Source organism: Dermacentor andersoni, unplaced genomic scaffold (genome assembly GCF_023375885.2).
Source record: "Dermacentor andersoni unplaced genomic scaffold, qqDerAnde1_hic_scaffold ctg00000044.1, whole genome shotgun sequence".
Lineage (NCBI taxonomy): Eukaryota > Metazoa > Arthropoda > Arachnida > Ixodida > Ixodidae > Dermacentor > Dermacentor andersoni.
In genome coordinates this window covers 1,253,206-1,325,294 of record NW_027314758.1, presented here as the reverse complement: position 1 = coordinate 1,325,294, position 72,089 = coordinate 1,253,206, and the positions used below count along the sequence as shown (strand labels likewise).

General features: G+C 43.6%; 1 protein-coding gene across 1 annotated transcript; it reads left to right on the top strand.

Moving 5' to 3' along the window:
• Positions 1-45,220: 45,220 nt before the first annotated feature.
• On the top strand, positions 45,221-71,123 carry LOC140214447 (venom metalloproteinase antarease-like TpachMP_A). The gene is made up of 12 exons (XM_072285804.1): positions 45,221-45,295; positions 54,102-54,194; positions 56,251-56,392; positions 60,220-60,377; positions 61,903-61,974; positions 63,283-63,419; positions 63,523-63,572; positions 66,745-66,853; positions 67,754-67,924; positions 68,900-69,035; positions 69,611-69,748; positions 71,040-71,123. Exons 2-12 carry the CDS (start codon positions 54,162-54,164, stop codon positions 71,121-71,123), a joined length of 1,230 nt encoding a protein of 409 aa, XP_072141905.1. The 5' UTR covers positions 45,221-45,295; positions 54,102-54,161.
• The last annotated feature ends 966 nt before the right edge of the window (positions 71,124-72,089 follow it).

Here is a 72,089-nt window from a genome sequence, read left to right as displayed (position 1 = left end):
ACGAATCGCCTCGGACGAATCGCCTCAAACGAATCGCCTGAACAAATCGTTGCGAATCACCTCAGGGTGTGCTGGTGTTGTCTGTCGTGTAACCGGAGTTACCCTGGACGGTTGTGGACTGGAAGGAATTGGTGCATCGCCAGTCTCAGGATAAACCAGGAACTTGCTGGTCGTAACTTCGCCAGCTGTTCCATGCCTAGGGGTAATGCCCTCTGCAAGCCTCTGTAGCAGCTAATCCTGGTGGCGACGCCAGGTGGAGGTGCCCCTCGCGGTGGTTGCACATACTTGGAAAGAGATAGGTCCTGCTTGAGCAACAATCAGAGTGGGAGCCCACTTTGGTTTTCCAGAATAATTATGTGCTAACATGCTGTTGCCTACCAAGAAATGACGTTCGCGACACGGACGACTTAGTGCCTGAGTACACTGTCTGTGTGCTATTCTTTCTCCCACGGAAGGCATTACGGCATCTAGCCGACTGCGTAAGCGTTGTCCCAGGAGCAATGCGGCTTGTTATTCATGAGTCGTCACATGTGGCGTGTTGCGATACGACAGCAAAAATTTATGCAGCTTTACCTGCAATGTTTCTCCTGTGCTGTCTTTGTAGAGTGCATTCTTAAAGGTCCGGATGAAATGCTCTGCCAACCCATTGGAGTTGGGGTGGTAGGAAGCCATGAGGACGTGCTGCGCCCCCATTGGATGCACGAAGTGCTTGAACTCCTGTGAAAGAAATTGCAGTCCATAATCGGGAACATTTGTTTCAGGGAAACCAAATCGTGCAAAGAGCTTGGTCAAAACACGAATCGGGCTTTCTGTAGTTGTCAATCGCATTTCAAGAACCTCTGGCCATTTAGAATGTGTGTTGACCACTACTAAAAACATGGTATTCTGAAAAGGTCCCACAAAGTCTACATGAACACGCCGCCACGGTGAAGTGGGCCATGACCACGAGTGAAGAGGTGCGTTGATTGGAGCGTTACGTTGCTCTTGACAACCAGTGCAGCTTCTAATGCGATAATGCGACGTTCGAGGTTCGGGTCAAGAGTTGGCCACCACACATAGCTGCGTGCTAGTTCCTTGCTGCGCATGATGCCGGGATGGCTGTCATGGAGTTCATCCAGAACGAACCCTTGCAGCTTTGCAGGAACGACTACTTTTGCGCCCAGCACGACGCATCCCTGATGCACCGTCAGTTCGTTGCACCTGTGAAAAAAAGGCTTCAACTGCTCATCCATGATCGACGTGGGCCATCCCACATTTGTGAATTCCTTCATTTGACAAAGAATTATGTCTTTACTTGTGGCAGCTGCGATATCTCGACTAGAAACAGGCAACAAGTCCAATCGCAACGAATAAAATGCTTCTTCTGTTTCTTTGGTTTCCACTTCAAGATCTGGCAGCAGTAGACGCGAGCACATATTGGCTTCCGCGTTCTTGCTCGATTTCTTGAAGATAATATTGTACGAGTATGCTGCCAACATAATGACCCAGCGTTGCAAACAAGCAGTCGCAATGGTGGGAATCCCGGTTGTCAGGCCCAATATTGTTTGAAGAGGCTTATGGTCTGTGACCAAGGTGAATGAGCGCCTATAAAGATAAAAGTGGAACTTCTTTACACCAAAAATGATGGCTAATGCTTCCTTCTCCAGTTGACCGTATTTATTTTCCGCTTCAGATAGCATTCTTGAAGCATAAGCAATGGGCCGTGCCCTTCCGTCATCGTAGACATGAAATAGGACTGCTCCTACACTATACTCCGACGTGTCGCATGACAGCTTAAGTTGTCTTTCAGGGTCATAGTGTGCGAGCATAGGTGGTTGTGCCAATAGAGCTTTTCCTTGGTTGAATGCTTTTCTAACATGCTCGTCCCAGTGCCACGCTACCTTTCTTTGCAGAAGTCTGAAAAATGGTTGAGCTATTGTTGCTAACTGGGGCACGAATTTGCTGTAATAGTAGACAACGCCCAACAAAGATTGAAGCTGCTTCTTTGATTTCAGCTCTGGTGCCTAGAGAAGTGCGTCAACCTTATCTGACAATGGGGAAATGCCTTCAGCGCTGATATTGAGGCCGAGGTAGTGAAGTTCGCTTCGAAAAAACAAGCATTTCTTTTTCTTTACCCTGCAGTGCTTCAAGATTAGCTAAGTGGTCTTCTATTGTTTTCCCAGTTACCAAAATATCATCTAGGTAGCAGCAAACACCCTTGAGGTCCTTCAACATCATGTCCATTATCTTTTGGGAAATCCCCAGCACAGAAGCAATTCCGAAAGGTAATCTGTTGACAACAAATAATCCCTTGAGCGTATTCAAGGTTAGGTATTGCTTTGAGGCATCAGAAATGTGTTCCGGCATCTTGGATTTGCTGCTACAGATGGACGTTAAAAAATCGCCTGGCCCTGATAATTTATCAAGCACTTTCCTCAAGCTATACGCAGGTCAGTTGTCCCCCTTCCTGCATAAAATTTTCAGTGCATCACTTGAAACAGCAGTGCTTCCTGCGGACTGGTTGCGCGCAAAGGTCGTGCCAATTCACAAAGGTGGGAACAAGCAGCTTCTTGACATATACAGGCCAATATCCCTAACCAGCACATGTTGCAATCTAATGGAACATGTAATAAATAAAGCTATCATAACTTATCTGGAAGAAAATAACTTATTATACTTCAGACAACACGGCTTCAGGCAAGGGCTTTCAACTGTAACTCAGCTTTTAGAAATTATGCACGACTTTGCTGTAACATTCAATTCAAGACTGCAAGCTGACGCAATTTTTGTCGATTTTTCGAAGGCATTCGACCGCGTTCCACACAGTTTACTAATCTTCAAACTCAAATCCATTGGTATTAATCCCAAGACTGTTTCATGGATCGAAGCCTACCTCTCGAATCGGTCCCAGTTTGGTTGTGTAAAAAATACTGAATGGGACTATCTTGATGTTCTTTCTGGTGTGCCACAGCCATCGTTTCTGGGACCAACTCTGTTTCTTTTATATATTAACGACTTGAATGCATGTATGGAACCAGGGGTTACAATAAGGATTTTTGCGGATGACTGTGCCATATACACAACTGTTAAACCAGTCGATGAACAGACAAAACTTAATAAGTCTCCACGAAATATCATTACCTGGTGCGAAAAATGGGGCATGCAAATTAACACACAGAAAACTAGGTGCATGACTGTAACATGTAAGAAAGAGCCCTTAAATTTCACTTATAAACTAAGTAATACTTCGTTGGAATGAGTAGACTCAGTCAAATATCTAGGTGCCACAATAACAAGATGGCTGAAATGGGACATACATATCAATAATGTTTGTGCATGCGCGTTCAAACAACTCGGATTTTTACGAAGAAAGCTAGCGACAGCCCCCACCTCAGTGAAATTAACTGCTTATAAAACTCTGGTTAGGCCGATATTAGAATACGGCAGCATAGTATGGAACCCGCATCAAAAGTATTTAAACTTGGCATTAGAAAAGATCCAAAGCAGGGCACTCCAATTCATATACACAAAGTATTCAAGGTATGACAGCATAACTGCGCTTCGCAAACAAGCAGGCATACTGACACTTGCTGGTCGGAGGAAGTTGGCCTGTTTGAAGTTCCTTTACCTTCTTTACCATGACCTGATAAACTTAACAAAATCCGACTACTTGGTGCCCCCCGGACGTCACTCCAGTCGAACTAACCATGATAAATGTATTAGACCATTCTTTTCGCATTGCGGCACACTAAAATACTCATTGTTTCCTTCAACGATAGATCTGCGGAATTCCCTGCCAAGTGATATCGTTTGCTCACAATCTGTGCATTCATTCGTGTCGACACTCAAATTGTACTTTGAGTCATTATTGGAATGATGAACGCATTGTGGTCGTCTTGGCTGAGCGTTCCTCAAAAATTATCAATGACGTATTGCCATGCCCCAACTTCTTTCACACGCCGGTGTCTGTACGTTCTTTCATACTTATCTGCGCTTGGTTCTTGCACACGTTTCATTTCATTTCATTTTTATTTCCTTAAGGACCCCCGGTAGGGGGTTTTACATAAGGGGTGGGGTTAACGTGAGAAAGTAAAACATTTTTTTTCATGATGACAGGTGGGATGTAACTTTTTCTAGGAAGGTTGATGGACAGGTGATGGCTGCAATTTCATGGGGAAGGTCATTCCAGTCGCTTGCTGTTCGGAGGAAAAATGACTTGGAAAATGTAGTCGTACGGCCACGTTGGCGTGAGACTTTCAGCGGATGACCGATTCGGCGAGACATGCATGATGGCGGTGCGCAGATGTCTGGCTACTGTTTGAGCTGGGAATAATAAAATTTGTAAAATAGGCACAGGCTAGAAATACGGCGACGGAGGGAAAGAGTGCATAATTGGGACTGTTGCTTGAGACATGAAACAGTAATATAGGATGAGTATGAGCGGTGAATGAAACAGGTGGCTCTGTTTTGCACAGCTTCTAATGAGTCAATGAGGTAAGCTTGCTGTGGATTCCAGATGGCGGATGCATACTCAAGTTTTGGCCTGATTAATGATTTATAAGCAAGTAGCTTTACATTGTGAGGGGCATCATGAAGATGTCATTTAAGAAAGACTAGTTTTTTTATTTGCAGATGATATTAGCTTTGTTACGTGCTCGCGCCATGATAAGTCATTGCTGATAGTGATGCCGAGGTAAGTATAGGATGAGACAAGTTCGACAGGAGAATCCGAAATCTTATAAGTAAATAAATGCAGGTTGTGACGACGATGAAAAGACATGAGCTTGCACTTATTCGGATTAAGTGTCATCAACCCGTGATTGCACCATGATTGAATGCGGTTAAGGTTGTCCAGAAGGGATTCTTGATCAGCTGTATTAGTAATTGGGGCATTAATAACGCAATCGTTGGCGAAGAGACGGACATGACATGATAAATTTTGTGGTAGATCATTAATATAAACTAAGAACAGGAGGGGGCCAAGGACAGTTGCCTGAGAAACGCCCGATGTTACTGGTAAACGGTTAGAGGAGTAGTTGTTAATAGTAACGGACTGTGAACGATGTGTGAGGAATTCTTTTAACTATGCGATAATTTCTCGATGCCAGTTTAGCCTGGAAAGTTTTAAGAGTAGACGTTGATGAGGTACCTTATCAAATGCTTTGGCAAAGTCTAAAAAGATGGCGTCAGTTTGTAAGTTAGCATCAAGGTTAGAATGAAGATTGTGAACAAAGATGGCAAGCTATGTTTCACATGATAAGCCTTTTCTAAATCCATGTTGGGACGGAGTGAAAAAAATTTATAGAGTCTAGATGCTGCATTATCTGGGAGTAGCTGATGTGTTCCATTAGTTTACAAGGGATGCTAGTCAGGGAAATCAGGCGATAGTTGAGTGGAGAGTCTCTGTTACCTGATTTGAAAACAGGAACGACCTTCCCCATCGTCCAGTCTTCTGGTATGATACTTGTGGGGAGTGGCTGAGAAAACAACAAGCATAAAAACGTGGATGAAATGTCCTGTGTTTTTTGAGAAACTTTGTGTTAATCTCGTCGGTTCCGGCTGACGATGAAATTTTCAATTTGTCGATTGTGCACGAAATGTCATTTGGATGAAAAATTATGGCTGGCATTGCTAGTTCAGTAATGGAGGGTAGTGAAAGGAATGTATCTACAGGTTCTTTCGTGAATACTGATGAAAAGACAGTGTTATATATATCGGCACACTAAGCATCACTAACAGAGTCGCCGTTATCATTAGTAAGGGTGATGTCGTGCGATTGCTGGGGATTTATCACGTTCCAAAATTTTCTCGGGTTAGCTGTTATCATTTTGGGTAAGTCGTTGTGAAGAAAGAAACGTTTTGCGCTTTTTACTGCTGCCAAGTATGCATCTGGGTCTAAGTTTAGGGGACCAAGAGCTGGGTCTAAGTTTAGCTGCATGGTACAGTTGCTGCTTTTTATTTTTTAGTCTTTTGAGCGTTTTGTTGAACCAAGGATTTTGGAAATCAGAGTTGACAGTGCACTTTGGAATATATCTGCTCGTTAGATCACTAATCTTGCGTTTGAAGACTGACCAGTTTTTGTCGACTGTATGCTGATGGAAGTGAAGTTCAAAAGTGGATAAAAGGGAGTTTAATTCATTATTTATTGCTACGTAGTCAGCCTTATCGTAAAGCTTTAGTGTTTTTTTGGACACTTTCCTTTGAACAGGAGCAATGTTAAATGAGACGTGAATAATTTTATGGTCACTGATTTCTCTCAAGTAAGTAATAGAAGCTAAGGTCTCAGGATGACTAGTTAGAATGAGATCAAGAGTGTTTTGTGAAGTCTCTGTGATGCGTGTTGGCTCAGTTATTAGCTGTGAAAGATTAAAATTGAGACATACGTCGACAAAATCTCGAGGCTCTTAAGAAACAGTAACGTGAGGTTGGTGCCAGTTTATAGAAGGGTAGTTAAAGTCACCGAAAAGAATAATTCGTGCACTTGGATACCTAGTTGTTAATTGCAGCAAAACACTGTTAAACTCACGGGGGGAAGTCAGGGCACTATTATGTGGTGGTTAATAGCAGACACCAATTAGTGTTGTTATTGGCGCGGTGCGGCAAATGAGCCACATAATTTCAAGGTGAGATGTGATGTTAACAAGCGAGGATGGTAGTTCTCTATTAACGGCGACTAAAACACCGCCCCCTCGAGAGCCCTCACGGTCGTTGCGAAAGAGGCGAAAATTTGGCAAATCATGCAAAACTTCAGAATCGCTGATGTTTTCGTTGAGCCATGTTTCTGTTAGTACAAGTATGTTGCTTCCGGATGACGATACAAGGTTAGATACAACGGCTTGTTTGGGAAGGAAGCTGCGTATATTTGTCAAAATGACGTAAAGGCAAAGGGTGGTTCGGGAGTTGGTTCTAGGATGACAAGCTGATAGCGGGCATTGTGGGGACTGGCGCCGAAAAGTTATCTGTTATGCGGTTTCCTTCACTGTGTTTGCCGTTTCGTCGAAGGAGTAGCGCTTGGGCCCGATATGAAGCGTCTTATAGCGGAGCGAGAATTTATTGGTTGTTTCTTTTGCAAATGCAACCAAGTGCTTTCGAAGATTTTGGATGCGGCGGGTATAATCTTCGCCTACACTGAATTTTGTTCCTTTAAATTTGGGCCCTTTAGATAGAATGGTTTCTTTTGCCTTGGATGATATGAATTTGACAATGATAGGGCGTAGATGGTTTGGGGTATGACGGCCAAGCCGGTGGGCACTCTCTATTACTTTGGGATATCCATAGGATGGTATGATAATATACATTACACTTGATACTGTTTGTACATTACAGGGCACACCCAAATGCATTTTTTCCTGTATTAACTGCTTCTCACACTTTACATGGCATATGCACTGTATAGGTTGTTTTTGTTTCCTTGTATTTACTTATTGCTGACATGGTGCATCGATTGTAACCATTGCTTTTTGTTTGAATTTGCTGCAAATCCCCTGTGTAACAAAGCACTACACCTGTACTGTTTGTATGTCCACTCCTGTATGAGCCTCTCAAGGCTTACAGTATTGATAAATAAAGAAAAATGACCACCTGCTGATAAGTGCGGTTCAGGTTGGTCTTTGAAAAATGCATGCCTCCAGACAGAGATGCGAACAAGTCATTGACCTTCAGCAAAGGATAGCGTGTGACATCAAGGCATGAATTCACTGTCACCTTATAATTGCCACAGAGGCGTATGCCACCGTCTTTCTTGATAACAGGTACCACTGGCGGTGCGTAATCTGATGTGGCAACGGCCGGTATGATGCCCATTTGTTCCATCTTCGAAAGCTCAGCCTCAACTGTCTTTTTCAGTGCGAACGACACATTTCTTACTTTGAGAAACTTCGGTGCCTGATTAGGCTTGAAGTACAGCTCAGCCCTTTCTTCTGTAATCATGCCTAACTTATCTTTAAAAAGAGAGTCATACTTTGTGATCAAAGCATGCAGCTTTTCCTCTAAGTGACAAGAAAAGGGCAACTTTGACCTTGGAAGATGATGGATGTTCCAGATTTTGCTCCACTTCAGCCTAATTGCCTGAAGCTATTTCCAGCAATGGCGGCCCCTCCTGGTCAATGACGTGTAAAGGAAGGCTCGCCATGTTGCCACTGTGCTGCACCTTGACCTGTAGGAGGGCCTTTTGGGATCACCAGGGCTCCTATATAGGTGCGGAGCTTGACTTCTGTTGGCTTGAGCCTGGCAGATGAAAAAAATTGGCGGTATTGTTTGAAAGGCATGACTGTGATGGCAGCACCTGTATCTAGCTCCATAGAGACTGTCACATCATTTACTTTCATCGGTACCATGATAGACTCAATACTGGGAGCAGATGCGCCCTTTACGGCTACCACTTCTGAGTGGGATACCACCGATAACGTTTTTACAGTGTCCTTGATGGGGCGTTTCCCACGTGACGTGCAAGAGGCGCTATGGCAACCTCTTTGCAGGTGTCCCCTTTTGTTGCACTAATAGCATTTGTCATTTGCGTGGGGACACGCTTTGCCGGAATGTTTCGGTGACCCGCATTGAAACCATGCCTGCGACTGGACATTCGAAGTCGCCTGTACCTTATGCATAGGGTTGGCTGCCGACACACCTGTGTAGGCTTCCGCAGTACTCTTGGTTGCCGCCTCCATAGTCGCAGCACACTCTACTGCTCTCTGAAACGTGAGCTTGCTATTCTCAGTGAACAGCGCTCGCTGCATATCCTCTCTTAACAAGCCACAAACGAAGCGATCCCGGAGGGATTCCTCTAACGCGCTTCCAAAATCAAAATCACAGGTTCGTGCTAGCTTCCGTAGCTCGGCAACGTAATCAGAAATGGACTCGTCTTCGACTTGCTGCCTCCTGTGGAGCTTTGCTCGCTCGCCATTGACCGATGGTTTCGGCGACAAATGGTCCCCCAGGGTCTTCTTTAGTACCTCGAAGCTCTTGGCTGAAGGCAGCTCCGGGGCAACCAGCGATTTCAGAAGACTGTAGGTACTGGGGCCTATGATGCTCAGGAATGCATGGACTCGGTCACCTTCAAGAACGCGGTTGACGATTATAAACGCCGTCAGCCATTCTTCGTACGATGCCCAGTCATTCATGGAAACATCAAATGGTTCCATCTGGCCCAGTTGAGCAGCAAACTGCTTCGAACCTGCACTGGCTTCTTCATTCATGATATCTTAAATAAGGCAGTAACCATAAAAATAAAATTATTAGTGCGTAATTTTATACATTTTCCTTCGCCTATTCTAGTGAAATGGGAAAAGCCTAATTCTTTATTGAACTGAAAGAAAATGCTTGCTTTGCTGCAACTATATATTGTGAAGTTTCACTTCAGTTGGCAGTGAAGTTTCATGAGTAAAACGGGCTCAGCAGTGAAATGAACTGTTCTGCAGACTTTTGAAGAATAAAATGCTCGGACTCCATACAGTTTGTCCATGTCTGTTGCACATGTTCTTGCTTCCGCCGATGAAAAGACTTCAAGAACAGCAGACACTCTGGAGGTATCAAGTACGGCGCCATATTGAAACGGCCGCATGACGACGATTTTGTTTGCTTCTGTGATTGGCTGGCTGAGTAACATAACCCTGTGCGGTCTGTGTGCCTTGGTTACCAACCGCTGTTTTTTAAAGATGTATTCTACTATAGCAATCTTTATTTTACACTTTTGCTTGTTCACTTATTTTTGGTATACTTATTCCTGCATTTTTTTTTCCTGCACGAGTCCATTTGATGTGGTTTCTTGTTTGACAAGTAAAGTAGAGGTGTATCTCACAGGTGCACCTGTGAGATAGACCTTATTTCATTTCTCTTTTGTGTGTTTCCACGTCCTTATGGTGAATAGTGGGCATTATTCACATTTGTACTAGTAAAGGTAACATGCCCCCCTCATTTGCATGGAAAAGTTACCTTGGGTTGGACCCCCCCTTGAAGTGAATTAAGTGCTACAGGGTAAAACAGTTGGCTCATTACACTGTGAAAATTGCAGTCTCACTCTGAGCGCAGACTTTTTAAGCTGTCAGAGTTGCAAAAACACGGTTGCAGGACTGGTTAGACATATGATAACGCTTTATTGATCCAGTTTGTGCACTGCATAGAACCAGTACTAGGCAGTATTAAAGATACACGTATCATAGATACTACCTCAGATACTCATTCGGTATCTTGTATCTATATCTTAATATTTCTAGCAAGACATGTGTTAGTATCTGTATTTCCGATATATGAAAGAATGTATAGTGTATCTTAAGGTACAAGATACTGGCTATCACAACATCACCATGCAAAACTTTAAACTTTGGCTTAACTGTATCTAATTGCTCAACTCCACTTCTCAAGCTGATACTGCTGCCACTAAGCCACCTGAACAAAACTAAATGCAGCGACATTTCTTTACGTTTCCGCCAGAGCCCTCTAGCGAGGGCATGCAATGAGATCTGCATGTCCTTATTGATGCAGCAGTCACGTGGTGGCATCGCACCGTCTCGACAAAAACAAGCACGCGAACGTCTGCATGCAGCAAACCTTTTGTGTTCTCTATTTCTTGTTTTTAGTTGCATCGGTGCCATGACACTTGCTCGTAGCCACCGTACTGTGCTGCATACGCCAATGCATGCGGCGTCCTTTGTGTAAATTCTGATGCTGCTATAGTGTTGTTATCATTCTCTTGTATGGCGCCTTGTTACAAAGTCTGAAGAACGCAAGAATGGGGTTGCCTTGCATCTAGTGACTTTCACACATTCTTTTGGAATGAAAATATTATGCCATGAACAAGAAAGATAAAAATTTTGAGATACTAACAGACATTTCATACAAATGAAACAAGATTTGTCGGAGTTAAGAAATTTCCAAGCAGACATTTTTATGCATACATGTTTGCTGTTACGTTATACAGATAGATAATAAGAAATTTACGAATATATTGAAGTATCATAAGGTACATATGGAAAGCATTGTATAAGATACAATAATTGCAGTAGCATCTTGTATCTGTATCTTAAATACTTGCTGCCGAGTATCTTGTATCATATCATGATGCAATTGCAAAGTGCCTCTGCCCACCCCTGTGTAGAACTAGTTGAATGAGCTCATCTAATTGCTTGAATATATTGTTACTAAGGAGGTGGCAGTCACTGAAGAAATGACCCTATTTGAGACATCAAAGGTAAGGCAAAAATAAGCCCATGTTGAGTGGAACTGGAGACTTGTTTTGTCTACTAAAAGAATAAATGTTTTGTCATGACAGAAGTTCCAGCAGATTACTTTATTTTCATGTGCATCAAACAAATTCAAATTTGCTAAAAACTTTCTTGCATTGCATATTCTAGTGTTGGTGCTGTCCCGCGCCCTGTGGTAGCATCAATGTGTCTCTAAACACTGAAAATAAACCCCTGTCAAGGAATGCAAATCGCTGCTTTCTAAAGCACATAGGTTTTGAGGTGAGATGAAAATCTTGGAGTACTACCTGGAATTTCCATCTGGTTTTAATAGATGATGCATAAGCTGGACTGAGAATAAGAGTGTGTGGAGCTGTACAGGTGAGTTAGTGTACTGAATGGCAGAAGTGGAAATCCAGAAATTGTCATCCATACAAGAATACTGTTCAACTACAAAGAAACCCTGTGCTGATATCTCAGAGAGAAAGCTTATGCAGTTAACTAATATTCACCCTGGCCTACTGGGAGCAGCTCTCCGTCCACTGCAAACATTCTTATGATATTTATTTATTTATATGCTGATTGCTTAATTTATGTTTTCTTTGTAGGGTCGGGGCTTTCTCAATGACAAGGTAGGAGGTGGGGGCGGTAACAATCTTTCCCATTTATAAAACAATTCCTCCCCTTCGCAAATTATTGCAGTAGTTATTTGGTAAAAACTGCAAAAAATGCCCGCCAGCTTCTACTGTGTTTTATTATTTCTTTAGATTTTGTCCAACGCAAGGTTTCTCGCTTTCCTACGTGGGTGCTTTTCTTCAATCACCATCATTCTCTTTCTCAATGTCGTGGCCGCGGTGACAAGCGCGCGTGTGGCTTCTTATGGTGCTCACTTTCTCGCGCCCTTTGCCGCAGTGTGGGCAGAGGAGCAGGTATACTGACGGCCCTGCACGACCAGCTCGTGCTTCATGGCATTGATGCAGTGTGTGAACATCTTCCAGCAGACCCAGCTGCCATGCGGTTTCTCACCCGTGTGAATCAGCAGGTGTGTGGCGAGACCAGACCTCCACATGAATCCCTTTCCATGGTCGGGGCACATGTGGGATTGCTCTTGCCTGAGTGCAGACTCCAGTGACGCACCGTGTGTCACACATCAGTAAAGTGGTGGCTGCTGCCTGGACGCTCGTGAGGCCCCTCCGCTGTGTGGAGGACTAGTGCCTGTCGAGGTTGGGCCAGTGTGTGAAATCATAGTTGCAGACGTGGCACAATCAGCTGCTTTGCCCGTGTAAATGCACTTGTACTGGTGACATGAAATGTAAGGTGTAAAGTGTACATCAATCGGAATAGAGTTACTGGAGCGTATGCAACTATGGCACGAGGCGTCACGCTACAGCAAATTTGAAAAAGATTGTTGCTACCTTTAAAGAAGAAATAACCAAAACACCTAAGCCTGCGAGACTAGTAATGAGAGCCACCTACCTGTAATCTATTATTTATTTACTTTATTTCAAGGTACCTTACAGGCAAAAAGAGGAGCATTGAGTAAGGGGGGCGTTGTTGAACAAATGACAACATAAAACCGATGTATGTATAACTGTTTAAGACTTAATGTGTGTGAGTATACAGACAAGCTTTGATTTGTCTATTCATGCACAAATTCAGAAATACCTCTGTTCTATGAACATCTAAGCCACTCAAATGAAATTTGCTGCATATAAATGATGATATATGTTGTTTCCCATAAAGGGAATAATAGAAGTTTAATTTCCGTTTCGTGTATGAAAACTACAAAATTTAACGGCAGTGCGAAATTGTAAAGTGCCAGGTTTAAATACTGTAGCTTTATTTAAAGCAAACAAAATCTGTTTCTTGGATTTCACTGCAAGTAAAAGTGTTACGGCAGCTAAGCCAATATGAAAAGATATCAGTTTTCATAATTAAGACGCAATATGTGACAGCACATAAATTTCACAACACACCGTGAAATTACTGATGCATGGAATGCTCCAAAAGCTTCTGCTCAAATATCACGCGTAGAGTGCTGAAACACCAGTGTTCCCGTTCAGGCATTACTGTCACCACTTCTAAATCTCTGTTCAACCAGTCGCAAATATTGTTTTCAAGGTCGCTTTGGTTCCTCGCACTCCCAAACTAATTCCACCCGTAAGCATACATTCTTGCTTTCATATACCAGAACAATCATACGACATTGTACAAGCATATGACATTTGTACATTCTAAACATGTAAGGACGATGAAACAAATACTCCTTTCTCATTAGCCAGTAAATAATCGGTGAACAACACAAAACAAGCAGTAAGCAAGTGCTTCATATTCACTCACTTTCTGTTGCCAGAGTAAAGGCAGTGGATACATATGTGCTTTCCCTGAGACCTTTGCAGGTGCTTCCATAGCCAGTGGTCATTGAGCAATTCTTGCACGGAGAACATATCGCACACAGCTCTCATAGGAGAAGACCACATGCTGTGTGGAAATGTCCTTATCTGTCCCTTCAGAAATATATAAGAAAAGCATAATCATGGTAAGTCACCATAATCATGTTTATTTATTCGTTTAAACTGTACAGCACCAAATGAAGCGGCTCCATGGCTAAAGGTGATGCTGCCAATCACCTGACTGCATAATCGGTCGGAGCACCACACACTCAACAAAAAGAAGTGCACCAAGGTTTCTGGAAAGCATATTTCATTATGTAATACAAACATTGCAGAACATAAAAAGATAAACAGAAGGCAGACAAAAACTGTACCAGCACATAGTTCTTGATGCAATTCCAAAACCAGAAAATGCAGTAGTTCACATTACTACATTTCAAAAGGTGGCCATTGGAAAAAATATATATTGAGCAGTTACTCGTAAGCTACGATCATATGAGAACTTTAGAAAAAGTAACCATTTTACCAAAAAAATGTAGTTTTGGACGTATTTTAAAGAAAACCTTTCTTGTGCTTTTATTAAATCTGTAAGTGGCACATGTTGCCATATTAGCAGACAAGTTTACAGTAGGCCAATGGAGCTACAAAGAGCTTTATTCTGAAAACAATGTACCAGTGCTTTGCGTAAATAATAATGTCAGGGATGATGATGGGTGTGTAAATATGAAAATGCTCAAGCACATTCCTAGTTCTTGCGCTAACTTGGGGCCCCCTTTCAGGAAAGGGCACCGAGTTCTGTCCTTCGTTGCCTGCAGTGGCAGAAAGCCTTCTGCAGAAGGTTAAAAATGGCACGGCTCAAACACAAAGGGTGAGAGAACGGCCTGAAGTGGCGCCTTAATACTCATAAAGTGGTGTACCGATGGCATGTGTAATGATGGCTTTCACGGCACCAAACAAAGTGACAAAGTTGTGCCCTCACTTTAAGGAGAAACTTGCTCAGCAGCCAAAAGGCTGTAAAAGGAAGCATGCCCGGCCATCCACAAAGTGTACCACAGAGGTAGTCTATGAAATAATGTTAGCATGCAGAAGGAGCTACTTTAGCCAGATGAGGTGCTGCGTCAACAACTGAATGAGGGAGCATGTGCTTAATGTCAAGAATAAGGAAAGCACACTGAAGCATGCATGTGACTTCATGTGGTTGCGAGCCATGCTTTGTGGAGATCTGGATCCTAGGAAGGAGCAAAAAACAAAGTAGCTCGCAAAATCGTGGAAGCCATTTTTCATCAAAAAAGAAAAGTAGTAATTGCATGAGTGTCACATCAGTGAAGTGAATAAGGAATGCGCTATCTGGGAAGTTTTTGTTAACGTGAAGCGAGATGCAAGCACATGTGCAGTGTGTACATGAATGAAGAAAGCTCACTGTGTGCAAAAATAAACAGTTGAATATAAGCACTAATCCTATCTTAATGTATTTCCCTTTCTGTGATAGTGCTTTTGGCACTACAATCAATACTGTTTGACAAGCACGAACTAGCCCGACAGCAAGTAATACTATGTAAACAAACTCCTACACACCTTGGTCCTATGTCTTGCACCACTTTCCGGCTGGTCTTCTGGTGTTCTCCGGTTGCTCTCCAGCTGCTCTCAGCCCCCCGGCTGCTCTCTGGCTTTCACCACCCTGGACGTGCGGTAGTAGATGGCCCCCTTGCATTCGAAGGCAACCATGTTCTCCTAGGTGTCATCAGTTGTGCAGTTCATGTACCGCATCCAATATGAGCAGTCCTGCAAGCGGCCGTCGACCATGAACACTTCACCACCATGGTGGATCTGGGACAGGCAGCATCGCACAAAGGTGTCTGAATACGAGCTACTTAGCACAACAAAGTTATTATCAACTGACGACTGAACTGCTGGACAAGAGACAGCATGAAGAGACGAGACACTCCGTGACACTCCGTGATAACGTTTCTTGTTTCGCAGTCATGAATTCTTATCATGGTTGACCAGCTCGCTGCACCATAGTCCTCCAGGTGCCTGTAATTGGCCCGGTATGCTGTTGACCTGTGATCGCAAATAACACTCACCTCGCAGATGTAGCCATTTTTTATGCTGTTGTCCACCCCAACTCTCTTGTATCTGAAGTGAGAAACTGTGCACATGAGATTGCTTGAATGTATCTGGGTCCCATAAATCTTCAGTATGAACTGTAGCATGTCAGATGCTTGGAGCCTTTTTTACAGCTCTTCAGTGCTACTAAAGAGATATACTATAATGTGTACTCTTGCTGTCATGAAGGTTCTTTAGTACTAGTCTAAAACAAGAAAATGAGGTAATTACGCCTTCACTGCAGTAGTATATATGGAGCAAGGGAAAATTCAAAGTATAGGGAATGTACCCGTATGGCATTTTCCTTCAACAACTGCTTACACTGCTGTCGTGGCTTTGTAGTTGAACGCCCGATTTAACTGTGGGAGTTCATGGGATCGAAACTATAGCTGCCACCTTTTGTCTATACTAATAAATGTGGGCCCAGGTGAATGCCCAGGATAGCACTCAACTTCAAACTCCAACCGCAACTCATCAGGCACACCATTTTACATGTTAAAGAAAGAGTACCATGAGTACATATAGGAATTCATGGATGTTCAACTCTGGTATTCAGGAATAAGATTCTACAACAGTCGTGCTTCACTCACCAGTTCACATGCATCAACAATCTGTGTACAAGAAAGTCTCTGTGATGGTAATTGCAGACTGGCAATAAAATTTCAAAGTGATGCTGAGCTAACACTACACACAGGATGCATTTTTGGCACTTTAAGAGCAGCCATTTGGTGAACAGTTTCATTTGACAAATAGGTTTCTATTAAGAAATGTACTACCCCAATTTATAAGCATTTAATAAGGCCAGAACAGGGCCTCAGTGAAATCAAACTACCTACACCCGGGCAATGTCATCATTTTTTTTTTCTTTTATCGTATGGGATGCTCTATTTTTTTAATCAGCTGCGATGTCCACATACGAATAAAATTAATGTTACAACATAGTCAATGATATTGATGCATACTACAACATGTACAAATGTGTTACAGATATCTAAATACTTAGCAAAAGGTGACAGATCAATACGAATACGTGAAGAGAGGCCTGAAGGGAAGCCCATCAGTGCCATTATCAAAGGGACACTAAACAGGACACTAATTCAGCAGAAGAGTAGATTGTTTATTTCATCAAAAGGTGTACTTGTAATGCCTTTGGCTGAGAAAAAGTTCTTGTTAACCAAGAGAATGAAAGCCAAATTGTCATTCTGAATTTTCCACCTCAGGTCACTGATGAGGACATGATGATCTCACTAATTTTATAGGGTTTTCGCATACCGTATTTACTCGATTGTAATGTGACAGCAACTGCAATGAGAGGGGTGACCTCATTGTGTGCAGCATAAAAAAAAAATAACTATGAAAGGAACATGAGGCCATCCAAAGCAAACGAACATTTATTTAGTAAACAATGTAACTAGTGATTATCCCTTTCTGTAAAACGCAGTGCTTTCGCTAATTGTCATCGTCTTCAGAGGGCGAGTTCGAGGAAATCGAATCATCCTTATCACTATCACCCTTTCAGACATCCTTGGTGCCATCAAGTGTATTGGATATGGAGCATTTTTGAAACACGCGAGCAACCATACCATGAGGGAGGTCGTACCACGTATGCGGCAGATGCACACTCAACAATCCGCAACGCACTCGGGCACATGAGACTTCCCCATGGTGTCTGGGCTTGACCTACGCGGATACAGTCAGTGTACATCTTCTGCATCCTGTCCTTAAAAGGCTTGTTTAGGCACATGTCCAGTGACTGGAAAACGGATCTCATTCCACCAGGAATGACGACAAGGTGCGTCTTTGTCTCCGCCTGTTTCTTCAGTTCAGAGGTAAGGTACCGCCGAAACAAGTCCAATACCAAAATTGAAGCAGGGTGAAGAGCGTCTGGTTTGCAAACACCACACCGTCTTAACCCAATAAGAACTACTAATGCAGCTATCCACTCCTTTTCCTGGCAGCGGACAACCACATTCCAGGGGAAGGTTTCTTTTGTAATTGTCTTTCGATGAGAAATCTGCCAGGCATGCCAGAATTACCGTCAACCTTGTCTTTTCATTCCCAGTAGTTTTAATGCAGACTTCTGGGGTACCAATGCTGTGCACAGTCCTGGCCATCGGCATGTTGAAGTACGCAGCCGTTTGATCTGCACTGCCAGAATGCCCCAGTGGCATGCTTGACGAACGGCGCAGGTCAATCACGTAGCGCTGCAATTCTAGTAGCTTTGTTTCGAAATGTCCTAGCAGCTTCTGTCATATAGACGTTGTTTGCTGGAGGGAAATGCCATTCCTCTGCATAAACTTTTGCGTCCAGCCATGAGACACTGTGAACGTTGCCCGGGGTGTTCCCATATCTCGAGCAATGTCACTAGCCTTCCATTGTAACAGGTCGATACTGACTCTCATCAGGCAGCTGCGCTGTTCAGCAATGAACTCCGTGACACTCGTGAATGCAGAAACAGGTTACGATGAGACTACTAACTTAAGCTACGTATACATCAACAATCATTTTTGGAAACACGTAAATGATACGGAGTGAAGGCTCTCATTGTTTTTTATGCAGATTGTTTCCACAATAAACCAGAATTTGAGTTAATTAATGTAAGTTTGCAGAGTCTTGCTAACTAGCTGTTGAATTTATCGGTTCAGGGTGCATGTTATACTGTAACTACACAGTTAAAACCAATCAGACTAGAGAGATATTCATTTTAGTAGGAATCTTCAGCGTAGCACTCGATTTGAAGTATCCATCACAAAATTTACCACGGATTAAATTGGCGTTCCACGTAGCTTTGTCCATAAGTTGGGACCTCTTCTGGAAAGTAATGTGTGAGATACTAATGTATTTGACTAACATCTTGCACACGTGCGTCTGAAAACTATGATTCGTGGTATTCTAAAGATTTAGTCAAACTTAATAGGTCTTAAAGTGACTTAAATCTAACATTTACAGTAGGTATATACATCTTAATTCTTTATAGGTGACTTAGCAAATATCTTGTTACATAACAACTGCTTGTTATTTGTTCCTCAACTGGCATCTGTCTCAATTAATTTGATTGAGTTGATCACATTCCAATATTTGCTGCAGACAAAATGTGGACAACCTCTATTGCCTAAAATGCCAGAATAAGCAACTGGTATGACAGCTTTCTGGCATGTGTATCTGTGATCTTTTTTCATCCCACACAACGCAACGAGCTGTCCTTCACAGACACTGAACAGCAGTTTCTGTATTCAAATACCAGCTGAGGCCTCTGCATTCTGATTGAGACAAAATGCCAAAAAAATGATTACTTGTAGTTTTAGGGGCTCATTAATGAACTCTAGGTGGTCAAAATTAATCTGAAGCCCTCCACAATGACGTCCCATGTAGCTTATTGCGATGCTTTGTGATGTAAGGCTAGATCTATCAACCAATCCGCTAATCACTCAATTACATGGCATCAAAGTTGTATCGCTTCAGCGCACACACACTCACAGAATAGTTTGTCGGTCGACTCTTGCTCACTGCCATCACACTCAGCATAGCTTACCTTCTCATAAGTGTGCATGGCTCGCATCGGCACCTGAAACAGCATGCACACTTGCAATGATTTACTGCTGGTAAACTTAAAGTGGTTTAACATGGCAATGTACGATTCTTCCTTTACGGGTACCATCTAGCACTCCCACGCCAGCTTTGTGCATGCCAGCTTAGTTGTGCTGAGGATGCACTTGTAGCAGGATTAGCTGCGCAAGTCTGATGGTTGACAGAGGTGGTAGCAGTCTGCTAAAATACCTTTATGTAGTGTTAGTACAGAGCGGACCGTCGCCCATTATAACCTCCAACTACAGGTGTAGTGCTTCCAAGAAGAATGCAGATTTCAAATTATCGAAAGTGGTTGGACAAGGTATGTCCCAGGCCAGAGGCCAAATTTCGACAAAGGGACTTGTCTCTGTCAGGGCAGTTGTGCATGGGTGTCATGAAAGGTGGATTTTGCAACGCCCAGAGCAAATAGCTTTCTTTGGCATTTCTGTCATTTTCATAGTCAATCAGAACTTCTCCGCTGATAGAATTAGTAGAGGTTAGCGCCGTAAGACAGAGGAGAGGGCTGCCATGGAAGTGCAGCCAGCATACAAAAAGCAGATCACCGGGGAAGAGGGAAAGGCTCCCACGTCTCTGGAGCTCACAGGTTGGCCAGCAAGCTAGTTGGTGTTCAGTGCAGAATGCCAACTAGCTTTGATATATGTGCGCGTGCTGTTGCAAATGAGCTAATTTGTGTGAGAAGGCTTACATGCTGTGATTAATGATGGTACTGCGTTTTGTTTCTTTGCCACCTAAGGCCATGGTGTCAAGGTGTGTTTCTTGCCAAAGACTGCTTCACGCTACATGTTGAGGTGCATTGTTTCGTGCTGCCGACTCACCACAACCTTGTTTGGATGCTTTCATGCCATCTATCAAAACATGTTGACGATAACTTGTGCTGCCATCACAAAACACTTTAATCAACATCAGCAGCCTACGTTGGAATTATTGACAGCGTGTCCAATTCATTTCTGTGGCCTGATATCTTCAATGATCCTGGCACAATTTTTATTTCCATCTGTTTATCCTCTGAGAACATCTGATAAAGATAACTCATTAGGCAACTGCTGATATCTCTGGCTGCTGGTTGCAGCCACGTTCACGTTGAACCCAATATGCCTGAGAGTTGAGTCAGAAGTCTAATGTATACTGCTATTTAAAAGTTATTTGAAAATAGGGTAGGAAGAATGAAATCCTAACCCTACTAGCATGATGATTGACCAAACATGACCCAACTGGTCAAACTAGATAGACTATTGAGGGTGCTTCGTGTACACATGTGAAAGAGTGAGCGAAGTAAGTCCGTGTCTCAGAGACATGTGGTGCTGCTGGCGTAAGTGGTCTTTCTTGCCACTCGCCTGGTGTGTGGTTAGTTAATACAGGTTTAATGGCAAAAAAGCAACTAAGGCCATGCTGCGCCAGCCACAAGATATTAAGAAATCAAATATTAAGGCATCAAAAGCTGCGTTACTTAATAGCCTGTGCCTAAAACCTGTTTCACCTAAAAAGTTGAAAAAGTCAGTGAAAGGCACTAGCGGATTATCTCCCAATACTGAGGCGGGGTGTAAAGGTATAAGTTAGTTATAGAGATTCTGTAAAAGCTTCCATCTCTGTGTTTGAATTAGTGGACATGTCATAATAATGTGCATTACTGTAAGTGGTTCATGGAACTTCTTGTAGGTTGGTAGGTTTTGTTTTCGAAATAGAAAATTGTGTGTCAGGTGTGTGTGCCCGATTCGAAGTCGCCATAGGATCACCTCATAGAAGTGTTGTTGGTGACCGCACAACTTCCATTCGCCAAGCAGGGGTTTTGTTACATGTAGTAACTGTTTTTGTGCAAGAATCCCATTCTAGTTGTCACTTTGATGCCAGGGCCTTACGAATCGTTTGATTACTGTCTTTATATGGAAGTGTTGTGTGCATTATGCCTTTGTGCGTTGCCATGGATGCACATCTATCTGCTGCTTCACTTCCTGGTATCCTAACATGGCTTGGGACCAGTGGCGTAGCTAGGTCGTCTGGCACCCGGGGCCCATAGGTCTTCTGTCACCCCCCCCCCAATGATGTAGTCGAGGAAGGCGAGGATATCGACAATTTCCGGGTTTCAGCTCCAGTACAGCCACCTTGGATACCGCGCACGTTCCCCGGGTCCCCCTCTCTTTCGTGTTCTTTCCCAGAGATCGCGAATGCAGCAAATATACAGGCTGTTTTTCCTGCGCCAAATAACACAGGGTGCTGCAGTGATAACGTGTGATAAGCCCATGTGCACATCTTCTGTCAGACTGTAAGGCTTGGCAGCCAATACAAATGCGGCATCGTGGAAAATATGGCTCATGTCACAAGTAACAAAAAATATCTTTATAATAAAGTTTTAATTACCAATTTTAGCGGCAATATTGCTTTTGCAAACTTGAAGCCTGACATTCATATCTTGCCCAACAACAACTTCACAAAAATCGTCGTAGGTACTATGGCACGCAGTATTTTGTCTGTGGGCAGCCCTGAACGAAAACGAAAATTAAATTGTTTGTCAGTGACGTTGATCTCCCCACCCTATGAAAAAATGCTACCTGCCTCCCCGCTGCGCGGGCGCCAATGCTATGACACATACGAGTTCTCTCCATTCTGATCAATAAAGCCTTGTTTTCATTTGCTGCTATACGGACAAACGTCATTATCCAAGCTGCGGTACCACCACAAGATTGGGAACAGAATAGAGCACGCTTCGCGTCGATTCTTGGTGTCACCATAGAAAAAGAAAGAAAAGGCCGCGATGAAGCCCGTGCCAGCGAAAGCTTGCACTACTGTTGGTCTGCACTCGCAATGCAGAGGATTAAGGGATCAACATCACTGGTCCACTATTTGATATTTCTTTCGCTGCTGCCATATAGTGGGCGCCGTCCGCAGTGCCAAAAAACTGTAGGTTGTAGCACCCAAAACCATTTTGTTTAAGAAGTTTTTTTTGAGTTAATAATATGACTTTGAGTCCTCAATTCTCGAACTGAAGTGCTTCCTCTATAAGTGCTAATTACGGGATTATTAAAGATATGGTTATTACTTATCTGCCATATATTTCGCGCTACCGAGTTCCTAGTAATCACAAAAAGACATAACTTCATAGAATCTCGATCGGGAAATACCCTTACAAAATTAACCTTTTTTTTTGTAATATTCTGTGCAGCTGATACAGACATTATACTTGTGACATGAAGTCACACAACAACAACAGTTTTCTGAAACTTTCAAGGGTAAGAAGGAAAGCGTGAAACATAACGGCAGGTTTCGCAGCGGCTTCTCGGAGCGAGCGGGAGAGGGGAAGTAAAAGCGAGCCGGACATCGCAGCGGGCCCGCGACTACAGCCTGACGAGTCATACGCCGCCAAACTCTGCGGCCGAACCGAGTCTGAAGACGATCCAGAGAATCCCATTCGCGACTTTTGACGGCCCCACTTGTGCAACGTCGCTCTCAACGAACGCTTCGCCGTAAACGCGAGCGCCGGGCGCGCTGCTTGAACGCCCTCTTGCTGCTGTCTTTGTTCGTCTTCGCTGCGCGTCCTGAACGGAAGAGGGACGCAAGAGCCCCAACGCCTTACAACGCCTCACTGTATGTTTAGCGACTCCTGCTCCCAGCATGAACGCACAGCGCGAGCGCACCCCACATGAAACATTCCGCTAAGGCGAGTAGTTTAGCGACCATTTCGCGAATTAAATTTTTTTAGCCCGCACATTCGTGCAATTATTTCGGGGGAGGGGGGTTGATAGAGCTGCTGCCGACAATTCTGCGGCGCGACGCATCGGGTGCATGAGCTCGGGCTACTGGATGCCGAAACATTCTTTGCAATTTGCGCCCAGTCAAGCCGGCGGAAAGAGGGGTGTCTTCAGGCGTATATGACACCCCCCCACTGGCCCCTTGCACCCGGGGCCCACGGCCCCCCGGCCCCCCCTGTTGCTACGCCACTGCTTGGGACCCAGCAGAATCATATGGTTCTTCTGTATTTATTATAGGCCACCATGTTTAGGATATCGCCAAGCAGAAATTCACATGCAGAGTCTAAGTTTAATGCTCTGAGTGCACTTAACAAGTCAGTATAAATTATAGCATTCTTCAGCTTGCTGGTGGTAATTTTTTTTACTGCTGTCCATAATGCATAAACTTTGGTGGTAAAGACTGAAGCAGAATGATTTATCCGAATGCTATTTTCCCAATTTTTCGTTACGGTCCTGACATCCACGTATTCTGGTGTTTTAGAACCATGTGCCTCGAATAGCGCGGAACTCTTGCATGATGTGTTTGTGTGGGGTGCCTTTTTTCTCTAGAAGTGTTCGTGTCCAGTCACATAGCTGTGTAAGGTCACACCATGGGGCCACTCTTTGTGGCCTCTCAGCGACCTGCAGGACCTTATGAGGAATATCATAAGACTGACAGTATTCCTCGTGTCGTAAGATAAGTAGCCAAATCATGTTCAGTTTATTTGTGTAGTGTACCCATGATTTGCATTCTTTTACAATGTAGCATATATGTTGTGGTGATGACCAAATTTTCAGTACAAAGAAAGTGTAAGTAGTGCTCTGCGGTGCTGTAAGGAAGGATCATTGCAGTCAACCTATAAACTTTGGACAGGCGATGTTCTGTAGGCACCGCTCGCCAGTCGTAGGCCGAGATTATGAAATAGACCAAGTCTTTTAATGTAAGATTGCCTAGATGTGCCATAATCTACACTACCATCGTCCAGAATGCTACGTACAAGGGACTGGTACATACGTAGTAGGCATGTTCGGTCAGATCCCCAGCGCTTGCGCGATAATACTTTGAGAATATTTAGTGCCTTATTTACCTTAATTTTCATTGTCTTAATTTGAGCCGGGAAGTTCAGTTTTTTGTCAGAAGTTACACTTAAAAATTTGTAGTCTTCTTTGACTGGCAGCGCTGTACCATCCAATGTCAGAACTGGATCGCTTCTGGGAAAACCGAACTGTAACAGTTTTGTGGGTTGAAAAACGAAAAGCATATTTGTGAGCCCATTGTGTGAGATTATTTATCATTATTTGTAGTTGTCTTTCGCAGGTGGGTAGATTTGAGGTGCAGCAAGCCACTTGCAAATCGTCGACATATATTGAGTACATGACAGAGGATGGAATGATTTTATTAATAGGGTTCATTTTCACTATGAAGAGTGTTGTGCTCAGAATGCAACCTTGTAGAACGCCATTTTCTCATGTAAATGTAGGTGAAAGTACTGTGCCGAGACCCACCTGAAATGTTCTATTTGACATGAAATCAGATAGACAGTGTATGGGCTATTTGTGCACACAAATAGCCCATACACCATGTACTTGAGCACACGAGTCTATATGCCCATAGACATGTAGAAACACACTCTGTATTTGCAAACTGTCATTACGTCCTCAAGGATTTAATAATACCCATAGTGCTTTTGCAGCACGCAATGCTCTACACAAGGCATTTAGAAGTGTCAATATGTACCCGTTGTTAAAGGAACACGTACCCTTGTGGGTGGTAGTGCCGCCATAGGCGAACTGCTTCTTCTTCGTGGGGATGGCATAGTTTTGGGCGGGAGCTGTCCTCGTCTTCCTGCATGGAGTGAGCTGCGCCTCACCACTGCTGTCTTTGCTCTTTCTGCCCGTTTTGTATTTCTGTTTGCAAGCACAAAAATAACTATTAATAATAACAGAGAGAAGAAACACTGAAAGTAGCATCAGTATTGCATATTAATGTATAAACATGATGTCTTCCTAAAATTGAAAGAGAAATACAGGCCAGCAGCAGTGCAAGACAGTCATATTCGAAGAGGCACATTGGAGCTCCCACATCTACTGTAGCTGCAACAAAACATGAGAGTTTCTTATCCAGATTCACAGAATGAAGCTCAAAGTGGCACTGTGCGGTTAAATCAGAAGTGCTAACATATTCTAACGAGAGCGAAACCTTGACAGTGGGTCCTGTATAGACCTTTCCACTCTTTACATACAACCTGCAGAAAAAGCTGCAGCAAAACCTGCATTACTTTGGGGGGGGGGGGACTGTTGCAATCAGGTACAGAAGAAAGATCCTATAATATAAGCTCTTATGCTGTTGCAACTACAGTCTAGCACTGATTATGGGTATGTCCAAGTATAGCTCTCATGGTAAAGGTGGTTGCCAAGTGTATGCGTTTAGGTAATCTGCACGGCATGTGTGCCCACAATCACATGACATGTTGGCGTAGTTTATTGTTTTGCACTCTGTACCGTCTTGCCGAACAAGCATTGACCCAAAGAATGTGTACCTTCTTGGTGAGCTTATTGCATTTGCATGTGTGCCATCTTAGTCTGATTTCCATTTATTATGTATGCTGAAATACAAATTTTTTCTCCTCTCCTGTCTCAGTCAATGAGATATGCAGTATTGTATAAATAAACACATAAACAAATAAATAAATCTCTTTCATTTTCCTACTTTCTTTTATCCCAATAGCAGAATAGCACAGGCAAGAGCCAAAGCTCTTTTTGCTGGAGCTTTCCAAGTCTTTCTTTCAATAAAGTTTGTTCCGTCTCTCACATCATGATGCTGCTGGCTGCCTTCCAACTGCTTGTCCTTCCTGCTAAGCACTGTTTTAGTTGTCAAGAACTAGAGATGCACCATTCCCAGCATGAATAAACACAATATTGCATGTGTTTATGTTGTAGTGGGCAGTGCACCACTGCCTGACCAAGTAGCTCCATGCACTACAGTTAATGCAAGAGCTCCCCTGCCAGCCTATCAGCAATGAGAGCCAGTTGCATGTCTCAGAGGAAGGAAAAGAAGTGCTCGCCCATTGTGTGCTACTAATCATGCCATCATGCTTCCATTCAGTCGGCATCGCACGAAGGGTGCAGACAACGAAACAACGCCTTCTTCTGCATGGTTCTTTCTTCTAGTTGGCTGACGCTACCCATAGCTTGCAGTTTGGTTTGTCCTGGTTCATAGGCATTATTCAAATAAATTCGGAAAAATGCTAAAACTGCAGAAACGTTCAAGCTGAGAATTGCCATCCACTAACAGCACAATTACTTCAAATGACGTGTTTTCTCATCTTATCAAAGAACATGGGTTTGCACCCAACTCTGAACAGCAAACGTTAGACCACTGCCTTTGTGTGGCAGAAGAACTGCCACCTGAGCTACCGACGAGGCTTGAAAGTTTGCATGCAATGTCAAATAAACAATGAAATACACATTTATTTCTCGCATATGGCTATAATGTACTGCTTTCGATTTTTCTGAGGAAGCCAAATGGGAAACATAATGTCGCATGATCACTGATTGGCACTTCTGTCACTTTTGCGTGACGTAACACACAGCGGGTTGCACTAGTAAAGTGGTTCTGTTCAACCAGCCACTCAGCTGAACCGCTTTTGCTTAACCAACCAATCAGCGCACACGGAAAGTGATATCTCCAAAAAATGACCATCCGAGCATACGTCCTTAGCTTGTCCTTTCAAGCTTCCAGTGCTTTCTCTAGCGATGAAGTTGAAAGACCATATTTTTGGAAAGAGACGAAGTCTACAGGGTTGTTGACACCCAGGTTCTCACAAACAATTAATTGCAAAATGCCAAAAAAAAAAAAAAGATTTAACACCAGTTTTACGATATGACAAAGCATGGATGATATTTGTGCTGTGTATAACTCTGCAAATTTTCTTTTGTTAATATTGTATTTACATGTGCGCACCTGGAGATATGTGAGGTGTACCCATAGTGTAAACAAAAAGGGGTTAAATTTGTTGGATTGGTCATTTACATGTGTTGAATAACAGAAAAGTAAATTGATATGGCTGACAGCCGTCCTGATCGAATATATACAGCGCACTAGGGAAAGGACACAGAAAACGAGACTAAACAAGTGCAGAGAACATTTAGGGATCAGGCTCAGTGAACATTCAAAAATTCTCACAATGTTGCCCCTGGACCCCATCTCAGTTTTTATTACAGAAACTGTGGGTGCATGTCAGTATGCATCATAATTAGCAGGACTAACTCGAACGTCACCAGGAAAATTACTAAGGCCACAGAAATCACGATGTTTGGGAGTTGCGTGTTTGCCTTCCTTTGAAATGTCGGATAATAAGCTATAATTTCTTTAATTGTGCGGGGTAGCATTGCCTTCAAGGTGGCAATTTCTAAGCTCACACTTACCAGCTTCGTTTAAAAAAATGTAATTCTGGGATTTTACATGCCAAAACCACAATCTGACTATATAAAGCATTGGATAAATTTTGACCACCTAGGTTTCTTTAACGTGCACCCAATGCATGGCACACAGGCATTTTTACACATCATCTAGGTTTTATTTCTGGCTCCTGTTACTTGGTCTTATCACAGAACTGCATGTTCCCTGGCCTTTTTAATATATCTACTCCACATATTAAGCCTTGTTGAAAGCTGCACGTGTCCTGTCTCGTTTTTGTGTCGTTTATACAGTGAACTGCATGTCTTCAATCATGGATTACTGGTGTGTGCATTTGCTCATCCTTCCAGCCAGTCCTTGGAATGCCAGAAAGCAGTGTAAATGGGGAAGACAAGTTGCAATAAATTTCTGCATTTTGCCCTTGTGACGTCACAACATTTGGCAACATGTGATCGAGGCCTGCTACCTTTTATTGCAAATAAGCATCAAACTTGCATACCCCAGTAAACAGCAACTGAAGTTCTTAAAGACATTTCGTGCACAAAATTCGCCCTGCAAACAGAATGTGGTGTAGCATGGAGAACAGCACAGCCGACAGGACAATAGATATATGAGCAGAACACATATTGAATGAAAACTAACTGTAGACCAGCTTAGAACTCTCTCGAAATATGGTGCAAATGTTTAAGTTGCAAGCTATTCGAAATATGCACCCATATTATAAGCAAATGCATGAACTATGGAAGTATATGCATGGCAATGTTAGACTTGAGAGACAATAGGCTGCCACCAAGATTGCAGCGCAATAATCTATGCAATACCCGTACGGCTTTCTCAATGAAACAAATAAATAAAAATAAAATGCCTCGGCAAAGAAAAATTAACCTACATTGACAGCATACAAATTTAGTAATACCCCACAGGCATTATTGTGCCATCATCCCATCATCCTTGGAAGGCACTTGTGCCAAACTGTAATCACCCGCATGAAATTAAATGGTGCCCATGCATATTACCAAAGTACATGAATAAGAGAAAATACTCACAAGCGTTATTGTTCTTGGCCACACGTTTCGGTGCCACCAACTTGGGCTTCATAAGCTCCTACACTGCCGGTTTAAGACCTGAAATGTTAAATCTTAAGAGTAAAAAAACGAAAAATGGACAAGCCTAACGACATGGACGTAGCATGGAATGGAGAAGAAGCCTTTACAGCTTGCCCATCTCAAACACGGCATCGTAGTTGCGCTCTATGTTGGCTACCGCACCTCCGTCAACTCTGGCCTCTCTGTCCACTGTTTATCAGTGAAATAGCACCGCACTTTGTGGAAAAATTCATTTTCCGACATCATAATATGCAGATATAAAACAGGGCATGCCCCATGAAACTAACCTCCAACAGGATCCCTCTTCAGTGTCATGGAGTCATCTGTTTGGATGTTCGTCAATTCATGCTTAAAGCACAACTGGCATAATCACGTGTTTGCTAAAGAAAATTTGCCTTCAAGTTGATCTACCTTCTTGAAGAGTTATCACATTTAATAATTCAAATTATAACTGCTAAGTGCTTCTCACTGTAGCTGGTAGGGCAGGTAGTAGCGTTTGGAAGCGTAGAGTTGATTTAACCTTTGGAAGCAAATCAAAACGCAGTCGTTTCGCTTTTGTCTGATTATAGAACATGGCAAGAGCGCTAGGAAAAGATGGCAATGCTACGGTCTTAATATAGCCAAGGTTTATTGCAGTGATGCGCTAATGTGTGCCTTTTCGTTCTTCAACCTTGTAACAGAGTGACCTCATGTGTTTGTGCCTTTAGGAAGGTTTGAGAGCTTTGGGCTGACTGGCACAACCCAATACAAATTATTGCAATAGAAATTACAAAGATGGCCAAGGTGCACCATCGCCATTGTTGTGCTGTCATGGCCATTGTGTGGCTTGAGTGTGGACAGTTAGGAGGCCTCCAGAGATGCAACAGATGCACAGTATGTTGGGCTGTAAAAATGAATCAGCAAACTGGATGCACTGCCACGTTCTGCTCAATCGGCTCTACAAGTTGAGCAGGAACACGACAGGCTTGAGAGGATGGCAATGTTTAACCAGTTGTAGCTATTTTACTATTCATGCGAGGTTCCATTCCGTGACAGAGGCTATATTCAAACACAAATTTTATGCAGGGCAAAAATTGTTTTAGGAACCCTTTAAGAAAAGTGGAACACTGACCAAAATGGAGTAGTAAGAAGGGCTGGAAGACATTTTGACTTTCATGTGGAAGTCTTCTACCCTTCAACCACACCATTTTGGCTGGTGCGCTCTGCTCCCCTTTTTTCTTAGTATGAATACTTTCTGACCAATGAGATGTACGAGGGACATTCCGAAAGTAAATTTCATCATTTATTTTTCACATGGAAACTTTGCTGCCAAAAAAAAAAAATACACTGTGGCATAATGAACTATACACCTTGCACAATTTTTTTACATAGTCACCACTGACATTAAGACATTTGTCGTAGCGTGCAATCAGTTTAAAGAAACTACTCTGGTAAAACTCGGTGCCCTGCAATGCAAGGCCCAAGACATGACCTCTTCACTATATACAATCTGTAGACGTTCAAAGATGATGGACACACTAGTCCCTCATGCCCATTTTTACAAGATAACAGCATGCACTTCCAGTGGCGACCATGCTGTCAGCACATGTCTGTCTACCCTCTTGATTTGTACTCGAATGACCTCGGGCACTCCGGTCTGCTGCTACTCTTTCTTTGGCACTATGCGCATGCATCATTCCTCCTCTGATGACACTCCTTCCATTGTTGAACCAGCAATGGGCATGAATTCTTACGGCGATTGTTCATCTCATGTGGTGTACAATCTTCTCTTTAAAAAAGATGACGAAACTTACTATCGGAACGTCCCTCAAAGTCTAATTATCGATTTCATCTGATAAAGCACTTGGCATTGCTGCTAGATGGCGTTCTTTGGCTTTCACAACCTTGTCAGAAAGGTTGCAGGGCTGATCTCATAAAGAATAATTTACACAATTTACATAAACTAATGAGTCAAGGTATTGTCAAAGTAGGTAGCTTGTGTTCATGTTCGCAATGCGGCCTGAATACACACACAGAGAGAAAGAACCAATTAGACTGCACGTAGATAGCCCCTTTGGCTATCCACATGTAGCTGTTACTACTTATGGACGCCATGGAAACAAGCAGGAAAAGCTTCATCCAGAATGCTCCTCAGCACATTATTTGCAGACGTTTTGGCTGCTGCCACTTCATGATACTCTCATTTAGCAGCAATTTCACATAAGAAAAAAAAAGAAAAGGGATAACAATAGCTTGGGTGAATATAAAAGAGGTAGTAGAGCAGCAATATAGCACTTAGACAAATATGCCTGCCCAGATGCAGCATTGTGGGCCACTGCATTGACTTTGCAACAAGAAACACTGTCTAGACAACAACACATCAGATTGGCACTGCTGAACTGCTTAGCGCATACGTTTTAGCACGCATATAAAGTTTGGCTTGGTGTTTGTTTTCAGGCAGATATCTTGGCGCACTAAGCATCCAGCATCAAAAAATGCCATCAACGTTGTCTATTCTAACTGCTATACTAGAGGGAGGTGAACAGTAAACTCAATATTCGGTTCTTTGTCACTTTATTCGAGGGTCATGCGCATCAAGTTTCATCTCCGACAGTGATGCTTCACACAAATGTAGGATCACTTCTGTCCCTTTTTAAAAGTTTACCAGCATTTGCTTCATTTCTTTCTGTTTGTTTGCTCGTATGTGAAGGAAAACTTTTGTGTTCAGTTTGAATTTTTGTAAATCATCATGCAAGACCTGGAATACACATGCCCATTAAATTTAACATCTTCTGATATGTGTACTGAAATATGGCAATTTTCACGCAGTAACTGCATCCCACATTCCCAATTTGCAGTGTTAAGTATAAACCCCATGCGAGAGACCTTGCACCTGATGACGACAAGCAAAGCGATGGAGATGGCTCGTCACCTATAAGTCGAACCCCACGCGAGCGATAATTTTAAGCAATGTGTCCCTGGTGTTGCCAGTATGAGGGCAGCAGATACACGCTGAAACTGGTGTAATGCGTGCTTTATTACTTAAGCTGATGTGTCTTAGTATAAAGAACACCATAAAATATCTTTGAAGGCCTTGAGGTAGGTTTTTATCCTTGCACGTGTCAAAACTTAGCCATTTTCTTGTTCCGTGTGACAGTCGGTAGCACATACATCCAGTTCCAGCTTCACACTATTGACTAGTTGCTCCCAGCACTGCTGGGCGACAAGCTATGAATTCTAGGTCTCCAGAACCGAGTGATCAAGCAACGGCCCGTTTCGCTGCGCCATCGTGCACCAAATTGCTCTCATGGGGTTTGGGCTTTATGTGGTGTTAGTGGGCTGCTGACTCCGAGATTTTCTTTCACAGAATTTCTGCACCCCCAAAACTTTGGTGCCATTTAATGGCAAAGCTTTTCGATGATGCTTTGTCGGTACATACTTGCTGAATGATTTTTTAAGTAGTACTCAGGGTTGTTGTTAGCCTCATGCACAACTCATCAACTCTCTGCCTAGAATTTGTGACTGTTACTACAATCATGCAACATCTAACTAAATGTACCCAAAATTGAAGAGTGGGTTGCTAAACACAGCTATCTCCTGCTTAGTGAGCTTACATAGCTCTTGCAAGGCTACGTCTACTATGAGCACACACGAAGCTACTCTATAACGCCCATTTATTGCGTTTGAATATCATAGAAACATAACTTACAAATCAGTTCTTGAACGTTCCTGACACAGGGTACAGTTGGCATCAAGCAGCTAAACTAATACACGCCTCTTCAATAATGGCAAGGCAACCGCACAACTGCCAATAACGAAATACAGGTTCTGTAAATATCTACGTTATGACAGGCTCGACCTGTGCGTTGCAATGGTAGCAGATACGATGTCCCCTTTTCAGCAAGGCGGGAAGGCAGGCGAGGTGTGTTAAAGCCGAAATAAGTCACTCATGCACGGTCACATTGTGTCAGCACAGGACCGAAATTCATCAGGCCGCCGGTGCGTAAGGGCGGCCTCGACGGCAAGCTTGACGTGTTGTTCGGTGATTTCGAAACGATGGCGGTTGCCGTACGCCAGCACTGTGGACAACATCACTCTGGCCGCTTCGCGCGCCCACCGTTCCTTGGCGGCCAGTAGACAGTGACAGTATGCCGCCACCTGCGCCCGCCTCAATCGTATCTCTTCGGTCAGGTCCGTCAGGCAACTGATGGCATTCAATGACAATCGAAACCCAGCACGCGTCCAACGCAGGACGCCAGTAGCCACTACGCGCATTCCGGATTCCAGCGTCGACAGTCCGCCCGCTTTCGCCACTCCATTCTCGAGATATGCCTCCATCGAGTCGGTGTCGTCGTCCAGGGATACGAGCCAAGTGTCTGTGTGCGCCAGGTACCTACGACATCGTATCGTGGCCACGGAGACGACCTTAGTGACACGAAGGCCGCAGTAAAACGTCGCGCCGCTCGGTACGCCAGGTCGGCACGAGCGACCGCACTCTTTCAGGTCCCTGAAGCTTAGCATACTCCGGCAGCTCTGACAGTCCGTGCTAGACGTCCCCATGGTGCATACGGCGCGTGACGGTACTGATTGTTGTTGGCGCGAAGGTCGCCACTACAATGATCGCACTACCACAATAAAAGCTGTGGCATACAAATCGGTGGCACTGGACTATAGTCACTAACTTTATATTGCGTAAGCAACGAAATTACACACGAATGAGCGTCTAAACTATGCGTCTAAAGTAGTAGAACGTACTGTCACACAACAACAGCAATCGCATGCTGTCAGCTTGTGTTTACATCACCCCGCGCCAATCGCAAACGACTGTGGTGACGCCTTTCACCATATCATAAAACCATGTTTTCCGCAAAATGCCTCATTCCGCGAAAAGAAAGCCGAAAGCAGCAAATAAGGGTCAGAACAGTGCCGATAAACAGTCTTTGCTTAAGCTGATTTACTTGATATCGCTTTGCAGTTAATCAAATTAATCGTTAGCATGGACTACCGAAAGCGGCGCGAAATTTGATTCCGGGTTTTCCCGTCGCTGCCAGTCGGCTACGCGGGACGCAAGTTATGTGATCTGCAGGTAATACAAATATATTGAACTCACATGCTGGCAAAGCAGACTCACTATGACTCACTTACAAAATATACTGGGTGATCATTTTTAAGTTTCCCAGAATTTTTAAAGATAGCCTGTTGCAGATAATCCTAGTCCTTCATATTGATTATTCCGAGAGGCGAAGATTACTTGCTCGAGAAAACAGAGCACATCTTCAACTAATGAAAATATTTAACTAATTACCCTCTTAATTAATTACTTTACGGAACTCATTGCAATTTACGAGTTTTAGCCGGTAAGCTTGCAAGGCAAATGCACTTGGAATGAATTTCCATAATGGCACAAGTTTGGGGATATGCGCCATTAAACTCGTCGTAAACCTGCACTTTGTTCAGCTTACTCTTTAAAGAAAACGCTCGTTTATGCATGCAGCACTAGAGTGACTTCTTCCCACACTTTGGGAAGCAATATCGCGGAATTGGTGTCTTCCTGGAGGTTCAACTGAAGTGCGTACGTCACCCAGACACACCGGCCACAATGCGTATATTGCAATATTTGCGGTAAAGTAATGAAGACAGTAATTACTGAGCTTTCGGTAATTCACTGAATTATCATTTCCAATTAACAATTCGCCTTCTGGAATTAAAAAAAAATTCACTTATTTCTGGACCTGCGTAAGACGTTTGACAGTGTACGGCATGTTGTACTTCAGCCCATACTTTATGACTACGGTATGAGTGGTGCGGCATTAGATGTATTGAGGAACTTAATGTTTCATTTCATCAGGCGACTTCCTCACTTCTCAAAATACAGACTGGAGTGCCACAGGGATCCATACTTGGTCCTGTATTATTTAACCCTTATGTTAATGACCTTCCTAACATTTCTTCCTCACCTAATAACATCATGTAAGCGGATGATACTAATCTTTGCAAATTCTTTCATGCAGCACTTAGAAAAAAGAAATAAATGATTACTTGAATTTATGATCTCAATGACTGTAAGTAAACAAACTACAATTGAATGTAAAAAAAACCAAGTATATAATGTTTCAACCGATAGATAAGCCATTGCCTGTTAATGTAACTGTTCTATTTCACGCGAAGAGGCCAGAACAAGTAACAACGCAAAAGTGTTTGGGGGTATGGTTTCAGGAGAACTTCTCCTGGGACGATCATGTCAACAAGCTGAGCAGTGATCTTAGTAAAGTAGAAGGCGGTATGTATAAAATTGGTGATCTAATACCATTATGGCTAAAGAAAGCAATATACTATGACCTTTTTTACTCGAAGCTAAGTTATTGTACCCTGATTTGAGGGACAACGACAGCTAAACCCGCAAAAAACTAGTATTCCGAATTTTCGAAAACTACCATGGTAGGCCGCGTGACTTACCCACACACAATCTTTTCGGCGAACATTCATTGATCCGAGCAAACCAATTTTTTTTATTATGGATTACCTTAAATATAAAAAACACACTCCATGTTGTTAGCCTACCCTCTCCTCCTCCTCCTCGATAGTAATTACGTATTCAAATCAGAACGATACTATTTACGCACACTAACTACGGACGTCCGGATCTAAACTATCATATACCTAGGCTACTAAACGTCCCTGAACAAAAAAATTGATTTTTATGCACTCCGTTTTAAACAATGCATAAAAACCTTTCTCTTACATTATTAAATTACTTATGAATAAAATGCTATTGCACTAACATGTTTATGCACTATATATGTACGTTTTCATCTACTCTGTATGGTGAATGTACAAAAAAAAATTTTGAAGCGTAGGATGTCTTTTTTGTGTAGTAATTGGATAGTGTACAAATTATCTTGTTTATTTGTATTTTTTGCAGCGTAATCACTCGATCTTGTGCTATATTTGTTTTTTTTCCTGCACTGAATTGTCATGTATGCCCAACGCGCTTACGAGCAAGAGCCTTTGTCACGCCACATGGCCTTTACCTCTTGTTTTCTCTTTCTGTAACAAAGAAAGAAAAAAAAGCTTCAAATAAACAAACTTCAAACATGTGTTTCGATTTCTCGTGCTAGTAATGTTCGCATTTTCGAATGGTCCTGCTCAAGGACCAGACATATGCTATCTGCCACATTGTATCTTTGAATATGCCGGAAAATTTGGAAATGGTCACCTCGTAAATTTATTCGGACTCGGATACATCGGAAATCCTAGTCACCAAGCTCATTTGGACCCAGGTTCACCAAAATCAGACCTATCGAGGCTGCACTCAGACTCACTCAAACTCGTACTCACCGGTTGGTGCGAGCATAGGCGAGTCTGCGTCGACTCAAGTAAGAGTTTCCCGACCTGTGGTAGAACAATAAACTTGGCTTATAATCCTGCAGTCAAAAAAAAAAAAAAAAAAAACAGGTTTACGCACCAAAACCGCGATCTGATTATGAGGCACGCCGTAGTGGGTGACTCCGGAAATTCCTGCCGTACTGTCTTTCTTTCGTCCTGTATTTTCACGCGGGCCTTCAAACCTGAATGAATTCAAACAATCAGTTCACATGAACTGGTTCATACTGTTAACTCCAAGGCCACTCTGCAGGTGCGTCAGGTAAGTTCCTATTTCCTATTATGCCGGAAAAAAAGGAGTATCGGGAATAGGTGTGTGCAGGAGAACGAGTGCCTTAGAATTTCCAAGCCACTCTATTAAACTGATTGTTAGCAGTAGGGTGTCCATAAATCAGTGGTTGAAGTTATGGCAAATGCGGACAGGACGCGTAGTTATCGGTAGAAGCACACAGCACTGCTATGCATAAAACTATTTGTGCCATTGCGGTCAGCCACACACAAGCAGAGACATGGCCATGTAAGCGAAAGGGTAGGACCTTTGTGCCAACGTCGACGCGCAATTTTCCGTCACCTACCTTCCCTATAGGCTTTTCACCGCCGCACTCTTCTCTTTGTTCTCGAATAACGCCGTTCAAAGCATCGTGACATTGTCATCTCCGGTTTTCATCTAAATAAACGCAATATTCTCTATTTACCTTTTGAAAATACAAGTGCCTTTTCTTCTTTTCTTTTTGTTTTTAGTCGCAGACGTGATACCAAAATATGTAGAACACTTCATATACTTCCACATTGTCGCCACACAGGTTCGTCCTCACTGAGAATTAGGAAACCTTGGGTGAAATGCGTGTCCTATTGTGAACAGAAGCAGACAACGAAGCCGGAAAAGGCATCGAAGAAATTATTCATGTTTAATTGAAATACAGAAATAACAATATGAAAAAGAAATGAAAGTGGACGAAAAGTTGACTTGCTGCCAGTGGAAGCAAAGCCCATACCTCCGGCATTACACGTGCGGGGCTTTCAGCTACCCTGATGGTCCTCCTTATGTCCGCTTCTTGACGTATTTGTGTACGTCTATGAGATCATAGCACTGGAAGAGTCAGCCAGCGCCGATCGTGGCCAAAGCGGTGGAAGTGTAACATCGTTCTAACCGCTGGCGTCACGTAATAAGCGAGCTTACGAGGAGGCTTCTTGATGGTATACCTTCTGTTGCGCTGTATGACATGGAAATTTCTCTCTTCAACAACTGGTTGTCGTCATACAGCCATTGATTGTGGTGAGATATAGGCACTGAGTGTGGTAGCCTTGACAATATGGTGGAAAATTGGGCTTGCTGTACGGCAGAAATGTTGGGGGCGTTGCTACAATGTAAAATATGCGCGCTATGCGTGGCTTACTATTTATTTATTGCAAGTCCTATGGTTGCGAACTACTGCTTAGCACCTGTACTGTTACATAAAAACGCATGACAATTAAGCTAACTAGAGATATCAATGAAGCAGAAGCTATTTCTAGCCTATAGGCATCGAGTGCTTTAACCTCAGTGAAAAGGGACTTGCATTTCTCATGAAATATTCATTGTCGCGCATCTCACGTGATATTAAGCGACCGTATATGCATGCCTGGGGAAGTAAAACTTTGTTGGAAGTTAATGATTTGTGCTGTCGCAGGTCTTTTTCGTGTCTGCGTTCGCTCTGCGTTACGTGATACGAACAGCACCGACAATCGGTGTCATTACAATGTTGCATTTCGCACATGTCGTATCTTTGTGAATATGTTCCTGCGTTAGTGCCTCAACGGGGCACGAGGTGTAGAATAAGACGTTGCGTATAGAGTATTACCCCTGAAGTCAGTGTTCAAAAAAAAAAAAAAAGAAAGAAAGGACGGGAAAAGAAGGGGAAGGAAGAGGGAGGTTTGGTGTTGTGACGTAAAGGTGAACAGGCGCGGGTAGGGTCGCTGGCTCCTTCCAAGAAGTGGGGTAACAAAAACGGAAAAGTATCTACGTGTATATGTAGCGCTGTCAATCCACTCTGCCCGGATTTTTGAGAAAGCAAGAACTATGAATATAATCGCGTCCAATTTGCAGAAACATTCGCTCGAACGACATTCCCTTGTTCTACCACTGTTGACTTCAGGCCTCTATCTTTCTGTAAACTTCTCTTTTGTTTGGATTATTAGAAATGGCTGCGCGTATGATCGGGCCCTGCCTGGGCGCCGAAAACTTCTCCCTGCGCTTTCCAAGCAGGCGTCTCAAATAAAGCGAACCGCGCGATGACTTGTTTACGCCTTGACGTGTTATTCGCAGTTCTCATGCTGACATCTAACATTATATAGTATTTGCCAACGTTGTCACAGCTTTACCCTGTCTCGCACAAGCGTTTGTGACAGCTGTTCGGACTTGCGAAGTAGACATGGCCCGCTGACCGATCCAGCCCATGCGTGGTGTGAGACAAACACAATCTGTTTTGAACAAGAAGGTCGTCACGCCTCCCGCAATCAAGGGGCGTATATTGTATATCTGACAGCGATACGAAATATGTATTAAAACTCGTTTTCATGGGTTCCTAGGGAACGCTAAAGGAGTTTAGTTGTGTATATCCTCATGCGACATTATAATGCCCACATTGCCTTTAAACCCCCCTTACCAACCAACCCGTAAGTGATTACGCAAAATATTCATCTGGGATATGAAGCCGGATACATACGCAGCTGTTTGGACGTGCTTTAAGCATGTTCTTCCCGTCGGCTTTTGCGAGCATAGATACTCATTTGAACTAGACTACACTGCGTCGTCACGGACGACGAAAATCACCCGTGAAGTACACGAACAAGCAGAAAGAGGATTAACCGAGGGGCCCGATTTTTATTATTCCTATCATGAGAAGTCAACAAAGACACAAAGGAAAACATAGGGGAAATGACTTGTACTTAATATTAGTAGTAAAGAAATAATAAATTGAAGGCAATGAAAGTGGATGAAAAAATAGCTTGCTGCAGGTGGGGAACGACCCCACTTCTTCGCATGACGCGTGCGATGCATCGCAAGCCCTGTCTCATTTTTCTTCTTCTTTTTTTTACAATTTCGTGTATTCTCCTATTTCATTATTAGTGATTTCTGAGAAAGGTTGTAACTATATGCTTGTCTAATTGTTAACTATTCACCACATGCTTGAGTGTGCCGCGACTCCTGGCTTTTCAATTGGTTTATCGCTTTCATTACTGTTTTTCCCGTAAAATGCATGTTCACTGATGACTACTTAACAAGTAAGTGTGCGTAGAGAAGAAGTGTTGAAATCGTTTTATTAAGGTGTTCACGTTTGAGTGGGAGAGAGAGAGAGAGAAATAGATAGAGAGCAAGAAAAGGAATCTTAGGGAAGTCAGAACACACTTTGTTGCTGTAATGTGCTTGGATAAAACGCATTAAAGCAGAGGATGCAGTATGACTTGCCTTTGCGGCAAAGTGGCACGAAGAAGAGACGGTTTCATTTGTGCATGACCAGTTTTCCTTGATCATTTACGCGGGAAGAATCCATGGAAAACTTCGAAGATCTTAGAATGTGAACCTATAGGATTTTGACCGGTATACACAATGCCTATTGTGTACGGCTATACTCAGGAGAAACTTTGGGGCGAGTTAAAGCACCTATTGGACATGTGTCTTTCTAAATTCTGATGGTCTCCCAGCAGACACCTGCTATATGTTAATGTACTTTTATTTTTGTGCTGGCTTTATTGATAACCGCAAGTAGCGTTTTTTGCTGCTCCGAGCGCGGCTTCAATTCTCTTCCATATTTTCCCGGTGTTACGGCCAGCCGGAGTACGGCGGGCCATTTAAGAGCGTTGGCCCAGCGGACAAGCTTCAATATTTTATGCATAATGGCCACATTTCACTTCTTTTAAGGCGAGCTACGCTTTGTATAAAGTGTTTTAAATATCCTTTACAAGTGAGGCGAACGCTTGGCTTTAACTCATGGACTGCTCTGACAGGATATCGTTTGCAACTTTCGTATGTAATGCCGACTGCAACTTAGTAACGTGAACGATCGAGATGATTACTGTTACACAACCTCGAATGTTAAAGGTAAATTAAGGAGGAATATTAAATTACCCGCCGCTGTGGCGCAGTGTGGCCACGACGTTCTGCTGTTGAGCGCGAGGTCACTGGTTCGATACGCTACCACATAAATAAGTACTGTTGAAAACATAAAAAAGTTACATTGTGAGATGATTACAGCTTAAGTGCAATATGCCTGGCCGATTGGAATGCTTGAAAACGAGCACAGAAAAATTTGTATGGCTTGTCCGAAAAAAGCGCGGAACCAGCGGAAGTTGTTATTCAAAGAATGTACCTTTCAAACGGGCTCTTTGAATTGAAGAAACAGCTCGGGCATAATAAAGTTATCATTGCACAGAATTGTCAGAAACTGTATAATAGTATTATTTTTTTCCCAGCAACCTGTAGAATAGTATTATTTTTTCCCAGCAAGCTTTGGTTGCGGAACCAGAATAGGCAATGCTCGAGAAAATAAATGGAGCTGACGATATTTCCGCACAGGCGTGTGAGAAAATGCTATAGCATTTTAAACAAAGTAGCTTGATGATGCCTTCGCCTTAAGTCAAACTGAGAACCAAAAGTGTGATCATCAGAGGCTTCCATCCATGCCATTGGCTTGATGATAGACGTGTGCGACATTTTTGTAATGCCTGCAGCCATCTGCAAATAACTTGTCACGATGACTAAGCAGAAATCAGGAGCTTTCCGTTACGGAATCCCGCATGGCACTATATGGCGTTTCTTCGGGACGTCAAACTACGTCGTTACAACTAAACCCTGGTTGTCACTCGTCGTAAATTTTCCCGAATATGTTTATTGCGTAAAGTTTGTCGCCACCTAGTCCTGAAGAAACTGCAATTTTTGTTTGTTTCGTATACCTCGCCTCGCAGTGGCGACCAGTTTAAGTCGGAAGCAGAAGAATTCGTGTACTCAGATCTACACTCTAAGAAACGTTTACACCCTTTGGAGTGTATATTTGCCGCACAACAATATTCGTTATCTGTGTTGCCCGCATTTCCTTTCTTGAAAACGCTGCGCTCGTTACTTTCCTGTCGGGAATGCTATGTAATGCTGATAACGCGCAGGCCGTTCGTTACTGGAAAGTACCGGGCTCGCCTCGTTAAAGAAAGGAAATGCGGACAAGACAGATGACAATTATTGTTGTGTGGCAAATATACGCCCCAAAGGGTGCAACTGTATTTAGAGTGTAGGTGCGCGTTAAAGAACCCCACGTGGCCATATATGATTGATGCGGAGCCCTCCCGAATTTGCAAGTATCATCTATATTTTACAAGTTACCACATATAGAGAACAAAACTCTATATCTTATTGTTTTTAATTCATACTTTCTATATATACATATAGAAGCGTTATATCCTGTCGCACATAATACAACATAACAGATAGTATAGTTAAACAGAGTAAAGTCATGAAATTGCAATTAGAAACAACACGTTATGAAATAAAGATTAAAGTTACGTCACATGAAAGAAACAGGAATTACTAATATTATACCAAAGAAAAACCGCTCAGGAGCCTTTGATCTCATATACCTTGTAACAACACTTCAGAATCGACTAAATCGACTGCTAATATCACACAGGCTTCCGAGCAACCTTTGCTAATATTGTGTGCCCGGTGACTACTCTGACTACTGCTGTATTGTTCTTTTTCATTTTACAAACCTCATCTGCATCTTATCAGTTACTGCACATGGGAAACAAAACATTATATCTTATTGTTTTTTAATTCATGCTTCTTTATCAAGAATCGTATGATCAAGAACTTAAACCTATTAATTTTGCAGAAACTTTACTATCTCATTGTTTCTGACTCATACTTTTTTTATCCAGAATCGTATAATCAAGAACTTAGTATAACCTGCATATTTTGCTTTTATTTTTTCATAACTCAATCCCCTCGGCAATGCCAACTGCCCTAAAGGTGCCATACAAACAAACCAAAATAAATTGATTAGGCGTCAGCTGCCAATGAAATTGTGCGATTCTGCAAGGAAAGAAATGACTTTGACGGCGAAGTTTTCTCTGACAAAAATTTTGCCAGAGTATAGAAAACCTTGTATCCGATAACACTTGAAACTCCTTGAGTACTTACGTCTACTGTGCTGACGTAGTTTTGAAGAGCTCGTGTTTCGAAGCACGTAATTTACCCATGTAACCTATGATGCCGTCACGTTTTTGTTAACGATAACTTTGCTACCTACGTATAGTACTGACGTGTTGTGAGAACGTGACGTTTCGATCACGGCAGTTTGTTTAAATATGTTTTATACATCAATGATATCTTAACGACAGAACAATAGAGAAAGGCCAATGTCCAGAGCCAAGGCTTCAGTTTAGCCACTGCCCCAGCTTAACTGACATGCCAGCTCTAACCGAAACGGGGTCGTTGCTCCTGTGACGTGCAGTGAATGACGTTGAATTGAAAAGAAATATCCTTAACTCTTTTTTACTTGCAGTGACCGTAAAGTTTATCTCTGAAGACGATCGTTAAACTTTGAAATGCATGCTGATTATTCACTTATGCTGGTCAAAGACGTTGCTGCCGCACATTTCATTTATTTAATCAGAACACGTGAAACACACGACAATTGCCACGACTTCAATCACGCAGAAGTCATCCTTATTTTCCCGAACGATATCCGTCTGATGTTCGCGTGAACTTAAGATGGATTCCCGAGTTCTAGTTGTCTGATAGCCTGTCCAGTGATGGAAAATGCGAAACCCATCTTCTGGCGACATTTAAGTCGAGCGTCTCACGAGGAAAGCATACATGTTATGATTTCTTCGGGGACACTGATATTGCGTTCTGGCGACGAAACGACATGACGAAAGCAGACAGTCGCTCTATGCGTCCCGACGTCAACTTCGTGATGTTGTTCAGCGCGCGTTGACCGGAGCGGTACATTTAAATAAGTGCCATAGTATACCCACATCATCTCATCGCCTTGGCGTCTTGGCGTGTGATCAGCGTACCGCCTAGAGTGCACACCATGAGACACTCGACAGTACAAGTCGCTTTGCTCTTTCTGGTGTTGGCAAGTGCTGCAACAGGTAAGGCAAATTCGGTACTGCACGAATATTTTGCACTAAACCCTTTATAGAGTTGACGCGCAGTTCTGGTACATGGTCCAAGTTTTTTTGTACTTCTTAGGCACATACTGCTGTGCAATCCACTCCCTTGAATCAAGCAAAGGCTGCAGCGAGTTGTTATTGATACTTACTGCACGCTCAAGCAGTACCTTTGCCGTTCTACTATGCGCATTAGGTGTTTCAGATAATATTCTAAGGTAATTTGAAGAAGAAACAATGCCGTATATCCAGCAAGACATTCTTTTGTTGGTACTATTGATATGGTGGGACATAAAAATGTGCGATAATTGTAAACTACAAAAGTGACTACAACTTAATAATTGAACAGCATAGGCAGAGTACCAGCAGTTCTGAAAAAATCGCGTTCGAATCATGGTACGAGAATACATTAGTGTTCTATAAATTCGGGTAGGACATTGCCTAAAGAAGGCTCGCCAGAAAAAAAAGAAAGCCTTGCCGAAAGTATATCCACGCGGTGGCTGTACGTGCTACAGTCATAACGTGATTCAAGAGGGTTGTGTTTAACACTGCTTAAATGGTAAAAAAAAAAAAAGCTCGGGACTGGGGCGCGTGCCCATCAAACGCGTGCACATCAAACTTTGCACACGCATCAGACACAGCGCGCGCCAGTATCTTCCTGACCTGTGAACTCGATGACAGTCTCATGCTCTCCGAGGACGATGGCCAATTATTGGAAGCGCTTCGTATGAACACATGAAAATTATTTACTTTGAAAATACATACGCAATTAACAGGAAAGGGAAAGCGAGGAGCAGGCTGGCAACTTCCACTGGAAGCGGCACAACGCCTGCCTATTCTTCAGAAGTGAGGTGACTGCAACACGAAAATGGAAGATAGAAAGGAAGGGAGAAAAGAGGAAAGAACAACAGGACAAATGTAAAAGAATAAAGTAGAACACGCAGTATAGGTCACGCACAGTAGGGCCGGTCACTGAAGGTCACGCAACCACAGAATGTTAAATAGAAAATATAGTACCGACGCTACAAACGCGAACCTAAGTTAGTTATTTCTAGAAAGTTATTTCTAGAGCGCGATGAGTCTGATGGCGTCGAGACGCGCAACCACTGGGGTACAAACATCCGTCGAGTGTTGTACACCTCTGTCCAAGGAGAATAAGAAAATACGAAAAATAGGAAGAGCACTCAAATAATTATATCCAAAGTGCATAACTACGTCACGAACTTTTGGACCAAATTATCCTAAACACACACCACACCCCCTCTCCCCCTAATTCTCACTTTCACAGAACGTGAACTCGGTGTCACGTATACTTCTCTCAGGATATTGTGAAACATTGAGGACAACTGTAACATGACGCTTTCGACCATTTGCTTAGGATATTTTTTTGCAAACACCGTAATTTATACACACTAATTTACCTTCGCATGCACATCAGACATAATGCCCACCCCATTTACAGAAAATATAATTTCAGCCCGTGTTATGGTGCTCCCAGGACGGCTGGCTATGTTCTGCGCCGTTCGTTAAGTCATCTTGTAACGCCCTGCATCGTCTGTATTGGTAAATTTATCTACAAAGGCCTCAATAAATAAGCACATATACTTTAAACATTGCCTACCCGTTACCCTCCTATATTCACTGAATGTGAACAATGTGCCTTGTTATTAGTTCAGTGAAGAGGCGGTGGGCACCTCGCATTACGCATAAGGATAGGTTGCGTCCACCAACCTTGGCTCTACAACTCACTGATAATGTGTTTACGAGCTTTAGATGAGGACCTTGTTTTTAGCGACTTACAGAATCAAATTGTGCCCACAAAAAAGAAAAAGGCAATTTGCTTCGTTTTCCGCAAAAAAGCAGCCTCGCAGCAAACAAAGCTCTGAAAAGTCATTTTTCCTTGTGAGACAGTAGATGTGTTTGCAACTTATCACGCTGTTTACAACATACCGAGTGCCCTTGCTTTGCGTCAGTTGCCCTTGCTCTCAATTCAGCAAGACACCTTGATCAGGAGGTGTCAGAACAAAATATGCCTTAAAGGTTTCCACGTGGATACGTAGTTGAATATGTGCCGGTGTACAGAAGACTAGTCAATGTAATTTCCTCGCTTTTCTTTGACGTAGGCGTTCAGGGGAAAAGGCTCGTCTACACACGTCTGCTGCAAGAACGCGAGGTCGACGGCGCGAAGCTTGTTCGCGTACACGAAGGCCTAGTTCTCAACTTGCGAAAGACGTCAGTCGCAGCGTCGACGCTTGCAGTCCATGAACACGAAAACGGGAAACCCACTGTTCATTTCGTAAGTACATTCCAAGAGGAGTTATTGCGCTTTTGCTCTTTTTTTTTCTGCAAAGAGCTTTTACTAAAAAAACAAGCATAGAGAGACAGAGAGCGGGGAGACTTTAATGAAATGATCGCGAGGTTTACCTGAAGGCTAGTCTAGCATGCCACTATAGGCTAGCCTTTACTAGACAGCCATTTAGACTAGACTAGATTAGACTAACTACTAGGCTACTAGGTTAGTCGTGTCCCTAAAGTCTAGCCTTCGCTAAGACACCCAGTGACGTATGAACTATGGCGCACACGCGCACGAAACATGTCCACATATCAAACGATCAAGACAGACAGTGATTCTCAAAAAGTAAGGCACAGCCTTCGGTTGAGGCCAGTATTCCGCAGAAAAATAATCAAAACTTCCTAAGCGCACGGTGGACGGTCAACATTACATCAAAGTACTAAAAAAGCTTGCAGCTTCAACTACGAACGTTTTAACTTTTAAGGGGGACGTTAGAGTAACTGTACGGATGCAAAGCACTAAAGCACTTGCGAAAACCCGAACAACCCGCTCAGGCTGAGCGATGCTCTTAACTATGCAATTTGGAATAATTTCCTTTTATTTTTCGCGTCGCAAGTATACTTATGCGGCGAAGAAATGCTCAGTCGTGGCTGGTCAACTAGCAAACTGGAAAGCAAACTTGTGAAGTAACGAAAGCGAAATGTGGAAATTGCACTAGGGCAAATGTCAACTTCCGATTGATTGGCAGACTAGTTTATTGATTATGGCCTGGACTGATTATCTCGTGCTATATTACACTTCTGAATTAGAAAGCGACAGCAAGCATTGGTATTTGTGTAAACGACGTAAAAATGAACAAGAAAGAGAGACAACGTGAAGTGAAAATTCTCGGAACAGCTAGCTGTGGTGTTGCAAATTATAGCCACAACTAATCGAGGGTGGTATGGGTAGGTTATTTTAAACTGAAACTCATTGAATTTGGACATATAATAAAGTTAAAAGCGCAAATTTCTTGCCAGCGTTTTGTGCCTCTTGTCTCCAACAAGTGAACCGGATTTCATAACAAAGCTACAAAATCGACAATTGCACAAAGTCGTCACCAGGGGTGCTATGCAGGATGCGCCGAGTTTGGCGAAACTCGGGATCTTCACGAGCTCTGGCAACACCCCAAGATGAAAGCACAAATGGTACCGAGACACAGTTTATCTTTCGAGAAGCCTCCAGTTTCATTGGTTTATCTAGATTCACTCTGGGTGGCTATCATTCCTTGGGCGTTGTCTTCTGGGCGGTCGACAAACTGGGGCTCACGTGATCATACCGTCTTTGCATGGTCGCGCCTTCTTTCACTTGTTTGTCGTTCCACCGAGTGCATTACACGCACAAGCGAGTTATAAAACAAATGCATTTAATACAATATGATTAGTTAGTTTAATGTGGTTTAAAAGCATTTTAAAGCTTACAAGATGTACACTGAATGTGTATTCAACTAATTTGTAATTTAGTACGCTTCGCATTATACCACGAGGGAACGCTGTGATGGCGTCATCACATACATTCATCGGGCGAGCATGGCGGCTAAACATCGAAGAGGCCCAGTGTAAACAAACTCGTACAACGAGCTTGCAGTGCGCGGCGTAGTGATCAGGCTCGACGATGACCGCTATTTCTTGGATAGTTCTGTTCCTCCGTGAGCAATCTTTCCGTGCACCCCGAAAGACTGCGAATAGCTTAGGCGATTTTACAGATCGCAACGCGTACTTACTGTTCACGGCACAATCCTGAACAAACAAGTTATCCGGTGCTGCTTTTGTGAGTGCGCTGAGTTCCTCCACTCTGCGTGACTGCGAGCGTCACGAATATTGCATAGTGTGTGCAAAAGGAAGACAGCCGATATAGCTACGATGCGACAAGGAGGTGGTGCCGACGATGGATTTTGCAACCAACACAGTGACGGAGGCATCGACAAACTGCAGATAAGTATATTTCTACTGTTTCATATTTAGCATAATAATAGTGCACGGATTAAGTCACTTTCGTAGTAACGAACTGAATGTCCTGCAGTTTAAAAAAGGCATTGAGAGCCAATGAGTGTTCGTGCTTTTACATGTACGTGGGCCCGCGAAAATATGGAAAAGATAAAGGTAACCTTCACTAACTTAGTGATATAACAGAAGTTCATCAGTGACATTCAGCCCGCAGAATCTATGGAAGAGTATCTTTATCCAGGTGAAATATGAATAGCAGGTACTGGTATAATGCAGGAAACTTATACAAAAATTTCATGGGTTGAACAGCACATGGGAGGCATTACCGAATCGTGATCGCCACGTTACCGATATCCTTGAAAAATGCTTAGAATCGTTGCATTCTACCGGTTATGCAATATGGGACATAAACCTGGAGGTTAACAAAGAAACTTCAGAAGTCGAGGACTGTGCAGAAAGCGAAGTAACAAAAATTGTTGGAGATAGCATTAAGGCAGGAAGACAGTGGCGTAGTAAACCATGGCAACTGATATGCTAGTTGAGATTAAGAAAAAAAATGGAATCGGTGGGCAGGCCATGCACATCTTCAATCACTTGTTGCCAATTTATAACAGGTGATTACATAAGCGTGACAGAATGGATGTCAAGGAGACAGAACTGCAGCAGAGGATGGTAGAAAATTGCGTAATGGGACAAAAATATGATGTTTGTAGGCAGAGGATGCAATCAGGTCGCATAAGACGGGATTGTACGGAGCACCATTGATTTTGCAGTGAACAAAAATAGGTTTGTGGTGGTGACAGTAGAGACTCGTGAAGGTTCGAGGACACGTCAGCTGTTGGCACACTAATAAACATTACAATTGGCTCTGAAAAATACAACCCGTTTTGAAAAATAAAGCAATGTTGTCCCGACAAATTGTTTTATTATGCATACACTAAAGGCTTCCACAGTCAAGGGCAGTTAGTACCAATAGTGCAATGAGCATTATTATTTGTAAATAATGGTTTATATGCGGCTGATTCATTCCAACAATCCACTTTTTTTGCAGCAAAACATTCTGCTGCTGGAGGCACTCAACCGCCTGGTGGCAGTAGGCGAGCGCCAGGCACATGCTCTTGAGAGTGTGGCAAGGTCCAGAGGGCTGCTCTGCAACAGTAGGATCAGTGCACTGACTGCTTTCCAGTCGAGCCCCCAGAACACACCTTATCAAGGAGCTTTCAGTTTATTATTTTGTTTATTATTCAAGAGCATGAATAAAATTATTGCAGTAAACATTGTGCTCTGCATATTGGGACACTTGTAACATGCACTTGATGTCTCTTCAATATGGGCAAACACATAAGACAACCTGGACCTTGTAAATGAAAAAGACACTAATGCAGCATATACGTCATTGTGCTGTTTGTTCTTTCTATGTGCAAGAATACAGTGGGTGTTCATTAGCCACAAGATGAACGGTGTGTGTATTTCACAATGAAAAGACAGGAAATGGCATGACCTTAATAATGCTATCACCTATAGACTGTGCACATGAATGCAACACTCCCCGATTTAAGCGTGCCATTACATGCACGTTCGATACCACATATTTTTTAACAATGTCATATATTTGCATGTACTAATTTTCACACAGCTGAAGCGCATGCATAGCTCACTTGTGGTGCATCCATTTCATAGGCCAAATAATTGTACACTTTGTCCTTTTGTGTTGTATGAAAAGCGGCATCCTCTAGTCGGATACAACTTCACAAGAGAGGAGAGGCCCCGCCCAGATGACCAAAGCACAGCAGCCGATTGCCTCCACGTCTAAAGAAATAGTCCTTCTCCAATGAGCGGGTATTAGTGCGTCCAGCGGCACGACGTCAGTGTAGAGTGTGTGCCCATTGGTGCAGGCTTGTGCTCACCTGCCGTTGAAGTGCAGATCCGACTATAGAATCACGTAATGCCTTGCACTGGTTGCATAGACTTTAGCAACTTGATAGCACACAATGATCAGGAACAGAAATCTATAAAGGCACCCAAGCAAAGCTGGCTGGCCACACTTCCATTATGAGGGGCTGTAAACAGTTCTCACCAAATATTCCCATGACATCCTTGAAAAAGAGGTGGTGTTTGGCACTTTAGAATCAAAAACAGATTACAGTGAATGTTGTGTACCATGTTAAAACAAACTGAGCTTGGTTATCTGCACAGCATGTAATGAAAACTTGTGCGTCACATAGGAAACAAAGTGCTCTGTCCAGTACAACTGTCGAGTTTGCTGTGGCACCTATTATGTCATTAGTGTCAACACAAATTTTCAAAGGCCATTCATTTCAGCATTATTTTTGTATGATGGTTCTTTCAATCAGTGCTTGTATTACATGAGCAGGTCGATTTGAAAGCAAAGCTTTGTTTGCAAACCTTCAGACTTCCATAATTGTGTGGCAAGGCACTGGCATGGTGTCAAATAGCTCACACTTCCTCGCGGTCCTGCACCAAAGAGGCCCAATGCTCTATTTGAAGTTGGATCGCACAACAATTCGACGGCACACAAAGAAGAGTAACACACACAGCAGAGCGTTCTGCTGTGCGTATTTCTGTTCTTTGTGTCCCGTCAAATTGTGGTGCAATTCAGCTTCAAGCTTCTATACCGATACAACGAGTCCTCAACCTCACCAATGATATAGTTATTAAGCCACAATGGCGCACATCTTTGAAATGTCCCAACACGAATTAGCTCTCCAACAAATCAGCGCTAGCATAAAATTTTGCTGCACAGGTGTATGCACGTGCCATATTCTGTACCACTAAACTCGCAGGAATCATAGGGGCAAGCATTAACCAGCCTTACTGCTGCCGTTACCATCATCATCATGACACCAATAGAAAGACAGTGCTGTGTTTCAGTAAAGGGAGTGCCAGAGGGAAAGGCGTGACACCGAGGCTTGAGGCTTACAATAAAAATAGCATTTACAACACATGTTCAATGCCAAAATATGATGCATATCGCTCATCCTACTTTGGCATTGCGGCAAGCTTTTACACGTTTGAGCATGTCACAGTTTGTGTAATCATTGCTCTAAAGCTGTACAAGAGGTCTATTCGCTTTGCAATCTATTTTTATCATGGCGGGTTAAAGACCCACTTTTCATTGGCATCTGCACCACATTTCTCCCGATATGTAGTTTTGCCTTGGCGGTTCACGACATCTTCACGCACACCGAGTTCTGCAGAGCATTGGATCTGCATTGTTCTACTGCTGAAGAATTAGAGCCCTATTATGAGACGAAAATATACGATTTGTCCATACAGAATACCGCTGCCCCCCCCCCCCCCCCAAATGAAATACACTGAACCACTGGCACATGCACCAACAGTGAACACAGCAAACACTCTAAAGTATTTTCTTCATGCAAGCCAGCACACTAAGATTCTCAACGCATTTTCATTTTGCCATAAATGTACAGGCACAACGAGCTTGGCGCAACATCCGCATCTCGCACTGCAACAAATTGTGCAATGCCTTGCTGTTTCATAGTGTGGCCGATAGATGACGCATGACCAAAATTCAGCATTATGCATACTAAGTAACTTTTACTAAGTACTAAGTAATTTCATAAAAAAAAACCAAGTTCTTAATGAGATTAGCATTCACAGGGTACTTCACACAATTTGTGATATCCATTTATCTATTTATACTTCATTAACCTCTTTCCCCAAAAAGGTGAGCCATTTGGAAGGCACCCTGATAGGCAAGTAGAACAATCGGTAAAAAGTCAGCAACCAGCGAAAAAGTCAGTATCATAGGCTGCCGCATGTGTGACGTCGGAAACACAAAATTTAAGTCTGCTACAGAGAAGTGACAAATTTGGCAATGCGGTGCGTCTAGACATTGCTTCAATGCTAATCACAGTAACGCTGACATTGAAGGCACCTTAATTCCTACGTACGTTGCGTCGACACACCCGACTACGTTCGTAATGTTTCCGCGAAGTAAGAAGCGTTTTTTTTATAAATGCCCGCTCAGCCGCAGTCTTCGGGAAAGCCAGCCACCGCTTCCGCACTGCCGTATCAATAAGCGCATCAGACATCTCTGACACAGAGGCTCACAATAGTTTGATGACGCCCAATGTAACACGCGGCTACGACGCTTCTCTGAAAACTACCAGTCCCGTAGAAACGGAGGGCGCAGAGGACTTGCTCTTCAACGGTGAGCGAATGAAGCCCGCCACGCTGTCTCCACAGACGAGAGTCTTCGCCTAGCTCGTCACACAGCCAGCGCACTGATGTCTTCGACAGGCCAAAATGACGCTGAAACTCCACGGCGGTCATGTACGCGAACGGGTCCAGACGGTCATACTGACGCTTGCTGCCGCTGGCTGCAATAACACAGGCAGCTGCTGCCGCCGCCATGTTCCCGAGTTGAACTCGGAGGGGGTTTCGCGATGTACGAGTTTAGCACGAGTTCGCCTGTCAATCAAAGCCAGAGGTCACGCCCCGCGCGAGGCATGTAACCCTTGTGCGCGCACCCACCACGGTTGGGCCACGCCCAACTTATCTTTCGGCTACAGCGACGCGGTGCCGAGCTGAGAGGCATCAACAATATTCACCACCGACATAAAACACGCACAACACACTGTTATCGGTGATGTACTGCGCACTACTATCAAAAACAAAGCGTTGACTGTCGCTGGCTTCTCGGGCTGAGATGGCCCCACAGCACGGTTTCATTGCCTGCATTGTGGCGACGTAGTGCACAGTAAATAATTATCGGCACGTCACTGTAGCTGCTTGCAAAGCGTCGATGCGCCGAGGGTGACGACGATGCTGAGGAGTGCGTATCGCAGCAGTCGTTTGAGATGGCTGCTCTGTCATCGGTGATATGTCGAAGCCACAACGTCGTAAACACGATCAGCGTCCGAGAATCGCTCGCTCTTCTAGACCCAGTGCAATGGCATTTCTCCATCACAAGCACTGCGCACTCAACAGTTCCACCACCTTCCTCAGTTCGAAGTCTCATTTCTTAACCGCACACAAGAGCCTTCACCTGCCAAAATGCGATTGCTGCGGTGTCGTTACGATATCCTTCTGCGATCGCTGCTGGCTCCAGCATAAGTTATCCGCAAGCACCTTGGTGCGCAAAAAACACTCAAATACTGCGTACATGCGCTCAGAGGCACTTTCACTGGGCAAGCGATGACAAGCGATGAATTGTGTCGATGGGAAGCACGCACTTCTTCGCAATGCATCGCCGAGGCTTCGCGCACAAAGATAAACTGGTACATTTTCACTAAACTGCGTCACTACGGGCACTACGGACCACCATTTTGCATCGACAGCCGTTGCTCGCGTATTTATGACTAGTGTATCGTTTTTAGATGGTAAAGCGGGGGCCTTAAGGCGCCTGCGATGAACAGCCGTACAACGGCGCTGCGTTTCTATTCCCCTAATAGAGAAAGAGTGGTGATCACTGACATTATTGGGAATAGCACTGTAGCGCCCCTAGGCGACGTCTCACCATATGAACTGCCTCGTGCGTGCGACCCGCTTCAATGTATCCGCTTCTAAGCTTTCGCCTCACTGTCGCCACTCGCGGCAAGAAGTGCAAAATTTAATAATTTGCTCGATCTCCGTTTGTCATCAGAAATTTCTAGCATTCAAAACGAAAAACAGACACTTAAAGAAATAAAAATGTTCGTTATTTTATTTGTTGTATTTTAACGTATTCGTTTGAGCGAAAGCGCAGGTGCAAGAATGCGCTGCATGTACTCTGTTCGCATTCGATCGAGGATATAAGGATAGTTGCTGAAAGAGGAGGCACGCCCTTGACGCGCCCGGGAAAGGCGTGGCAAGCGGCTCACGGCAAGTCTGCAGACAGACAGCGGGACAGCCACGGTATTTCTAAGTTGCGATAATCCGTTGATAACAATACGCGGCGCTGGCGAGTTTCGTTGTGCAGCCGTCTGCGCTTGAAACGTGGAAGCAGCGTGCCGCGCAGGGTGCGCTCATGTTGTCATACGCGGCTTTTTGTCTACATATTTTTTTGCCTGCAGCCTTTGCGCGTTTCACGCTATCTCCGTTCACTGACTGCCGTCGAGCAAACTCGGATAAAACTCGGGTGAACGAGAAACTCGGCGCATCCTGCATAGCACCCCAGTTCTACGACTTCAACATGAAGCAAACTGGGGAAGAGACGTGAAACTTTATACTGATAGCTTACCCACTGATCGGCGATTCTCTTGAGCCGAACAAATGCCGACAATACAATAAACAGAAATCAACAAGTTGAACCGGAAACTGCACATTTAAAGTGAGTCCGTGTAACATGATAAAGATTTTATAAAATTCTAACGTATGAAAAGAATTGTAGACTTGATAACGAACACTACGCTTGAACATGCCATAAAAATTGGAGGCACAAGCCCTCAGAACTCGAAGTTCACGTGGGTCGCTCGACAACTCGGAGGAAGCGTTTACGTCAAGCACTGGCATAGTCAGGTAATGACGAAAGCAACGACAACATAATCGTGTTTGTTCATTACTATTTCTCTGCGATCACGCAATACCGAAATGTAGGAGCTCACATAATTTTAACGTGGAATGGCCAAAAGCGAAACGAAGCCGAGCTGTTTGAGACAGTCGAGTAATTGGATTGTTTCAAGAATAAGGTATCACAGAAAGGCAACAAAGCGAAGAGGGATGAGCGCTTGGCTTGGATTTTAGCGTATCACTTTACCTGACACGTGCAAATGTCCTTAGAACTGTGTTTCATGTACAGCCATGACAACCGCTTACTCAAGGAAGTGTATATTAACTTTCGTGTTTTGATTAATCTGCAGTACAAAGGAGATGATATCGACGGAAACCTCTACGAGGATGAAAGGCGGCTGGCCACGGTAATGGTTACAGAGACCGACAACGGCCTTGAATTGGTATGCGTCAATGGAGTTCTCGTGCGATCCTGATTATGTCAATATCACTGTGTCAATGCGTCACCGCAATCATATTAAAGAGCACACAACCTACCTTTTTGAAAGCTGCCGTCATGAGAGAGCAGGCGCTACAGAACCCAAGTTTTACTTCAGAGTTGAACGCTTGATGTAGACATGGGAAAGCTAATTCCAGGGCTGTTTTCTGTAACAAGTACGCTCTATCAAGCTGAGGAAGTTCTCGCGAGGATTGTTACAGTCTTGAAATACCACTGAAAGCTTGATGCATCCGCATTTGACACTGATGTGCAGTAAAGCGCTAACCGGAAATACCAACCATTGCAACATACGCGTATATACTATTTGAAGTGAAGGACCCTACTTGGAGGTAGGCCACAAACACGAAGGTAAGAATACATGGCCGCCAATTTGTTCGTAAATAAAATTAAAGCGTTGATTTGATTTCCGACTGCTATTATTAAGGCTTTTTCGTAATGTTTGAAAGTAATGGTTACACTTTAGAGACATATTTGAGTAAAAAAAACGGCAATAGGGACGAGAGCCGGGCAGTTTCATCTATTCAATTATTTTTTACAACCAAGCCCAAGTGGAAATGGCCGACGGCCGACGTTTAGAAAACTGCTGAGGGGGCCGCCTGTGACAGGTTGGTAAGCGAAGTGTGAACTATACGTCGTGCCGAAGTACGTTGCCAACGTACTGTGTCAGGTGCATTCAAAAGAAATTTCGTGCCTTTCGACCCCAGCATAAGGCTTTATCGCAAGTGCCTAACTTATATTAAATTTTTGTGGAACGACAAGGGCTTTTTTTCAACTTTCTTACACGACTAAGCACTTTCTTCCTTGCTTAGTTGAGTGAAGTAATTGCCTTCACGAAACCAGTGTGTCCCAAAAAGTATCTACATTCTTTTTTCCTAAATATTTTTTCTGTATGTCATTTTTCATTTCGCATGGTTGATTCTCTACTGTGATATTTTTAATGACACCAAGACTAGCCTTTTAATGCAAGGCAGACACAACTACAGTCTCTTTAAAATGGGTATTCATATTTTGATAACGTGGTTTCAGCTATCCATTTGTTCTCGTCTATGTGCACGGGATTATGTAGCACAGGCTTCAGCACTTTGTGATTTTTGTAAGATAACTGTTTTGTAATAAATGTTTAAATGAATATGATTTCAGTGATGTAGCACATTTTGTACAGTGCATGGTGTACATTAAGGATGCATGCCTGCTTGTTATCGGCCAGGAATATGCAGCTTCCAAAGTATAAGCCAGGCTAGAAATCCATGCAAGTCTAACGTAGGCCTAGACGTAAGCCGACCTACAAATTTTCATGGGACATGGTAGGCTCTATGTAGGCCCAGACATGGGCCAGCCTTTAACTTGCCATGGGCCATGCTACGTTCGATGTAGGCTCAGACGTGAGCCGACCCAAACATTGTCATGGGACTTGCTAGGTTTGAAGCCGGCCATGTTGGCAGCAGTGATCGGCCCTAGGTCGGCACCCTAATAATTGCATGATGTAAGACAAGGCCGATGTCAATCCCCAAGAACGTTACAACTGAAATGGCCAAGCATGAGTCACAGGTGTCACGGTTGGCACCCATATACTTGCCCGACATTGGGCTGAGCAAATTTTTCCCATTGGGAAGACCTCGCCTTTTTATTGGTTCTCTCAAACGTAATGCGCGCTAGCTTAAGGCATAACGGTCATATATGTGCTGAAAACCTCGCTGCTGGCGCATGTCCATCAGACGATTTTCGCACGAATCGAGGAAATGGCCAGATGTAATGCATCGCGAACTAGGCAAAAGGTCACAGGGAATTCCATGGCTGCGTGCATGCTTTGCAGTGTTTAGGAGCATTAATATAACTGGGGAAATAGCTTGAAGATGAAAACATACCTTATGCTCTTTCAGTCCAGCCGTGCCAATGATGCATGTTTGTAACTACTGTGCGATATGCGACGTGACGAGAGTTGAACACTGTACGCTTAAGATAACGTCCTGGCTTCTAATCCCTCGTCGCTCTAACTGCAGGAAGGTGTCGTAGGACCACGGCACAAGATTTCGCCAGTGCCGGTGATGGAAAGGTCCGAGGATGGCAGTGTTGCTCACATGATCTACGAAATCAAAGAGGAGCCAAATGGCATGTTCGACACTCTCATTCCAAGAGGAACGGGTGAGAGTCATATAAGCATCTTTGTTTTGACTGCTCACATCCTTACTGCACTGTACGGAATGCGAGAAATGATATGGCTTTGTTCCCAGTAAATCTCCCAGAACAAGAAAAGAAATAAATAAAAATAAAACAGGGAAACTGTAAATGACAATAATCCCCCTCGTCGCGCTGTCTCGATTGCTGTTGCCGAAAAACTGAAGTGTCGTGATACTTGGTTTTTATTGAACTTCAATGACTGTCGTTATTTAATATTTGAATTTTTTCTGCAGTCTTAATGACTTCCCTCACAGATATAATGTGATGTTCAGTGGGTTAATTTGATCAAGAATAGCTTATTGTAGTAATGCTTGATAATATAATAATAGATTCGATCATCTTAAAAGCCTCTTAGGAACTATTTAAATGATATTTATATATTTATTAATGTATAAGTTTCCGTTCATAGAAAACAAAGCGAAAGCAGGCCTCCCATCAACACAGACGACAGATAAGTATGGAATTTCGAACAGTACTTTTTATTAGTCTCTCCTTGGCAATCTTTTAAAAATATTGCATTCACTCTCAGAGATTGCCACGCGTAACACAGTTACTGCCACTTTCGGCATAATTTGGGGCTTTTAGGAGTTAGCCAAACACTGTTCAAGATTTACACTAAGTCTGCGTCACGTCTGTTGGAGTGTGGGCACAAACTAGTTTGTGGTAAATAACAGACGACGCCGTGAAGGCAGAGGAATACTAGCCCACTAGCCCACCACGAAAATGAAGTGCATGAATCAGCTGTGCACGTGACCTAATCAAATTGGAGACCATGGAGCATCGGTAGGTCGATGATGTCAGCGAAAAGGACGCACACTGTGATGGAATGTGATGGTGTTCTTGTTGATTGACTGAATAGGCCTAACATCCCAAAGCAATGGTGGGCTATAAGAGACGACACATTAGAATGTTCCATAGTAATTTGGAATATCTGGATCTGTTTAACGTTCGCGCATAAGCACGACACACAAAAGTGTCCTTGCATTTGATCCTCTCTAGAAAGTGGTTGCCGTGGCCGGTAATGAATCCGGCCTCGTGCTTCTGTTGTTGGGTACAATTTCACTCCTAAAGTTCGCAACATGTCTGTCAGTACGTTTAAAATTTACTGTGATAGCTTGATATTGCCAGGAGACGCTGTCAGTCATATTAAACGAGAACGCCATCGAACCATGCACAAGGAGATATTTTTGTGAAATTTTTGTCTTCCGCTTCAGCTTAATAGTCATGAGTGTGGCAAGCATTACCGGCTCAACACGAAGCGGTTTGATATTGTCATTAAACCAATATACAATATACAGAGTCAAATATTGCAATGAAGAAGCAGGTCTTGTTTCACGGTGATGAAGTATTTGAAGCGTTCTTTCCCTGCCCTTCAAAGTCCAGATCTCAAATTTTAAGCCTGGGTATGAGAGAGAGAGAGAGAGAGAGAGAAATGAAATGGGAAAGTCAGCGAGCTCACGGGAGCGAACGATTTGGTTTGCTACCCTGCATGGGGGAAAGGCAAGTGGGGAATAAAGATGGAAGGAAAAGCACAGAAACAATGCAAACTCGCGCAAGAAACGAAGAAATAAATAAAAAAAGGCAATGGTAATAGCTTACTCGAACGAAAAAATTACCGACGATTACGTTACTTCCTAATGCGAAATTTGAGCGCAGCAAATAAGCTGTTTCACCTTTTCGATAGATTGAGGCAAAGAAATCGAGCAACACATGTATGCGCTATCACAGAATTTTTGTTTTATTTTTCACACGTATTCCTTTAACAAAGACTCCACTAACAGTTCTTGACAGTCATGAAGGAAGCTTTGTGGTCGGAGAAATAGACTGATATATATGTTCGACTTGGTACACCAATGCTTGATTCTCAAAGACGAGATCTATACAAGTGCCTCGCGAGGTTGTCACAGCCGTGGGACGCGTTACGAGCGAGAGGAACGGGATGTTCTCCCGCGTAAGTGTTAGGAAATTGCTGTTTGTCTTTATGTCAACATTAAAGTCCCCCACTACTAACATCGGTGTGGATCGATGGACGGTTAATGCGAGTTGCAGGAAGTGCACGACGTCTTTCGTGAGTGCGGTAGGGGCGAAGTAGGCAGCTACTACCAGCAAGCCGTTGGGCAACTTTGCGGCGCACAGTTCGCCAACTTCATGTGACGTGCCAAACATTTCGACTGGTATTGCTCGTTTAGCAGCAGCAGCAGCAGCAGCAGCAGACGGAGGACTTCCATCGGTCGTCTCGCTCATGGCTCAGAAAGAACTGGCAGATAATTTCGCAGTGGCGAACGGCAGCGGCAATTTCGGCTCGGGCGGTGCACATATACAGATCCGCCGCCACCGATCTGGCTCTCTGATTGCCACCGCACAGGGCGAACGGCAGCGGCAATTTCGGCTCGGGCGGTGCACATATACAGATCCGCCGCCACCGATCTGGCTCTCTGATTGCCACCGCACAGGGGTTGCATTGGAGGAGGAGCGAAGAAAGGAATTAAGTTCGAGCCGGCGCTTTGACAACCGGAGACTCGCAGGAAGAGGGGGGAGGGGGGCGGCGTGTACACCCAGCGGCAAACGATGGGGGCAGAAGCGCGCGCAGCAAGCGGACAACACGATAAAGGGAGGAGGGAAGAGATAGCAGCGACTGACTGATGCCGCTGACGCCGATAGTGAGTCAACCCCAGCTGCGGAGTTGGTTTCAGGGACAACGCCGCCGATGCCGACACAAACAATATGATACCCTCGCTTCCGCAGCGCTAAGAACCAGGTCTAGCCGTGGGAAGGTGGTCACGTATTCGTCGACGTGCCGGGGCCTACGTGAAATAACCGGCGCGTCGGCAACTGAAGAGCACCCTATCCGCCACACAAGAACAGGGGGGGGGGGGACCCTTTCCTCCTCTTTCTGCATGGCGGCGACGGTGTTCTATGCAGTCACGTTATCTTGACTCTCTAGCGGCGTCAGCGGCATCCAGCGGTATCAGTCGGTCGCTGCTAGCGCTGGGGGGATGAAAGGGGGGCGGAGCTGGTTACGAGGCCGACGACAACGCCGACGACGACGCGAAACCCAGGAACGGACGCCAAAGAGCTGCGCTCTAAAAAGCTTAACAGCGCCTTGACCGACTACTGATTTGACGACCTTATAGGCCGGCACTCTAGGATTGTCCGCTCTGAAAACGGCCGGCACACACCCGCGCCTATATGCACACCCGCGCTTAATGCGGGTCGAGCAAATTGCTTCTTTGTTTATTTTTTGGCTCTTTCCTCCATTTTTCTGGTGGTTGGACTTTCAGCGGCAATACAAAAGCGCCGATGGAAAGGGCGCGCGCTGTCGCGTAACCGAGCTGCGGGTCGTGTTCGTAGTCGAACGCCAACTGCTGCGCAGCTGTTTGAGACGCGCGTGGTTGTCGCGCGAGATCATTGGGGCAGCGCGATCGGGAGAAGTACAGCTGCACTGCAGCACACCCCTCCGCTTCTCCCGCCACCCTCTCCTCAGAGGGCTTGGGTGGCGGGAAAGGAGGATGGCAGTCGCCTTGCACAACGGCGCTCGCGCCGCTGGCCACGTCACACATATGACGAATCGGCTTGTACGTAGGACAGTTGTGCGCTTGTTAATGGCTCTGTTCTCTACGGAATTACGCAATGAAACAACAACCGCTATCTCGGCATTCTGCCTGCGGGAAATGTACGCCTTAAAGCGCATTAATCATTTAATAAAACGAATATAGGTTTCCCGAGGCGTTAGGCTGTTCTCTTACATTGACCATCATCGTCGCTGGTTTCCCACAATTTTTATTTTTCAGACAAAGCCACGCTGCTCACCGAGAGACAGTACAACTTTTACCAAACGGTTCCAACGGAGGTCACCGTAGAGCTGTTTGTCATCTCCGATAAGATACATCAGCGGCGCTTCGCTAAGACGCAACACCTGCTTGGGTACATGTGCGTTGTGATCAACAGCGTGAGTTCATTCGTTCTCATCGTCGGCTCGGTTCTTAATGAAGGGCGAATGAGCCGCAGAATGGTTTCGCTAAAAACTGAGGTATTTTTTCTACGAGAATTGTGGCGCGGCAATAAGGACACGGTTGATATAGAAACAACACGGACAGGGACTCATCCGTGTCTGTCCATGTGTGCGCCCATCAGTGTCGTTCTTACGGTCAGTGTCCTTACTGGCGCGCAACAATTCTTGTCAGAAGCCCGCATCAAATAGGCCAACTATGTGTTTGAATAAGTTTTGCAGAGCTCTTTTTGAAGTTTATCATAAGAAACCATTTATGAAACCGCCATCGGGGATCGCTGGGAAAGGCCTTCGTACTGTAGTGGCTCTAGTAGGAATAAATAGGATGAAGAGGAAGATGATGATCACGATTATAATGATGCCGCCTAGAAAAAGGTGGCAGGTGTGAGGCAGTGGATTGCCGTATCACAGTATGGTCGAATGGCCTGCTGTCTTTCCAAAGGGCGCTACCGGAGTGCCAAACGCTAATGAGCCAGAATTTCAGTTATCATACTCTCTTATCTTGCTTCGACGCATTGCACTGGTACAGTCGCAGTCAGTCTGGAACGAATGTGCATATACGACAAAAAAAGAAAGAAGAAAAAGTAAAAAGAAAACACCTATGTGTGTTGCACTTCTTGTAACCGGTGCCGAATAGCCGTGGTCCATGATAGTAAACTGCCGCCAAAATATGAGTATAAATCTCAAGCGAAGTCTGCCGTAATTATGGTGAATAGTATTATAGTCTCAGCTCAGCGGTGAAGCCAGGCCACACTGACTTGCTTCAAACTTCATAAAAAATTTCAGAAAAAAAAGGGGGAGTGGGTGACAGAATACGATGCCTGCACCAAGCAAGCCATTGGAGGCTAGGGTGATATTAAAGTAAACGAATGGGCGCACATGGATGATCTGATAAATTAAATAGTAGTTTTTGCAAGATTGTAATATCATTATCATCGTTTATTGCCTAGATAAAATTCCCTTGCGGTGAAATATAAAGAGGTAGCGTGGACATGAATAAACACAGTATTCACGAAAAAACAACAACGAAATAACATTATAAACTGTCAGGGGCGCAACCGGTAAACGGAATGGGCATTATTGAAGGCATTGCGCACGTAATGCACGGCAGAGGTGGCAGCAGAGTAATTAGTTCTAGAAACAGGCTGCCAGTAACTGCTTAAATATTTGTGAATTGTGCTTATTTCCTATTGATTATGTATAAAAGAACTCTGGAATATTAAGTGAAGGAAAACGCAATTTTGCGGCAAGTGCTTGGATACGGAAGGCAAGGCTGGTATATGAGACTTCGCTTGATAACCTGGCTGATAGTAGGTTAATTTCTCTGATGTGTCGCATTTTCCGTGGTATGAACGCGTTGAAAGTTATGCAGTCAGGGCTCGAGCAAGTTCTGAGGAGGCAAACTATGATTTATTTTGCAATCGTCGCAAGGACATCCTCTTCTAAAGTTGTCTTTTTCTTTCAGGCCAACTTACGCTTCAAGGACACGAGTGCTCCAAGGATAAAACTGCTCCTGACGGGACTAGAGCGAGTTCTGGTGATTGTCCCGAATTTGTATATTCATCCCGCGTGTACGTGCGTGTTTCTTTATTCGCGGCGGTGTCTTAGCCGCAACGGAGATATTCCTTGCTACGAACAAGACCACATGTTGGAGGTGCTCCAGTTGCAAAAGCCTTATCCAGATGAGGTCGAACTCGCAAGTATCAGCAATGAGGGAGGTTTTGAGATTCAGCTAGGTTTCAGACAAACAGATTGGCAGACTGAAATACAGAAATATTAGATAGATAGATAGATAGATAGATAGATAGATAGATAGATAGATAGATAGATAGATAGATAGATAGATAGATAGATAGATAGATAGATAGATAGATAGATAGATAGATAGATAGATAGATAGATAGATAGATAGATAGATAGGACGCAGGATACTTAGGCCCTGTCACCTAATTTCAATTGAACATTCTTGTAAAATTTCAATTCGGGACTTTAAGGGACAAAACCACGATCTGATTATGAGGCACGCCATAGTGGGAGACAACGAAATAATCTTGACCATGTGAAGTTCTTTATCCTGCACCAACTGCAGGGTACAACACGAGCGTTGTTGCATTTCACCCCCGTCGAAATGCGGCCAGACCACACGCGTCACGAAGTAGGTGAGCTTAGGAGCAGGCAACTGGCCAATATATTCGGACTTAATAGAAGAAAGCACGCTATGCGAGTGTAATCAACATTCCTCGTTAATTATCCTGAAGATGTTCATTTGCCCATGGCATTTCAGAGGAGCGAGAGTTGAGATTGTCTATACGAAGGATGAAAGCTTCCAGGTTAACGATTCAGTCCCCTATATGCTACTTCGGAGCGAGTCTCTCTCTCGGCCTCTCTCTCATATATATATATATATATATATATATATATATATATATATATATATATATATATATATATATATATATATATATATATATATATATATATGCGTGATTTAAAAGACATCTGCGAGTCAAATTTAATTCAAGCGTATTAAATATACCGTGGTCCTCGCAACTACGACGTTCCTGTTAGTACTGCTCGGTGCATTGGCATTAAGTAGTCAATATCAATCGATATCAACCAGTCTCTATGAACATTATTCTCAATAACCGGTAATACAAGGTACTTTCTTAATTAATATTGTTAAATGCAGTCCAGTTTTGTTGAGCTGGCATGAAAGCTGAAGTGCGTACTTTCCTCCAGGGATCGTTCAAGCTGCCTGCTTTTCTCGCGCGGAGGTTGCTGAACCGTCTTTTGGAAAATAAATAGAGTTGAAGTTTAACCAACTTGTTCTCCGTGCTTTCTACAGAGCGCACGGGACGAGCCATACTTTAAAGGCGACGACAAGTACATGGACGACACAACAACGATCACGCAACTCGTCAACTACGTCAAAGTGAAAAAGCGGCAATTCGGAGATCCCGACGTTGTCTACGTAGCCACGGGGTATCTACACACTATATCTCGATCTTGCAAGAAGCCTGTTCACAAGCGCTGTTCTTGGCTTATGAAAAAATGTTAAACAAGGTTGCTTTTCCTTTTTTTTCAGACGTGACATGTATGGTATGGACAGTGGTGTGCCAGATACTAGGCGTAAAGGTAACGCTGACACGCTTGTTCGAAACTGACAGTGAAGCAAGTGGTTTCACAAAAAACATATTCCGCAGCTAAAGAATGTGTTCAGTACTGCTGCACATTCGTGTCCACATAGCATGAGATTGCGGTGCTTCGGTTGATTAATTGATCGATCGATCGATCGATTGATTGATTGATTGATTGATTGATTGATTGATTGATTGATTGATTGATTGATTGATTGATTGATTGATTGATTGAGATGCTCGAACGTCCGAACTAACTTTCAGGCTGTGAGATAGATTGTACCGTAGCGCTCCGGAGTAATTTTGACCACTTGTTTTTTTTTATCGTGCCCCTCAATCTAAGTGCACAAAAGTTGTGTACTTCGCCCCGTCGAAATGTGACCACCTCGTCCGTGAGTCCGGCCCGCGACCTCTAGCTCAGGAGCAGAATTATATGGGCACAGAGATACCGCGACGGGTACTTCTGTTGGGATATGTTTTGGCAGTTGTGCGCCTCACGGCTTCCAGAGGCAAAAGCCTGATATGCGAAACAATTAGCAGAAATATCGAAAGCAGATAACTTTATAAGTCCATGCTAAAAAAAAAAAAGAAAAACGTGAAGTGCCGGAAAGAACGGTAGAACAAAGGAATTACAGGCACGGGCGCTGATAACCAAACCAGATTATCGCCCGAGGAGCGTACTTATTTGTACTGAAATTGTGACGATTATCAAACACTGCTTCGCGGGTGCACGTCCACAGCAGAAGTAATTAGACGAGCTTACACAGGCTAAATCGTGTTAGATCTTAGTTTGATAATGCCCTCAGCCTTTATTTTTATTTGAAGGTGTTAATCGCTTTATCACGTTCTAGTTGAAAGTGAGCGCTTGCGTATCTGATCAGTTATTTTTATTCCACCCCGCATTCGGAGCGTTTTCGCCGTCTTGTACTCATGGACTTAATGAACATGTCCAAGTTTCTGTTCTGGTTAAGTACCGCCATGCTACGGTTGAAGGCACATACCAGGTTCTGTTCGTACAGACACTGCAGATAGAGTGCGAGAAAATGTAGTGAAGACCTTAAACTTTAATAGCCGCGTAAACTACGCCACGCGCTGGACTAACCGATGGTAATCACAGTACTTCTGGAGCGTGCTGCATGTTATTCGCGCATATTTTTAAAAGGATTAGAAACGGCTTCAGCTAACGCAATAATGGTCCGAGGCTGTTACAGCACGCCTCTCGCATAGACAAACAGTCATAACTGAGAACACACACGCATAAAAATAACTAAAAGATATAAAGGAGATGTTAATAGGGAAATTAAAGCAATATTTGAGCTTATGTACATGGACTTTATCCTAAAGTTCATGCACATAAACACAAATATTGCTTTAATTTCCCTTAAGACATTACTGAGTCAGACTTCCCGAGAAAGATAAGAAGCTGCGGACAAAGTTGAAATATAGGCACCGAGCTGGCCGGAAAAATTCTCTGAAAGAAAAAAGATAATAAATAGCCCATCAACAATGAGAAGAACAAGAAAGAAAGAATGGTGGAATGCATGGCTTAAACTTTTGTTTTTCCTTTACTGCTGCAGTTACATTATCATCAGCATCTCTAGAGCTTTAATTATTTCGCAGCTTGCGCTTCTTGGAACGAGTGCGGAAATTTAGTATATGGATGAGTACATAAGTAGACGTAATAGCATCATCTTCTGCAATTATGATCCTTGACAATATTATTCTGTGCAAGAAAAAGAACATTGGTTCCAGAGGTAGGTTATTGGAGCATATGTTTAGATATTTATCATAGCTATAGAGCGTAATAAGTAAGATCCAAATGCAGGACTACCCAAAACACATTACGAAATTGTTTTCTCCAATTTTAACTTCTTGTGAAAAGGAAGTGAATCTCATAAACGCCCGGAATCTGACCAGCAGCATATCCTTTAGTCAGGCATTTATAACCACGCGAAGTGAAAATAAGGCCAGCAAGGCAGATTAGGAGAGCACGGGAACGGACGACTTCATCCAAGACTGCTGATTCAAAACTGCCATGTGGCTTGAACTGTGCGGAATTGTCATGATAACAATAACAACAATAAAACAACATAGTCTAAAAACCGGTTAACAATGCAACATGTGGTTTCCTCCGCAGCTTTTAGAAACTGTGTACCCGTTGACATCAATGACAGCCAAAATGTGTTTGACTCCTCGACAAAGAGAGAGAAGCCGTATATGGCAAGGGTGCGGAGGTTAGCCAGACTGAGTCCGGTTGGCTACCCTGCACTGGGTGAAAGGGTACGGGAAGATGAGAAGGAGGAGGGGCGAAGTTCACACTTTGCACGGGTACATCACATAATGAAGCGTTCATCGTTCAGTGTGTTCAGGGATAATAGATACAAGCAAATTAAAGACGTGGAGGTTAACCAAAGGTAATCTCCGACTGGCTACCCTGTACTGGGTCAGGAGAAAATGGGGCACAATATATGAGATTGGAGAAAAGAAGTTTAGGAGAATTTCTAGCTTAGCTAGTTGGTGCATGGCTATGTTGTGAAGAATTGCGCGTACAAGAGTACAAACACAGTAAAGAAGTGTAGAAAGTACGGGTGAACAATTAACAGAGGACTGCGTGGGCGCTGCCACAGGGTTTAACGTCCCGGAGCTGCATAATTAGAAACACAGTAGTGCAGCATTCCGTATTAATTTTGACAACTAAGAATAATTAAAAGTGTACCTCAATTTAAGAACACCCGCGTCTTTGCATTTAGCCCTTATCGAAACGCGGCCGCTGCGATCAAGTATTGTACCCGCCACGTCCGGCTCAGCAGACCTGTTTACGGAATACATTTATTGGGTGGAGCACGAAATAATAGTGAAGAAGTACACCAATATATATGGAGGTCTTCTTACTTTAGCATTTTAAGGGAAGCTTGTTGTTACGACTTATTTGTTCATGTTAGCTCAGGCTCCAGGAGAGCGTTACAAAGTGACAAAATGGATACAATGAGGATGACAAGTGCACACAGCTACCAGGTGTTGTACAAAACTGAGACTTAGCACCATACAAGTAGCACCGAGGAAGACGCTGAAAAGGACTGTACACAGTGACAGGTGTTTGTGAATATACGTACAAAAACTTCGAAATTTACAACTGACTAAAGCTATTGCTTTGCTATTTTACTTTTCAGGACTGGCCTTCGTAGGTGGCGTGTGCACCAGTTCGCTTGTGGGCATCGGGGAAGACAATCCCGGCTCCTACGACGGAATGCACGCTCTGACACATGAAGTGGCACACTTGTAAGATTTTGTGCAGACATCACTTGTACGTTTTATTCTTAGAGATAGCGCACTGCCTTCATACAAGAAATTTTGGGAAGTACTAAATATCACGTTACAGGAAAGTTCTTTTGTCTGACTTGAAGTTTCGCAAACGGCCAGGTATTAAAAATGAAATGTCTTCATCAAGTAAAAAATGCCATAAAAATGTGAATGCAACAACCGAAGCGTACCTTCGAGCTGCGTCTTTCATTTTAAATCCGGAGTTCATAGTTGCTGTGCAGAAGGTGGTAATTTCTAATACTTTAGGCAAACTGTGATCGTGTTGAATTTTGCACGAAGTTTTCAAGTTTGTATTTTGCAGTCTTCGCCTACACGGCGCCAAGTCCGAACCAACTTTTCACTGAAACCATGATCTCCCAATTCCTGGGAGAGTGTTCTCGTAGCTGTTAAACTGGCAGAGAATATTCGACTCCTTGAAATGATCTCGCCAAAGAATCTCAGTTTGAATGCTTGGGTATCGCTGCATGCGTGTTGATATGACAAACAGGATCAAAAGAAAAACATTGAAACACAGGAGACCGATTTCCTAAGCCGATATACTTTAACCATGGCCGTGAGCGTCGCTTGCACAGAAACCAACGAAGGCGTCTATTTGAAGTCGACAGGTCTTTGCGACCGTTTGTAGACTTGGTGTGCTCCTTAAAGGGTGCGCGCGACGATTGCTCTACCTGTTCCCTTCTTTCTCTCTTTTAACCACTCTGCTCCTTCCCCTAGTGCAGGGTAGCAAATCAGACGCGCGTCTGGTTAATCTCCCTGCCTCTGATTGCTTTTTTCTCCCTCTCTCTGAGGAGGACGATAGCAATGTATGCATTCTTCTGTGCATCAGTCCATACATGCCTGTTGTGCACTCCCTTGCAGGTTGGGAGCTGCGCACGATGGGGACCCGCCCATGACTAACATCGTGCCGGGTCACCCAGGAGCCTCGGGGTGCCCGTTCAGCCAGGGGTACATCATGAGTTACCTCAACACCGGACCAAACTACCATCGTTTTTCCCCGTGCAGCGTCACTCAGATGCGATACGTCATGAGGTTAATCTTTGTCACTGTCACGAGCGCATGCTTGTACTTTACGTTGCGATGGTCTTGACGGTGAACTTAATCTCTTGTAGGCAACATTACGCAGCTCTCGACGTCTCAACAGGCTCAACATAGCTATGTTAGACCCTGGAATTGAGAGTGTGTGTGTGTGTGTGGAGGGGGGTAGCACTGTATTAATTTTGACTACACGTGGCGGCTTTACGGACTCTCAAAGCGGGTATATCAGTTTTTTTTTATTCATCTCTTATCGAAGTGGGGTAGTCACTGCCGGGAACAGAACTTGCATGCGACCTGGTACTCTGCCGTACGAGGTCGCATCCGGCCACTCTGCTACCGCGAGTGGTAGGATGGCGACCTTGAAGCAGACATTAAGAAACAGTGAGGAAGGCACAAGGCAGTGAGGAAGGCACAAATGATTTGTTTATACTGGTCGCAGAAAATAATTATGGATCATAAGTGGATGAGGATTCTTGGGTAGTTAACGCATATGATATTCACTTTCAATGAATGTATGAAAGAATTAATAAATCGCAGAAGTGTGCATTGCTGGGATAGTCGGTTTAACATAGTAAAGAGGGCAAAAACAGAGCATAAAATGACAACACAAGAAAAGAGACCGCACACCACGGAGCGATGGAGTCTTTGATCGTCTCTTGAGTAAGGCACATGAGTTGGAGGTGTAGTTCAAGCTTCAATGAATTCATAATAACTGATTTGAGCATAAGCATACATGGAGCAGTTTAGAGACTTACAATATGAGCACTCTACATGAACATGCATGTGGTCCGTGCACCGCATTTAAGCAATAGGAATGTTTCTTAATGCTGTCACAGAAAAAGTGATTCGACTTTGTGGTTACGGAGTTGACCGTCAAGGCCTCCATACAAAAAAAAGTTGTACATAATGGTTACGTTAAGTTTTCACGAAGCTCTGTCCTGTCATTTTTTTCCCCTCAACATTGACCAGATTGAGAGGACCGTCCTGCTGGTGGCTTAAGTCCCAAGGGCACAAATTAGATGGCTACTATCCCGGAATGCTGGTTAAACCAGAGGATATTTGCAAATATAAACTTGCTGGCCAAGCAAGCGTGACAGCAGACACGGTAGGCGGTGTGCTTTCTTTTGGATTTTGTTAAAGCTTCACGCAGTAACCTTTCGCACTTATTTCTACTTGTTTCCTTCAGTGTGTGTTCTTAAAGATCAAGAGTATAGCACATCAATAAAAATATAGCTTCAACACGTACGCTAAGGTTACAGCTGTAGGGAACACTTGACCGGCATACGGAACAACTTTACCTATATGGGTTGTTGAAATGCAGACATCTTCTTGAGGTACACGATAATTGAAGTTTGTGACCATGATATAATAAATGCCAGTTATTAATAGATTATGCAACTGAACAGACAGTGTGTTCGCTTACATCTGTAAAATTAAATAAAAGTAGAGACGAAACTGAACACCTTGGCTTAGATAATTATGTTTATTACCAGATCAGCGGATCATGCAACTACGAGATATGACTAATAGCTATATGATCGTTCGTCAGACATACTCACATCAAGCTTTGTTTCTAATCACTTTTCAAATCACCAATGTCTGTTGACGAAACAGCGAAGGGATGATTGCGCCTGGTTAGGTGCGCACAACGTGATCCCTTTTCTGTGCTCTCTCTTTCAGTCACCTGCTGTCGTTAAGCGCTGCAAAGTGCGGTGCGTGTACTCGAAAGCTCAGCGCGGCTTCTTCGGCAGAGTCTACGCGACCCGTGAGCATTTGGAGTTCGAAGCACCAGACTACGCAAGTTGCGGGAACGGAACGGTAAGGAATTTTCGGTGCTCCGACCAGCCCTCTATAGTGCGAATCTTTACTTCGCAAATAAAGTAGCCCGAGAAAAACGTTGATAAGCGATGTGCATGTGAGCAATAGGTTTTAAAAACCAAATGACTGGCTCCAAGCATGCGGCTGCTGAAGTGCAATGAAGACGCCATCGGCTTGCTGGCCACGCGCAAACCACCGTGGCTTGACGCTAAGCGCTCATATGAGTGGCTTGTCCTATAAGAAGGTGACTTACTACGCATTTGTCTTCAAGGAGCATGCTTAAGAGACGGCCGACGAGAAGGAAATGTGGACGCCGTGGTAGATGTCAGCGTGCTGCTCAGTCATTGGGACAAGCTGACACAGCTTTCATTTTCATTATTTCCTCCTTGCTATCATCCACTGTGCTAACTTTCTGAACAAGAGTCAATCACTTCATATTTTCAGCGGTAAGTCTCATTGGAAGTTTCCAGCGACATTTGCTGCGTGCGTCATCGCAGTAGGTATAGCTGCTGCAGTTTCTAACTCGCCCGACAACGGCCATCGTCACGGAGACGCGGGCATTACGCAACAAAATTGAAACCTAGAAAAGTTGGTCCAACACGTGATCATGGCGCGACAAGTTTTAGCATGCACCATCGCCGCACTAGACGCGCTAGGCGCACGCCTTTCTGTATAGGCAGCAGGTGCGACAATAGCGGGGAGCTGCCGCACTGGCATTTTGCAACGAAGGCGGTAAATGTGTACATTTCAACCAACGATTGCTACGATCTGCCGAACAAGAGCGCGTTGAATAAAGCCTACCAAAAACCAAGCACACTGTGCCGATCCCATCGGCTGCAGGGTCACGTACTGACCTGACATTTTGAGAGAGAAAAGAGGTAAAAGGAAAGTGCTTGCTTTTAAATGCTCCCTCCTAGTTTATTTACATTTTCCATGAAAATTATTATATTGAACTGATTTCTGGAGTTTTACGTGCCAAAACTAGGACTTGATTATGAGGCACGCCATACTGGGGACTCCGAATTAATTTCGCCCACCAGGAGAGCCGGTGTGCAGGAGATCACCAGGACACCGGCGTTCTTGCATTTCACCCTCATCAAAATGCGGCCGCGCCGCGGCTAAAATTATAATGTTGAGTCCAGAAGAAAAGAAAACTCATCTGGTATCGAGCGTGACACCTCCAATTCTGTAAATCGTTATTGAGATTAACAGCGTCTTTAATATCACGCTTTATTACAGCGAAGCTTTTGGCCTCTCGGTGGTCAGCATTTTTCGTGTTCCCGCCCGTTAGCAAAAATATGGGCTGATCCTGGCGGCAGTGCCGGCCAAGAGCAATGGCTCGTGCTGCTGCTGTTGCGGCGACTGCAGCTTGTGACGTGGAGAGGGGCGTCCCTAGCCTTTTGTATACAACAAGCAGCCTATCAATTGATTTCAATGTTGCAGCACCGCATGGGCGGCGGCGCGCTGTCAAAATTACAACTGCTCCTATTAGTACAATTACTCTAAATTACCGTTACTAATATTACTCTAATACAATCAAAGATTGAACAACCCCCTCAGCAGTTCTAGAGGGTGGTATTCAACAGCTTCGTCAGTAACCACTTTCGCAGGGCCAGGATGGCGAGTCAATTATTTATGGATCGTTACAAAGTAGTTCTCGCGTCTGGCCATAGAAAGTATGTGGTCTGCATTGTGCGCACGTTTTTTGTCTAGTACATGTTGGAAACGTAGTGCTTAACCTTTATTTGAGTCACAGCACTAGCAATATGTCTAAGAGAACTCTATCCCTGATCATGTGCCCCGAAGACATTGAAGAAGTAGGATATCTAAACACGGCGTTGGCTCATGAAGGAGTGGTTGCTGTGGGGGCATCACATCTTGATAAATGTCGATATGAATTTCTATAAAGCTTCGTTTGGTGCAATGTATCTTGCACGTATTCTGCTGATTACTTAATGACCGGTAAAAAATTGATAAGCGTTTTTACACCATGGTATTGCAAAAAAATTTGCCTCATTTCCCGAGCTCGTATCGTTCAACATTTTTTTAACTTTATTCGCACATGAAGAAATGATATACTATGGTATATCAATAAATTGAAAAATATTTTGTGTTCGTATGCAAACTTTCTGAATAGATGAATAGTAGGTTCTTAATTGTTTTATTTTGTTCTATTTACGCAAGTTTGCATCCGAGGAATTTGTGGTAAGAAACAGAAGTAAATGATGTGAAGTGAAAAATGAAGAGTCTGTGACATTCACAGTGCTTACTGCAAGTCACAGCAGCGCATACAAATGATTCTACGGGCACCTTATGAACAATATTATATCTTCTACAAAAG

Coding starts and splice junctions, on each gene's coding strand:
- LOC140214447 (XM_072285804.1), top strand. CDS start 54,162: ATGGTTACAGAGACCGACAACGGCCTTGAATTG. Junction 56,393..60,219: donor TCTCATTCCAAGAGGAACGG/GTGAGAGTCATA, acceptor TTTATTTTTCAG/ACAAAGCCACGCTGCTCACC. Junction 69,749..71,039: donor CAAGTTGCGGGAACGGAACG/GTAAGGAATTTT, acceptor CCCGCCCGTTAG/CAAAAATATGGGCTGATCCT.